This window comes from Punica granatum, chromosome 6 (genome assembly GCF_007655135.1).
Source record: "Punica granatum isolate Tunisia-2019 chromosome 6, ASM765513v2, whole genome shotgun sequence".
NCBI lineage: Eukaryota > Viridiplantae > Streptophyta > Magnoliopsida > Myrtales > Lythraceae > Punica > Punica granatum.
This window is the reverse complement of record NC_045132.1, coordinates 4,161,059-4,230,642: the sequence shown is the minus strand read 5'-3', so window position 1 is coordinate 4,230,642 and position 69,584 is coordinate 4,161,059. Positions and strand designations below refer to the sequence as shown.

Genomic DNA, 69,584 nt, shown 5'->3' with positions numbered 1-69,584 from the left:
GTTACCTTTTGTTTAGAATGATTTATTCTAGTATCGATCTATATTTGATTGATCTGCTTGCTTGCTGATGCCTTCTTGGAACATTACCCAATATCGGACTGGTGGGTGCATGGGTCTATTGGGGTTAAGTGGGTCCTCCTGCTTATCCAGGTGTCACATAAAATTATATATGAAGAAACATATTATGAAAATTCTGGCTGGTTCATGCTGGATCGTGGATGAGCTTTTGGGTTGCAGTTCCTACCTGCTTTTGCATATATTGGTCTCAGACAGAAAACAAAGCTGGTTTCTGAACTGTCCGGTCTGGTCTGGCTGACAACATACTTGGAACTTGGAGATGATATTCTGGTGAATTTTTTGCAGGACAAATGGCTACCTCTACACACTCTTGCTGCATCAGGAGAATTTTATCTTGTAGATGCTTTGCTAAAGCATGATGTAGACATCAATTCAGTAGATAAGGTAGTTAATGCAGTTATCATTCTCAGTTCTCAAGTTCTGGTTTTTCATTCATTTGAAGCCATTCGTTCACACATGTTTTTCTTCTTCCTGCAGGATTGCTCGACTGCACTTCACAAAGCAATCATTGGTAAAAAGCAGGCAATTACCAACTATTTATTAAGAGAATCTGCTGACCCACTTGTTCGGGATAAGGTGAGTAGAAGCTAGCCTACTAGTTCATGGCTTTTAGTCAATATATAGTCATATAAATGAGACAATCCCATCAGTATAGGGGTTACAGGACACTCTTTAGAGGTTCGACTCTCTCGTCTTCCCTTTAATTCTCAGTTTGACCATGCAAATGGGCCTTTGAGGGGCCCGCTTAACTGTATCTATACATTCGTAGTGTCCACGGACCCAAAGTTAGTATCATATTCAGTCCTTTGTCATTTAAAGACAAGAAAAGAAAAATAAATGGAAAAGAGAATAGGCGGTGGTTGGTGATTGAAGGATTTCCATGCGTCTCCATTAAATCGTGACCTTTGTTCACTATGTTAGACGTCACTATCCTAATCTATACAAAGTCTGATCATAACCACCAAGATCAGATTGTTGCTAAATTTTGATACTCGGAGTCTCAGGCACAGTCTTTGGAAGTTTTATAGATAATTTTATCCACAAATGCAGGATGGTGCGACCTTGCTACACTATGCAGTGCAAACAGCTTCAAGTCAGGCGATTAAGATTCTTCTTTTGTACAATGTAGACATAAACCTCCAGGACAATGTAAGGTTCCATACTTAAATTTGGTGCTATGAATTTCCTAATTCGCTGCATGCCATATGAATGTTAGACATATTCCCATTTGATTTCATTTCTTTAGGATGGATGGACTCCGCTGCATCTGGCTGTTCAGACAAGAAGAACTGATATTGTGAGGCTCTTGTTAATCAAAGGAGCTGATAGGACGATAAGGAACCAGGTAAAGAACTCTCCACAAGTTCTGATTCCACCCGTACATGTACATGAATGGAGATAAATTTTCTTGGAATTCTGTCCGCTGGTCTTATAGAGTGTAAACCGTCAGACTGAATGGGATGGACTCAGCTGGAATAGTTGTGAGCTGTACCATTCCCAGTCCACTAGTGGTCTGAACCAATTTGAGCTGTGAACCGGTGGAGGGTGGTATGAACTCTGTGAAATTACGATAGTAAGAACAGCTAGTTCTAGCAGTCCTGCCGATTCCCGCTTGTTATTGGGCTACTCTGGTTTTGAAGTATCTTTAGAATTGATAGGCTTCTGGTTCGTAATTCAATTGGTTGAACCTGCTTGTCCAATCCGACATCTAAAAGTACTACTCTGAACTAGTATGAGCCCAAACATCGGTTCCTTTTGCAAGGAAGCTGGCCAAAATTTGTGTTTAATGTGAGAAGATTGATCAGCCGTAATGATAGAATATATAAGTGGCTCAGCCACTCTAACAAACCTAGCCTGGAGGACATGTTTGCCAAGAATTTCAATCCCTGACCGTGGTGGTTCGAGAAACATTCCGCTTTTCAAAGCACACTTAATTGCTAAATCTTATGATCTAGTGGGGATTACATTTCCGTTGCTTCGCAGGATGGTTTGACTCCACTGGAGCTATGCCTGTACTCGGGTCGGGATTCAAGGACTTACGAGCTCATCAAACTTCTGAAGCAGCTTCCAGGGTCACGATAAAGGTTTGATCTACATTCGGGAAAGAGAAGCAGATAGAAGCTAGACTACTCTGTGGTATTGAAACTAATTTGGGTTTGCTCCTTAAGATCCAAAACCTGCCATGGTCAGTGTATTTACACTTTTTTGATGGTTTATTTATAATCTCTACATAATTCATGTAATGGTTACTAATTACTACAAATGTATTAATTAATTACAAAGAAATAATGGTTGGCATCATATTTTGGGATTGGAGGAGGCAATGGACATATATAGGTGGAAAATTAAAAACAATGAAAGAATTATTTTTCGAAAAATGGAAGGTTTAATCACATGAAATTACTTTTTTTTTTTTCATGGCATCGTATTAGGAATATGTTTCGAATTTTCTCGATAACTCCATGTACACAAAATAATATTTTCAACTTTTCCGTCTTACATTAGCATATCGTGCTGGAAGACCACTCGGGGGCGTGCATATAAGCGGTGGCCATGGTTCTCTAAAGAACTTAGTTTTCGCACTCAATTCTTTGCTTACAAATATGCTAATTTTGAGATTCATCGGAAATCCACTCTTCGACGGTTCTCATAATTTCATTTAAAAATTCTAATAATTAATAAAAGAGAATGTAGTTTTATAACGAATTTTGAATTAGAAATTCTAGTATCTGCGAATGCTGTTTGGCTAGCTTTCCCTAAAAGAAGAAATTGATAATTCGCCAATTATGGAAATGATTTTTTTAAATAATTTGGGATCAAAATATATTTATTCATTCATTTATTTATTTCGTTATCACACAGAAGCCAAAAGGCGTAAAAAAATAAAAAATAAAAAATAAAAAAAAGAAATCCTATTCTCTTCCTATCGATCATCGAACACTCCCTAAAAAATCTTTCGGAATGATAAAAAAAGAATTTACAAAGAAAAATATTCGAAACGACATTTCTTGTCTGCGCATTCAATTCATGCCTGTTCCCTTTACGTACTCAACCACCACCTCCTCCCTCCTCCCTCCTCCCTCCTCCATTTCCTTGACGGAGAGTCACTCTCTCATCGGAATCCCCGCCGGAAGCTGTAGGATGATCGGCGTCGGTGCTCCATTCTCCGGGCGCACAGCCCTACGCTTCCCAGCCGCCGCTGACCAGCCGAGCGGGAGCCGGTCGGTCGCCTGCAGTCCGGCCTGCTTCTCTGGCTTCCCGCCTTCGGCTCGACTGTGCCAGCGGAAGAAGCTGCGGTGTGGGTTCCGTTCGATCCTCATTTCGTGCAAGTCGTCGTCCCGGGGGAGCTCCGGCGGCAGATCGGTCGGCTCTGATGACGGCAGCGATGGGGACTACCTCCCGGCGTCTCTGCTGCTTGCAGGTCTGTCAATTGTGCCTCTTTGCTATATGTGGATGCGAGTGATGGGAGTTTTGCTTGCATTGTTGTGTCTATTTTTTTGGAGGAGAATTTCAGGATCATCGTTGAACTAACTGATGGAGTAGGAACTGGAGGTTAGCCACTGAGGCTGAGCGGATTAGGCCGGCAGTTTGGTCCGAAGAGTTGGAAAGGAAGCTTCTTTGATTGATTCTACTTCATCTTCTTCGAGCCGATTAAGCTCAAAATGCGTCTCACTATGTTATAGGAATTTGACGTTGGATCTTGTATTGAAAAAAAGGGTAATTTCCATGTGACGGGAAGTTGCTTTGCTTCAAACACAGTAGCTCCAGATGATTCGTATCAGTTTCTTTCTGAGTCCATATCCATGGCATTATGCTGGTTTTCCGTTGAATTATCAGTCACTTTTAGGATCCTTTGCCAAGACACACTTTTCCTCTGATTTTGATCTTAGCTTATGATTTTCGTGCAACGCTGGATGCTTTTCCAATGCAGAGACTGTGTCTCACTACTGCATGCTGCAGCAAGGATACGAAGAAGAAGTAAAATGGCTGATCGCACGTCAATTTCACCCTTTCTCTATGCAAGTGAAGGGACCGAGAGCAGATTCTGGTTTAATTAGCCAGGATTTCCTTCGTCGTTTTCCTAATCCAACAATTTTTCTTAAAATCACTTGTGATGGGGACTTTGTTCTGCCGATTATTGTAGGTAAACAAATGACGATTATATGTATTGCATCAATGTTGCCTGTCTTTTTTTGCACTGGAATTTCTAGAGATACATGATCGAGTTAAAATGTCTTCATCCTCCAGGGGAATATTCCATTGAAAAGCTCATTGATGCCCATCGGGGAGATGATAATCGGGTAACTCATTGTTTTCATCTACGCCTAATCGGTTTCGCTTTTCTTCCTTTATGTTCAATTTGGATGCCATATCTGACAAAAAATGTACTCTCTTGCAGAATTGTCCGGACCAGTTTCAGTTTGTGAAGAGCCTTCCGGAAAAATTTGGTTACAAAGTATGAAAATAATTTCCCTAATTGCTATTCATGTTGATGCTGGTCTATTTTCTGCTAGGCCTTTTTTTGCGGATCATATATCTTCTGTAGTTACATGCATGTGTACGTGTAATCAGCAAATGCTTGCAGAGCCTTTAAGATAATAGAAAGAGAGAGGGAGTGGAAGACGATGAATTATTTTTTTCGTTGCGCTGTTTCCAATCTTAGTTAGTGCATAAGGAGCTTCCTTGTTTATTTTTTCTGATTCAATCTTCTCGGGTTCTTCTATTCTTAATTTTGTTAGTTAATTTACATGAAAAGGTGAGACCTTTATGCAAAATTTGTCTGCAAGATGCTTTATCACCTTTTATGTGTGAAACAAATGAAGTTCCTGGCTTGAAATTTAGTGCCTTAAGATACTATGAAATAAGATTGATTTCACTGATCCTTTCAGAGGTACCTTTATAGACAGATGAGTTAGTGTTCTGGCTAAAATGTACAGTAGTTTTTCAACTCAACATGTTGTGGCATAAAAAGGGTATCAAAGATTACGGAATTCAATGATGCTTGAGCTAGATGACACTGCAAATATCTTAAGCAGAAAAAAGATTAATGGTTGAGAATTCCAGAGTGATTAAACAGAAGTTTATATTAATTTCGTGCCTTGACTTTGAGAAACTTTGTGGTGCTCAAGCCTTCATATCGCCTTTTATGGTGATTTCCTTCATTTGTTTCTGTGGTCATTAACTTGTTTGGCTCTTGGTGATTGATTTAGATGATTAAATAACTCACTTTTGTCATTTCTGTCTCTCCCTTTTCCAGATAGAGATGGTCAGGATTACAGAAAGGGTGGTCAATACTTACTTTGCCAGATTGTATTTCAGCAAGGTTGGCATGAGCTTGCTTACCCTATTGTGTACTTTTTTCGACAGAGTGATAAGAGTTCAAAAGATGTATTTTTGATCATACAAGGTTGTTTTATGCAGCCTGGGGAAACTGAGTTATTTAGTGTAGATGCCCGTCCGTCAGATGCCATAAATGTAGCATACAGATGCCAGGTATTTTTTTTTCTTAGCTGGTGGCAGTGGCTTTTCCTCGCTAATTTACTTGGTGAAGAAGAGCTTTGGATCTGATAATAAATGCCAATGAATGGAGTGTTTCTATCAGAATTGCATTAGCTCTTGCTGCTGCTGTGCAGACTTAAGTATTTTCTTCTTTTCTAAGTAAATGAACAAGTCTGCTCCATATGAGTTGAGAAATGCAGAAATGCGCTTGGCAAAAATTTTCAGATTACTTATTAAATTTTAAAGTGGAGCTCTGGGCATATTACTGGTGGTTGGACTTACCTTTAAAACGATAAAAAATGATCTAGCTTAGCACTGGATCCATCAGCTATTTTATTACATGTTCATCATCTAGGTCATTCAATACATAGTTTTGGAAACTTTGAGGCAGGCTTTTGTGATAATGCTGTTCTCTTCTCGAATATAGTGTTCTTTCCAATAATTAATTCGAGGTTGTCTCGTACAGGTGCCGGTATATGTCAATAAGCAGATTGTCCTAACCGATGCTATTAGGATTGGCTATGGCGCAGACAGATCACGTGATGCGAGACCTGTTTATGATGTCTCACTTGACAGGTACTTTGTATCGGCACGATAAGTGGACTGTCTTCCTTATGCTTTGGTCATACTCTGCCTTATCTAAACTTGATTCGTGCCTTACCAGTGCTGCAGAAGGACCTGATATACTTGTTGAGGAACTTGATCTCGTGAAAAGTATGAATTTAGCCATCAAAGAGGAAAGATACATCGATGCAGGTATTTTTAGCTAGTCCAGGAAATCATCGTCATCCTTTTCCCGATAAAATATTGCTAGTGTCTAGTGTCATGCTGCAAACCTACTTACACCTCCGAGGTCCACGTAGTGAATGATCCCCTATGGTGCCTTGTTACAATTTTTAGGCTTTGACACTCTTATGTAATTGATTATTATTCATGCAGCCATGTGGAGGGATAAGTTAAGGAAGCTTCGCAAATCAAAGACGTGATCATCTGCCCAAAGTTAAGGTACACTCATTCATTGCCGTTCCTAATCAGTTGTAACATTTGAAAAATAGACGACTTATAGAATTTGGTTAAACCAATTGAAAATAAAGACAAATTTAGAGGATCGATTTTGATGAGCATCGAATATGAAAAATAGTTGATAGACCGGTAATGTTACCTCATGCTTCCCTGTTGGTGCAATGACAATAGTTAGCATCTCATTTGGCAGAAGTGCTAAAGCAATCTTCCCTTGGTTTTGCTTTTAGGCTCCGCCCATGAACATTAGGAACGATGACATGCATCTCTATATTGGCCCACCTGGCACAGTTGGCTCTATTGGTTCCAATTCTCTCGATGTACCTAGCCCGGATGCTGACATTGTTATATGTATACAGGGGGGTTTGCGATTACTTACAATATCCTGGTGAGCGGTTGAATGTCCACTCACGAAATGTACAGATTTAGGTAATAGTTAACAGTTTGTACAGTCGTAACTCCAATGACACGATCGCCTGTTCCTCATGCAAGAGCATCGGTTTGTACTTGGACACTTTTCTATGTATCCAGCCAAACCTAAAACCTGTGGTAAATGAAGTATGTATATTTTTCTTGCGTTTTTTGCTCTCGTTCCATGACTCTTGAGAATTACTTAAATGTACAGAGCTGTATATATACTACTTACACATAAAATTGAGTTACATATTTTGTATATAATATATAATGAGAAACTTTTACAACTGTGATTCATATTTGTTATTTCCCAAGCCACATAACCAAGAGGATAAGTACACGAAATGTTATGGCAAAGGGCGGTGCTGATCCAGTCATAACCTGCCCTAGAGATTGGAGCGAATGTAGGCGTTCGTGTCGGACCTCTTGAGACCGCGCCCTGATTGATGATATTTAGACGAGACAGCGGCAGATGGAAGGAAACCTTGGAGGCATCTGGAGTCTTACTTGCAACCTCTCTCCATCCCCCCAAAGTGCGTAGGCTTCCTCCCCATGGACGGCATTGTCCCCGATCTCAAGCTCCTCCTCAGCCATCCTCAGGTTCACAATACGGCTTATCAGAATACAGATGAGGCTCGTGAACAGGACGTTCCACGCGGTGATGAAGGCCACCCCAATCAGCTGGTTCCTCAGCTGGGTAAACCCCTCGGAGGGCCTTCCCTGTAGTAGGCTGTAAAGTAGACCGGGGTTGTAGGTGCCCTCGCCGTACAGAATGTCTAGGAGGTGAGGCTTGGCCAGGATGCCGGACATTAGTCCCCCTAGGGTTCCAGCCACGGCATGGGTGTGGAAGACAGCCAGCGTATCATCAACCTTCTGGAAGAAGGCGTATCTCCGGTGCAGGACCATCATAGTGTACCACGGGATCGAACCGGACATGGTTCCCATCAACATTGCTGCCCACGACTCAACGACTCCTGTTTACGCATGAAATCTAGTTGAAATATATAGAGGATTAACAGTTTTCTCCCGTAAAGAATGAAGTCTATGTACAAGACGTAAAAGCTGGTGAAACCTGCGGCTGGAGTGATGCAGACGAGGCCGGTGATCATCCCCTGGACAGCTCCGATCACAGAGCTCTTCTCGTAGAAGATCATGTCCATGGCGAGCCACACGAAGAGGCTAGTGGCAGTGCAGAGGTGGGTGTTGAGGATGGCCAGTGAAGTTGTGAGGCCAGCTGAGAATGGTGCGCCGCCGTTGAAACCCGTCCAACCCATCCACAGGAACCCGGCTCCTCCCAGCACTTGAATTATGTTGTTCGGTGGGGAGTTCTGCCTATCGTGCGAGTGCCTTGGGCCGACCTATGATTATATAATCTGATCATACACATACTAACATCTAATGTGTATCTTGCTGCATAAACTGAAATATATATGTTACGTGCGTACCCAGTAAGCAGCAGTGAATCCGGCAACACCGGAGGAAAGATGGATCACGAAACCGCCGGCGTAATCGATGATGTTGATCCCAAATTTCTGGAACCCTTTCTGGCTCCAGACAGTGTAAGCCCCAACAGTATAGGAGAACGTCACCCAGAGCGGCACGAACCACATCCACGCATAGAAGCTCATCCTCCCGAGGAGCGACCCAGCCAGTAGTATCACTGTGATCGCGGCAAAGGCGAACTGGAAGTAGACGAAGTCTGCCACAGGTATCTTGTAGGAGACCTGCTGATCGAGCAAGGCCTTCTCGGAGAGGGCCAACCCTGGTTTGCCGAGGATGTGGGTGAGCTCATCAGTCCCGAAGGACATGTGGTGGGCCCAAAGGACCCAGCAGAGGAGGACGGCTGCGAAGGCGTAGAGCGCCATGAAGGCGGAGTTGATGGCCCACTTCTTCTTCACCATGCTGCCGTAGAGGATCACGAGCCCGGGGACGCTCTGGAGGCCCACCATGGTGGCGGCGGTCAGCTGCCATCCGCTGTCTGCCTTGCTGTGCCACGGCGGAGTCGAATTATCGAGAGCGAGGCCTGCCGGGAAGACAAAGCCGGTTTGGTTCTCGGCCATGGAATATCGACCGAAAGGGAAAGATTCGGAAATTGTGGAATGCTATAGATCGGGGCTGCTTTTGTGGGACATGACTTGAACTGAGGATGTTCTGGCCATTGGAATAATCAAAGGAGGTTTTGGATGCTCTAACATTCTTTGCTGTCGATAGCTACTGGCAGCTTAAGAAATAGAAGATTCATCAATATTCGTCAATTCTAAGGTCTCTCAAGATGCATCGTCTCTTTTGTCTCATACCGCTTTGTGATCTTGACATATGCATATATATATATATATATATATATATATATAAATTATACATGTCAGCACTCTGTCTTGGCAATATAGCACTCGTGTCCAGTCCATTACATATAAATTCCCTAAAATTCTATGATACATCCATTTCAATTTGATTGGCACACGACGGAATTGGGACCACAAGTCAGTCCATTCCGTGTTACCGATTTAAAAAAAAAAGAAGAAAAGTGATGGTATGTAATACATGCATGGATGTCAGACAATCGCATTCAAGAAAAGGCATACACGCGCGTAGATCCCTTAAAGATTTGTACTAATTTCATTATATCTCTATTTCACACATGTTCATTAATTTTGTCTACCCCGACCGCATGTAAGGTGTCACGTTAAATTACAAGTAACTTCTTATATAGTGGTGATTATGTCCCTGTTTTGCATCATCTGAAAAAAAGTCCATCGTCACCCATTTTGCAAGTAATGCGTGATTGTTCAACAATGTAATGATATTTAGTAAGTTATTTCGTGTTTTGTAATGTGATATGTAAAAATAGTGAGTCACTTGGTAGTATAACAATTCACATTCTTAATAGCAAAGATTACTTATCATTTTCACGTACGTCGATAGTTGCATTACAAAATTAATGGTTGATATTGATCTTCATACTTCCCTCATAGACAATGCTTGTAAGCAAGGCATATGACATACAGGGAAGGCCTAACACATGAAAGACCTAATACATGAACATGCACGGTTGTATTCGTGTCTATCGATTGATGAAAATCCGCAAATTCTGACGATTACGAGTAAATTCTAAAAGTTGGGTTGAAAAAAAAAAACCGAATCAAAAGTAGTAATTAGAAACCATTCCTCATATATAATAGACTCCATACCATGGGGCTTGGGGAGAATCAAAGCGTTTTGCAAGGATTTTTTTATTTTATTTTTTAGGATCCGGTTGTCTGGATTTTGCCTGACTAATCCTTAGGACCTTGTGAACCCCAGACGGCGCATGGAGCAGGTAATCGCGCCAAAGACAATCCGGCGTGATTCCAATTCAGGAGGTTTTGAACCCGTGATTGAGTGAATATATGATCTCTTCTTTAACCACTAGGTCAAATCTCTTGGAGTTTATACATGATTCTAACTTGATGACCCTTCAACACTAGTCTCTACCTAAAAATTTCACGCTTTGGGCTAAGCAGAAAAGGCCAACTTGAAGCCTAAGCACCATACTAGTAATTTCATATTGATCCAAAGGTTTGAGGGGATAGAATGGGATGAGTTTTATAGAATGAAAATATAACAAATTTGGAAGAAAAATGGTAGTTTTTGTGTTGATATACACATGATGAAATAGGAATACAATTATAACTTTATATCTATTTAAAAAAAATTGAATTTTCATCTTTTTTGTTTTGTTGCTTAAATTTGTTGAATTAGTGGAACGGACGTTCATTAACTTTTTTGAAGGAATGCTTATTTCCATTAAGATGAAGACAAGTGATTATTCTGTTAACGGAATGCTCATTTAGACTTTTATAAATTATAAGTACTATAACTATATAATGAAATGGAACGGAAGGAGAGTTACTGGTTCCATTCCATTCCCTTTCACTCTATCCTGCTAAATGTACATGACCTAATAGAAGCCTTGATTTGGATTTCGGAACTGCGAATTCGACCCAAAATCATGACAACCAAACAAGAGAATCAATTCATATATCTCTCATGGGGCTAAATTGATAGATTAGATAAGATTAGTTCCATTCTCAATAATCTTAGAACAAAAAATTCCATTAATCCAAGAGGGTATAGCTAGAGCGATGGGGTATGGTTTCGTCTGATAATTAAGAGATTTCAAGTTCGACATTTTCTTTTTATTGTACTAGGCCTTCGAACCTCTCTTATAATAAAAAAAAATCCATTATGCATAAGTAATTGCATTTTATCTATTATATTCACTTAAAAGCTCAAGCTAATAAGCGGTTATACCCAAGCTGTGTATTAACTCTTGGATTTTCCTCTTATCTTCTTTTCCGATGTGAGATTTATCCTATTTTATTCTTCAACACTCGCCTTCACGTGCAACGTGTGGTCATTTGCCTACATGTTGTCACGTGCCTTTAATCACCCGCCCTCAACAATTGACCTCGAGTTGGGTTCTTCTTCCGTGCTTGATTGGTGGGAGGGGCCAACACGAGGCGCTTTTTTTGCTGCACTTGGACATACTGGGCCTGGCGTGGTATGAGTGCATGCGCTTACTTGTATGGGCGCGTATAAGCGTAATTTGTGCTCTGATACATATTAAAAATTTAATGGGCTTATATGGGCTTGAACCCATATCCACTTAAAAGTTCAAGTTGATAGTAGTGATACCCAAAATATATATTAATCCTTGGATTTTTTTTTATTTTTATCTTCCTTTTCGATGTGGGATTTATCCCATTTTATTCCTCAACATTATCAGTCTACGAGGGAGTACTAATCCTCGGGGCTTATTGAAACTCACAGAGTGCGTAATTACCATTAATCTGATGAATTCGAGTCCTAGAGAGGGACCATGAAGACGAGTTCGTCTTCGTATATATGCCTCTCTAATGAGCTAATTGGTCCGTCGTATATATGCCTCTCTAATGAGCTAATTGGTCCGTCGGTTTTAAGAGAACATTCAAACCGACCACATCGGACTCCTAATTTTCGGCAGAATATAGCAAAACCTTATACACGATTACGACATAGATATTCGGTCACCAGATTTATATAACAAAGGTGCTAAACAGCTATGTCCTGAGCATTATCTCGTGAAAAAAAAAAAAGAAAAGAAAGACGTAAGATATTATATCCCTGGTACATAGATGCGATATTAATTAGAGTTAAAAACAAGCATGTACCTCAGATGTGAAAATTCTGATCCTTCTTGTCCCTTTTGCAGTGATAAATTAAATTCAGAGAGAATTAAAACCAAAACTACATAGAAATTTTGAGCAGACAAACTGCCTGAGGCTTTGTATAGTGCAAATGGTACATCCCACAATTAGTCAACTTAATTATTTACAAGCAACAACAGCGTATAAATATATATGTGTGTGTACTTACGTGTATATGTATGAATATAAATCAACTCCAAGCCAGGAATTTTTAAATAAATAAAGGGAATAAAAATAATTATAAATTGCTGAAACGGCATTAATACTTGCCGTATTTGTGCCAGCATATTAGCATCATCACACATCGCCTAATAATATAGAACCTGGATCTCTGCTCCTTCACAATAGCCCAGCACCCTTGTGATGCTGACGATGACGATCTCCGTCTCGAGCCAATGGCTCTGGGACCCCACCCTTCTCGTCCTCCCCGAACCGATCCCCGAGAAATGCACTGGCCCATTCAACCGAATTTTCAGACGGCCGGGATCCACAGCACATTATCGAGCAGACACATATGCGTAAGTTGTATAATTAAGGACTTTCCGTGCTGTAATATCCGATTCCAATGTGTCTGCACATGCGAGGAAAGCGTTCATTATCAGGAACAAGAACAAGAAGAACAACAACAACGAAAACAAAAAATGCACGAACGAGAAGTCCTAATAATAAACTTAATATATATAAGATTTCATTAATGGACAAGAAAATAAAAAATTACCTAGCTCGAATTCTTTTCTTTCGTGAAACCGAACCGAAATTCGAATCGATGAATCTTTTTTTCTGGGTCCTTCTGAGCTATTCGCAGAGCATGTATTTATTGCAACCTTTTTTTCCCTTATGAAGTGCGGAAATTTTGATTGATTTGATTTTCTTTTTATGTTACCTTCCGGTTTATCTATTGGTATTGCCCATAAGCAACCACTTCCTTAGGGGTCAAGCCCCAATGGCATGGCATCGCATCGGCCAGTCCGATCGAACGGCCGTGGTTCCATCAGGGCAGTTCACTGCCGGGGCCCATGGCCACGTGGCAAGCTCTGATTGGCTCCGGATGTGCTCTGGCCGTTATATTTAGGGGAAGCTGTTTTTGGGGTTGGTGTAGGGCTTTGCTTCATCATTATAATCTCCCCAAATTTGGCAATATTACCTCGGTTGTACAGCTGTCGTACTAATGAAATAAACAAACAAATTTTTAACAAAATGTTGGTTGAGTAGTGAGGGGATTCAATCTCCGCATGGAGGAGAATGCAAGTTCAAGTTTGGGAAAGCACATTTGTTGGGAGAAAGAATTCGCTTGATCTTCCAGAATTATGAAAGCAATGTCGCTTACAATTTAGAATTCGCTAAAAATAAACAAATAAATTTCACCCAAAATAAATAAATCAATAATCCACAAGACTCACGTTGGGAGAGTTTCATTCCTTAGTGGGACGACTCGACTTGACTGGATTAGTCGGGACCCATTGAGCTTTCGAATACTAATTTTTACACCAAATAAATAAATAAATATATTTCCATTAAAAAAAGAGATCAAGGGACATAATAAAGAATTGGAGAAAAGAAATTAAAGTTGCAGGAAAGTCACTTATTAGTCACTCGTCTCATCGCTGGTAGTGGGCCGAGAGCACCACAATTGAGAACCATAGTTCGGGAGATTCGTTCGTGGCTTGAGCGTGACTGGCAGGTTGAAGTCAGTCATCAGTACCGGGAAGGGAATTCTGTAGCGGATTGGATGGCACGATGGTCACTTAGCCTACCCTTGGAGTTACACATTCAACATATTCCACCGCCGGAAGTTAGAGCTCTACTTGCTGGAGATATTATTGGGGCTGCCTTACCCCGTCTTTGTTCGATTTAGTTATTTGTATATTTGCTTTCTGTTTTGTCCTCGGGCTTCGGCCCCCTATCAACCGAAAAAAAAAATGTTGCAGGAAAGTCTCTTGATGAGGAGTACTGTATTCGAGATCACTTGATTCTAAGCCGAGAATAAATGGTGTTGTAGTGCACGTTTTTTTTTTTTTACGAGATCTCTTTCTACTTGAGATAATTGTATTATATGAGAGTGAGATTTGACAAGAACAAAACATAGGGGGAAAAAGAGCCAAAGAGAGGGATCTTTTTTTTTTGGTTGGAAAGGAGAGTGGATTAATATGTGATCTAAGGACGTATAGAGAAATGGGTTTTACCGCTTGGAATTCAAATAGGGTCACATCACTGATCTCTATATCAACTTTATATCATTTTGTTGCATTGAAATAATATATCAAAATGATTTTCATAAAAACACAAAAAAAGAACTGTATGTATGTATGTTACATACATATATATATGCATATAGAAACACAAAGCAAGGAAAAAAAAACGCCAAGCTAAGAAAAGGGATATTATCCATTTCTAGTTACGTTCTAAGAATATGTAAATTACTAATTATCTTGTGACCAAATGTTATAAATATATAAATGTAATCAAGCAAGTCGAAAAGCAATTATACAATACTCAAAACTTACGAATAAGGATTTATCACTAAAATGGACCTTGCATTTAAAATATTTTTTAAAATATAGTGTTGCATATATAATTACTAATCAATAAAAAAAAGTTAATGGATTTTCTTTGCTTTTTTTTTTCTATTTGGGTAGTCTGCAATATACGTGTCAAGAAAAGATTGATGTCCCATACCTCTTCATAAGACATTCACATGTCGTAGGACTCAAGTCAGAACTTTTATCTCCCCCTTCTCTCTCTCTCTCTCTCTCTAGAGAGAGATCTCATTAAATAGTTCGGTGAAGGTGCCATTAAAAGGTATCTTTGTACAGCTACCCATGGACGTACGTATCGTGCATATATATGTATGCATCAAGAGCATCATGATGGGTAGGTAATTAATTATCTTGCTTTTTTTCCCTTTATTTTAATGATATTAAGCCTTAATCTTGGGTTTTTTTTTTCGGGGGTAAAACATAATTTGCTCTCTTTTTTATTTTTATTTTTTATTTTTTGCATATAAGCTTGATTAATTAGCAAGCTCTGCGTGTTTTAGACTCTGGTCAGCGTTCATCCTATCGACTTAATCAGGGTCCTATATTGACAAATTTCAACTTGTTCTAGGTCCGCATGAAGTTATTATAGTTTGCATTAGTTTGATAACTACTAGAACACACCAACATAGGGAGCAAGTTCTTCGAGAAACTGATGATATGGTGAGTTGATATGGTATCGATCATCTCGTTCTTGGCTATGGAAATGTCTAAAGTTTGTCATGATCTCTTAGGAGTAAACGATGCTCTAATATTATATGAAAATTTCCATATACATGTTATAAATAATAAACATGTATTATTTGAATTAATTAACTAGAAGGATTCGTATGCTATAAGGGTTTGCAGAAATTAAAGAAAACAAAATGTCTTATGCAGGAGTTCGTATTTCACCATAGAAAAATCTCTAATGCAGGTGAACTCATACAATGAATAGGCACAATTTACTAAATCACTTTTGCAATATATATGATACTTCTTTTTCTTTTTTGATAAGACGATGTATATGATATCTATAAACAAAACTTTTTTTTTCTCGATCATAAAGGAAATCCATGAGTCTAATACAATAAAATAGAAATTACAATGATTAATAAGGAGGTACAGGTAATCCATGAATCTGAGATCTCTTGATTACCAAGTGAAAGCGCGCGCCATTGTACTACACCTTTTTTTATTAAACATAGCTATTGAATAATATATATACTTAACTTTTAAATTGATCCAAAATTCATTAATAAATAAAAGAATTTACATGATCTAATCTTACGATAATTTGGTAAAAAGAAATCAATTAGATTCTTACAATTTGTACAATTTATAGCACTTGCGTGATTGTTTACACCAATTCCTCCATTTTATACATTAATCCTATAGCAGATGCTTGCATGCTTAAACGGCCTGGAATTAAAGAGTTGAAATCCAGAAGGAAAATTACATGACACATAGAAAATATACATTGGACGTCCATATAGGTTCCCTTTCTGGCAGAAGTTACATACTCTCTACATTTATAGAATAACAAAAGACATGTTCTATCTCTTTTCTTGGGCGAAAATATTTTGGTTTTTATCAAATTTACATTTAATTAGAGAATTACTAAATTAAAGGGTTTAATATAGTGGCACGAGTCGCCGATTCAAAACTAAAAATGTCATGAATTTAATCATTGCTAGTGGGACTTTTGTTCCCTTTTATTTCCCTTTTCCTATTTTTATATTAGATTTATAGGCCTCTTTTGATACATGTTCTCCCCTTAGAGAAAGAGGTCATGGATTATATTCTTCAAAACGAGATATATTTTCCGTGATCTTTTATGTCCTTCCTCTATTCCTTCACTAGACTCATGTTACGAAGGTATGAATTTACCTTATGGTATATAGCTAGGAAGTTAATTGTATTCACGAGCCAAAAAAAAAAAAAGGGAAGTTAATTTTGTATTCTTGATGATCTAGCTAATTAATTGATTGCATTGTCCGATTATAGTTGAAACTCCAAAACTAATTGGATGTTGAAACCGATGAGTTGAAGGTGGCCTTTTCCCAAATCGTAAAGGGAATCAAAACCAAACCCTTTTTTCCGTGCTTTTAATGATTCCCAACTAATCATCACATCAAATTCAATTTATCGTATGATTTAATTAATGCCAACCTCGACACCTCTCTCTCCCTTGGCATTCATATGTGAAGTCCAAAAACCAGAAGAAAACATCGTAATTTGGACGTTAATTCAAATAAGGGAAAAATGACCCCCCTAATTCCCCAAGGATTGGTAGTAATTGAACCTTAAACTTTCTTTTTTACGCAACAAGTAACCCGGTCCCAAATTTCATTCGAGAGACAACTTTAAATTAATATTCCCGGGTACTAATCATCAATTAACGTACTCGGCTTTATCGAAGCTGGTATGATATCCATGAGGAATGGTCTTGGCCTTATCGAAGTTGGTATGATAATGCTGAAGAGAATTGACTGAGGTCTGTACGTACGTATATATAGCTAGGCAGCATATTAAGGCCACACTTTATCTTAATTTGGCTGGTCCTACCTCAAGGAGCTTACTGTTCTCCCAAGCTATATATCACCATGGCATGACCAAGTTGGCCAAGTTGTGTGGTTGAACACTTGAACTTAAACCAAAGGATATGATTCGAAATGAATATATACAAACATATTAAAACAAATCAACATGACGAGTTCGTGATTTTAACTGTCTTGGATTCACCAACTAATGTGGATGTTATACGTAGACCGTGGGGCAATATTAATGTCCTTTCCCAAGAGTCTAGGGCAAACCTGAAATGAGCATTAGGGTTTGATATTGCTTCACCCCCACCCAACACCAACTGTAGTTTCAGGGGGGTTCTTCATAGAAATCATTGCTCTTATATATGCATATACATATCCGTTATATTATACGAACATACAAGCAGTAGGGTTAACGTATATAAGGTACATTCCTTAGATTAACGTAGATACCATACCGTCGATGATATATATACTTTCAGGCATAACAAGTACTAATAATTAAGAGGAAGGCTTGCAACATATTAAGCTAATGAAAAACATGTATATATATGTGTGTATATCTATGTGTATATATCTATATATATATTGTAGATGGGATCATTGAAGTATATTGAAGTATATATGAACATTTATGGAGGTACAACTTTGGGGAGGGGGGCAATTAATGGAATGGAGCAGCAGCCCTGTGTGGCTATGACAGAGAGAGATTCCTTCTCATTTAAAGCCTTTTGCTGCAGCCCTCAGCAACGACTGCCAGAAATCACACAATACACACATACATATATATATTATATACTTATGTATATTAAAAAATTACAATTCAAAAATAAACTCAAGTAACGAAGAACAAAATATATAGAGACTGCAAATTCATGAGATTATCATCAGTGTCACGATCATGAGGAGAACTTCCAAGGGGTCATCGTCTAAGAGCTAGCTAGGGTTTACCCCATAAATATACACTTCAAAGGACAGTGATGCTCTTCATCTGCATTAATGCACATGACACAGTACAGTGTTCTTCAGCTGCTGGAATTCAATAGAAATCCGTTTGCTCCTTCCCCATATGTAAACTGGTACGATTTCATAAAAAAAGATAAGAAAATTGACTCCACACGCTTCTGAAAAGAGCGCCCTTTTTTTTTTTTGTTTTAATCAGCATGATATTATATCGAGAAATAATTTATATTCTCCACTCTCTGTCGTCGAGCTAGCTTCGCCCTATTCCATTGCTCATTCTGATACGTTGTTAACGTTACCCCAATAACTTATATAAATACATTCATAAGCACATTGATATTTGCCCGTTTGTATCATCCCCTCATGGGATTCCATATTACACCAGTGTTGGTTCAATTCTTCCCGACCGTCCTCTTGAAGCTTTTGCAGTAGTGGTGCCCGAGGTAGGGCCATACGTGCCCTAAGAGCCTTTAACTATTGTGGGGGCACATGCATTATAAATCGTTTATGGGACCTCAAAATAACTAATTCTTACAGCTTCATTGATAACGAGCCGGAGGTACATACCAAACCCGGTTCAGCACCAAATCAATCAGTCATATTCCAGTACAGTACGAGACTAGAGAGGTTCATATTATATCATCACGGTCAACCTGATGAGACGGCATATATACATTCGCGATATTGATTAATGCAACTAATATCATACCTTGATGTATGCATATATGTATGGATCTTTCACATCTATGTTTCTAATTTATGCTTGATCTAGTGAAGAATCGATTTCCCGGGAAAATATTGGATATATATATAAAAGAGATGGGGAATAATATTTTTCGATGTGCAACCAGGTTTCCGAAAGCACATTAGGCCTAGTAAGAGTCCAAAATTCTCACAATATAAATTTTCTCAGTTCACAAGATTCGAATCTGAAACTTTTTACTTAAGGGAGAGTAAATACCGAACCATTAGGATCAATCCACCCACGTCGGTGAAACGGGGAATAATATTATATTTGGGGGGGGGGGGGGGGAAGGAAGGAGAAATATTGATTAAATGCTGGTGGACCATTGTTCTGCGTTGGTAGTCGAGGGTTTTAAATGTTTCACGCATTGCAGAGAGAGACTCTCCCATGCCCTTGCCCTATGGCTATGCTATTAGTCGTCTTTTGCCCCTTCCCTTGCTTCCTCTCCTTCTCCTTAAATTACCCTTCCCTCTCCCCCCCATCAAACATTCTCAACGCTTCCCTTTCTTCTCTCCCTTCAAAGCATTCACCCTCTCTCTCTTTCTCTATCTCTCTGTATAATGCTTCTTCTTCTTCTTCTTCTTCTTTTCAAGGCCGTTTGTTCCATCTATGGGGAGGCCCTACAGTCTGCGGCCGGACTATCCAGGGAGGTCCTGGAACTGTTAGATGGGGGGCCTGTTTATCCATCCAATGGTCCCAGGGTTCCTGGAGAGTTCGGCCACGGAGCTGTCAAACTATCTCCTTCGGGAATTGGACGAATATTGGTGAAGAATAAACTTGTAGAAGAGTTACTCGGATATTGGCCTGGTTCACTCAGACAAAAATCTTTTTTTTTTTAAATATATATATATTGTGCGTGTTCTATTGTTAGGGTTTGAAGGAAATTGATTGTTAGGGTATTGAAAAGAAGAGAAGGAAGACGTAGGGTTTTGGTTCTGATTGAGCCGTGCCAATATCTCAGTATGCCTCTTCCAACTTATCAGTGGTCGATGATCTCTGATCTTGTGATCCACCGCTATTCGAGCAACAGGTTTGTATCTTTCTTTTTTAAGTAATTGCTTCTCTTAATAATAAGCAAGCGCGATTCCGGTCAAAGGTTATGCTCTCGTGAGTGAGATCTGATATATATTTCATACCGACGCCCTAGTTTATATTTAGGGTCTCCTTTTTTTAGAAAATTTGAGCATTAAAATTTGGTTGTTGAAATGTTTATTTCGGGTGGCCAGACAAAAAAGAGTTTATTTCGGTTAAGAAATACCCTTTTTTCGGAGAAAATTTTAAGTGATCATGCCTCATAATAATGTAGTGAGGAAAAATCAATAAGATTATTTCAATTAAAAACAATTAATCAAGTAATTAACACTTATTATTTAGTTTATTACAATTTAATTGATTTTTTCTCATTCTATGGTAGGATCACTGAATAATCTTTCATTTTTTCCCCTAAAATCAACTCATAATATTATTTGAACCGGCTAGTTTTTCTTTCTTTTTCTTTTTTTTTGGGGCAGAATAGAACCTGATAGTTAATTTCTGGCTTTATTCATCACCTGTAAAATTAATTAGTACAGATTAATGTTATTAATATTAGGAGACAACATATACAATATCAGAGATGCTAATAACTCCATTGAAAACAACATTTTTGCGGCTAATTAAAGCATGTCAAAGGAAGATCAGAAAGGATAAACAGAAAGGTACAAATTATCTCTAAAATGTGGATTATTCTCTATAATTTTTGGAGCTCTTTCTTTAAACTATATATTTTTGGTATTTTTTTAATAAATTATATTTTTAAAAACATTTATTCCTCATCCTTACGGAAAACAAGAGAATTAGATATCATTCTTGACGATGAAAATATGAAGTAGATCGCTTGAATTAACTATTATCAAGACGATATATCTTGGTTCTTGACAACCAAAATGTGAAAAAGATCACCGTTCATAAAGGGGGAATTACAGAAATTGTTCTATAAGTTTGCACCTTTTTGATATCGAGTCCTGTAAGTTTCATTTCGACTTTTTTAGTCCTAAACATTTGCTCCGATAGACACTTCTGGTCCAAATCATGACTAACTGTTAACCATTGCTGACGTAGACGTAAACAACGTTAAATCTTTTCCACCTGTATTTAAAATGTCTACTTGAAAATTAAAAGAATTACATTAATGGTTCTAAAAGTTTTTCATTTTTTGAATTTGAATCCTATAAGATTAACCAAAATTTAATAAAAAGTAGAAAAAATTCAAAAAGATAAGAATTGATTTTCTTTTAAAATTGAAAAGAATTTGAAAAGAAAATTTAAAATTTTTTTAAAAAATAGAAGATAAATTCAGAACAATTATATAAATTAATTAAATTTACAGAAAATTTTGAAAATTTTTTACAAACAAGAAAATAAAGAAAAATGTAGAAAAACTAAAATTAAAATTCAAAAAATTTTCAGAAAGTTCATAAAAAAATTTAAAAGATTCAGGAAAATTAAATAAAAATAAAAAGTTAGGAAAATAATAAATAAGAAAATTAATATTAAAAATAACTATACAAAATTAAAAAAGTGGAAGATAATAGTCAAACTTGTTGAAGAATGAGAAAGGGGCTGGGTAATTACCAAGACATCAAACAGGGCAAGGTCGTCGGAGGCTCTAGCCGGAAGGGCCCCATTTTCGATCCTCCCCCCTCCCTTCCTCTTTTTTTTTTTTAAAGATTTTTTTGTAAATTTAATTAATTCAATGTAGTCTTATATTTTTATAACTTTTAAATTTTTAATTTTCTAGTTTTTTTAATTAAATTTTTAATTAATTTATTAAAATTAAAAATTTAAATCAAAAAATAAATTTAAAAGTATTTCATGGCATCAAGTCCACATGATCGTCCATTAACGGCCGGTACGCAATGGACGAAAACTGTTACTTTTTGAAACGATTTAAAACTATTTTTTCCAAAATTGAACTTATAAAACTCAAGTTCAATAAATGAAAAACTTTTAGGACAATCCTCGTTATTCCTTTAATTTCCATGTAAGTATTTTAAATGCAGGTGGAAAAGAAACGTTTAGGACTGCAAAAGCCAAAATAAAATTTATAGGACTTGAGGTCAAAAAACGACATACTTATAGGACCCCTTTTTGTAATTCTCCCCTTTCAGAAATGATCTAAATAAGGATGCAGCTTGCTTGAGTGTGATGATAATTAGTAGCTTGGATTACAGTAAAACTTGTGCCATGGACTTGTATTATATATATGATTTTCTTTTTTTTTCTCCCTATCAATTTCTTTCTGTTGATATTAATGTTGCTTTCTAAGTTTCAAAAAGATCAGTAAAGTTAGAATTTGGCTCCAAATATGTATAGGGCGGTCTTTGTATTTCCTATAGGCCCGCGTCCCTCGAAGGAACCAAGTACCAAAGTGTAGTCAATATCTATCCGTAACACGATATTAATTAAACCATTAATGTTCTCACCTGATTCGTGCTTTCTGAAATAGACATTATTCCCAATATATTTTATATTGGTACCTTACAAAAATCTTCAAACGTAGGTGTGCTATAGATATTCCTCTTTGATCATGAATTAAGTAATATCTCTTAATACAGGTGATGATGAAGTAATTAGAAAATGGGAACGATGTAATGATATCAATAAGTCTAGTCTACTAACCAATTATAGCAAATAACTCCATAATATTCTAAAAAAATTTTACGGTCCAATTCTGATTTCTTTAGCCCTTTGAACTGTTAGATACGCACTAACTCCTACCGTGTAGAGTATATGACATCTCAGAAGGCGCAATGGACATCAAAGCTCCAAAAGAATGAAATGTATAGTTCAGTAATAGGTGGCTTCTATTGATTTAAGTTTTTGAATGGAAAAATATTATCATTTTTTCTCTAAATCTCTAAGAGTCTAAATTTCCAGAAAATAGGTTTTTTACTATTTAAAAAAAATGTTAATAATCAAACTGGGCTTAATCATTGGGGCCCAAAAAAGTTTAAATGGTGGCCTATAATCCCATATATATATATATATATATACTCTCTTTTTTTGGTGAGGTTTCAGCAGGGCGTTAGCCATTGTCCACTCGGACTTGGATCCTCTGTTGTTGCCTATTTGAAAACCAACAACAATTCTGACTGGGTCTAAGAGGTCCAAAGCATGGGCTCTGGGCTTCACACACTCCTTTATTGTCTTTTTTTTATATTTGCTAATAGATTTATGAACCCTTCTTATCATCAAAAAAGGGGGAAAAAAAATCATAAAATCCCAAACTAAGGAGAAGTGAAGCTTACCCAGTCCCTTACTTATGGGAGCTAACCCGGCCAAAGTCAGCCCCTCCATCACTTTACAGCGGAAGAAGTCGAGGCCAATTAATTTGCCAAAAATGCTAAATCTTCCTAATTAGTATGGGTGAAGATCATCCTAAATTCAAAATCCCGCATACATCTATTGAATAGCTCTTGAATATTGTGTAATTACAACTCATGCCATTGTGAGTGGGATTTTGAATTAGGAGAATTTTTAAGTTGATTATTAGGAAGATATATAAACACTCATTAATTTGCATAAAAAAATCAATCAGCTTATATATATACTTCCACTTTTAGGTAATTCATTTTATATGTATCTTTCTTATCTTGCCACTTGAGTAAATGAGTTATCTAGAACATGTACGGTGGGCACTGAATTTTGTAAACTTGATGGAATAATTTTGTAAACTTGATGGAATAATTTGATTGATTCCTTCTCTTGACGACAAAGTGAGGAATGATCAATTATAATTTTCTCATTTCTCCCGTCATTCTAAAAATGACCATTTAAGGATTTCTCGCTTATTAATATAAGGTCGTGTTGTATTCTCCAAATAATCCGCTTAATCAGCTTGACCACTTAAAGTGACATGATTTATAATTTTATCAACATCTAAAGAACTTTATTGAGTGTTAGAATTTCATTCACAAAAGTTAAATGGAAAACCACGGGTTATTAGGACTTGGACACTATACCACCCATTAACTTGTAAAGCCAATGGATATTTTACAACATTTCATTAAATTAAATGCGATTATTTTGTAGATTTTTTTATACACTTTTGTTGAGAAAAATTCACATTCTGGTTTATTTATATAACTAGGAAGCAAACCCGCGCTTCACTGCGAGGAAATGATTGATGTTATAAATATGATTATTATTTTGTATTTTTCATTTATATTTTATCTTTTGCATGATCATTGAATTTTTCATACTGTTGGCTCTAATTAAACCGGTTTATGTATATCTTATTATTTATTAGTTTCATTACTCATTAGCTTGTATAATGCACATATTTTGATGGCGTAGACATAACAAAACATTGGCCGGTTCGCACTAAATATGTATAATATAGCCAAATTTATTTATTTAAAACTCAAACCCATATTTTAGCATACTTATAGAACTTCCGATCCAATTATCCATGAGTCAATGTTCTGAATACCCACATGATATTAGAACTAATTCTTACTATTACAAGAGAAAAATTAAAACTTATTTCTTTGTGCATCCTTTGATTAGCCGGCAATAATATTTCTAGTACATATATTAATTTATACAAATCTAATTTTCCAATTATGATAATATTGGTGGAAATTATAAATTCTCAATTTACAATAGTCTTTTAGATTTTATATAAAATATCATAAAATGATCGTCACGTCCCAAATCACACATCGATTGTGCAAATGGTAGATCTTAGATTTACATTTAAGGGCCAATGACCATAATAAATTACCATTGCTGCTGCTACTGCTCCTACTACTATTATTATTATTGTCATTGTTATTATTACTACTACTATTATTATTATTACTATTATTATTTAATAATTAATTTATCAAATAAAGCTAATTAATGATTGTAGTATGGATAAGTAAAAGAAAAAAATACAAAGAAAATAAATGAAAAGAAGTTAGAAAAAATAAAGAGTTGACATGTGGCAATATGTGCAAGAGTTTTAGTTACATACTAGGTAATGCACCCGTGCAATGCCGCGGTTAAATTTTTTTGATAAATTTATTCATTTATCATAGTAGTTTGTGTAACAACTTATATATAACATGATAAAGTTACATATGTGGAAAAAATATGAACACTCGGTTTAGTATGTTTGGTTGTGGAGTTAAAAATTTTCCACTTTACTTCACTTTACTTGTTCTTCAATCCAACAACACAATCATCACTTTTTTTAAAAGAAATTTCTTCAATATAAAAATAAATCTTCTGACATACATTTTCTTAACTACCATTCAATTCAATTTAATTTTTTAATACTAAATTCTTTCAACTATTCATTACTTTTCCAACAATTTAACAATACAATTTTTTTTTATCTTCTTCATCAATTTAATTATTACAACCCCACTTAAATATATATATAAATATTTAGAGTGGAGCGGAGTGGAGTTACCCATTACCAAACACTATAAGTTCTTTTCAAAAGATTATACTAATTGACATTTTATATGGTATAAAAGCTAATATTTCTCTAATATTAATTTGAATAGTCAATATGTCTAACTCCAATATCATGATAGCAATATTATAGGCTCTAATTGTTCGCTTATTTTAGTTTGACTAATTTTCTTGTAGTAAATTTTATATTTATTAAAAATAGATTGAAGGTAAAGTAACTTAACACCCAAAGAAAAATTAGTGTAGGTCATGTCAATCTAGCATTGCATTTCACCGTTAAAATATGAATATTTCTTAAGTCACAAATTAAAAGAGACTACTTAAACTGGTAATTGAAATAAGTTTCTTTTACCAACGTGGGTTGGTTTTAGGTTAGTCGGCGCTTGTTATCCTTAGGTAAGGCTTCAAGTATGCATCTTGTGATTAGAGAAAATTCATGATCGGAAGAGGTTTATCTCTTAGTGGATTGACCTTGCTCAAGCTTAGATTAATTGGGCCTAGTGGACCTTCAAATATTACACATTGAAAAAATCACGTATAAAAATATACTACTTAAATTGATGACGAATTGAAATATGTTTTTTAAATAAAGTTAGTTGAATTTAGATGTGTCGATGCTTGTTATTCTTGGTTAAATTAACGACGATTTGAAATATATTTTTTAAATAAATGTGGGTTGATTTTAGATGTGTCGATGCTTGTTATTCTTAGGTAAAACATTGGATGCAAATGTTGTAATTGAAGAAAATTCACGATCGATGGAGGTTGATATCCCTAAGTCAACTTCGATTAAAGCTAGATTAGTCAGGCATAATGACTTTGGAAATATCAATTGATACATACTAGGAGAAGATACTTATACACTTCAACTAAATAGAAATTTTAAAAATTTTAATTTCATTTTTTTAATAAAGGGGGGAGAGAGGGTGGCTTAGGGTGGGAAAACTCACCCTACTTGCCACCTCCATGAGCCCCCAACAACAATTTTAATTAGGGGTTTTTACCTAAAATGACCAATGGTTTGTCCGTTTTGTCAAATCTATCTTATGCTTTTTTTTTGTCAAATCTATCACATAGTTTACTTTTTGCATTAAATCTATCTCGGCGTTATCTTTTCCGTCAACATCTAACGACCGTGCTGACGTGGCACGTGGAGAGATAGTGGGCCACACTTGCCACGTAGGTGCCACGTCAGCACGGCCGTTAGATGTCAACGGAAAAGATAACGCCGGGATAAATTTGATGCAAAAAGTAAACCATGGGATAGATTTGACAAAAAAAACATAGGATAGATTTAATAAAATGGACAAACCATGAGCCATTTTAGGTAAATACCCATTTTAATTATATGTAAATAATAATAATAATAATAATAATAATTATTATTATTATTATTATTATTATATAATTAATTTGTCAAATAAAGCTAATTAATGCTTGTAGTATTGATAAGTAAAAGAAAAAAAATACGAAGAAAATAAATGAAAAGAAGTAAGAAAAAATAAAGAGTTGACATATGACAATATGTCCAATAGTTATATAAGATTGTTATTATTAAAAGTAATTAAAAAAAAGCTTAAAAATGCTCATCTTTTCTGGAAAGTTGGTCTAATAATTCCCACAACATTCATATCTATTAAATACTTGTTGGTTAATGATAGAATCAAAGCAAATTAAATGCCTTTGTCACTGCATAGGAGGATTGATAAGACTAAAAAAATTTACCATACACATGGAAACGAATTGAAAATGTAAGAGAAAAAAATTTTAAAAGGGGATGTTGTCATAGAAACGTTGACTTTATGGGTTAGTCGGTTTCGAGATATATGCCACGCCGAAGAGAGCTTATGCTCATCCGATGTGTATTATAATAGAATGAATACCATAACCAGTTGATTTTAATTGTTTACGGGAAAAAAAACCAGTTGATATCAATTACATTTTTTAGCCAAAGTTGAAGGAACCACACTTGATGTTACGTACAAATTTTGACTTCAAGATATTCGGTTTGGATATGCTTCAACATCTTTTATGCACGGTTTTGAATGATAAAATAAATTAACAAGTCACACGTTGAATTCGACGATATTAATATTTTCAACTAAAGAGTTGGGGTCATCACAAAGTGTTTACAGCACTAGCAGAAGTGGTAGCATTGAAGCTAACTAGGAATTCGATTTGAGAATTTTCCGGTGATGAGTGCATTTATACATCAAACTGATTCTATACAAAAGTAAAAAAAAAAAAAAATTGTTAAACTAAAGTGATAATCAAGATGTGTAGTGCCGTCACACATATTTCACTTTATCTAGGTATTTAAAAGTTTCAAGTTTGATTTCATGGTAAGATTATCTACGCTTCTTTGCTAGATTTCTTATTTTCCTGTAGAAGACCATGTGCCTCTCTTATATATCTATATCTATAAATTAGGTTAAAAGAGAGTAATAAGGGAACTCTCTCATGCCTCCACACATCTTTTTAAGAATGAAAGAAATATATTATTTTGATTTATTAGAAAAAAGAAATCTTATATATATATATATATATATTTAAAATAAATATTATATTTTTAAAGAAAAAAGAAATCTTTAATATTTCTAAATGGTAATAGATTTATATTTTAAAAACTTAATGGTTTAAATAAGTTGCTTTATTAATTAATGATACTTTTTAAATGTTAATAGGAGAATTTCATATTGAACGATAAATTTTGTTATGTTTCATTTTTGATAGATTCAACCACATTAAAAAAATAATGAGGAGTCCACCGAAGAAAACAAATTAAGGAATCTAATCTAACAAAATTTTTTTTGTTAGTATATATATAAATGTATCTAAATTAGGATTTTTTTGGCAATTCTTAAATTAAGATATTTATAACAATAATTCAAAGAACATTTTCTAAAATAACATGATATTTCAAATAATATTATTTACTCTATAAATTTTATACTCTATAATTTTTTTATTAACTATCATTGATTTAATCGTAAAGTAACATATTAATTTATATTATATGTCATTGGCTAACTTTTTATCATTAATTATTATTGAGGAGTTGGTACTTGTATACAATAAAAATAAATTATTTTCCACTGCAAAGCGCGGAGAATTTTGCTAGTATATATAAAAGAAGCAATAACAAAAAGTAGTTCATAATAATTATATTTTTAAATATTATCAACGATTATTTAATAATATAACTGTATATAACAGTGATCACACTATACCCCCCAAAAAAAAGAAAAAAAAAGAAACCGCGATGAAATGGTTGGTCTAAAACTCTTCAAATAGATGATGAGTTGACGCTCCGAGGACTTGATGACTTTTAAATGGGCAACAAGAGATCTCAATTGGGTGATTTGTTCTTTTGTCGGATTAAATGGGTTGACCCTTCCAAGATTGAATGTAAAATGACAGCTATCGAGGAAAAGAATGTTTTCTTATAAAATTAATAAAAATTGTCTGATTCACCAGCTTCACATACAGCCTTCCCTGCAAAAATAAAGAAATAAATTAATTTTTTTGAGTGAATTAAATAATTAATTAACTAATGTAAATGTCTGATGACTCTGATCTGTTTGAAGAGGAAAGTGTGAAGATATGGATGCAGTGCATGTGGAATTATTTTATTTTTTGCTCGAAGCATGCGGAATTATTAAAGAATGGAAGGAGACAAAGAGATATTTAGGGCAAAGATGCCAGGGCTGCCCCAGTTGGCTATTACTCAATTTCAATATATTAATCAAACAGCTATTCGCAGTAGCATATAGGCATCGAATCTAGATCCAAAACTATTTTATATCGTATGATTGTATGAATATTGTATAGTATTATAAAGAAACTAATTACTTAATTTTGGGCCATTCGATGTATCTCTTTATTTTCTTTGTTTAATATTTAATTGAAAGTTATAAGCCCTTTATTAATTTGTTTAATCAAACAAATTTATCCTCTTAGCACATCATTGCACTCGACCAAGGTTGTCAAGTTCGAGAGTCTAATAAACTCAGTGGACACCCCATAAATTAGTATCGTGAACTCGTAACGTAAATTCATAGAGTTTATGTACCAGATAAATCTATCTATATATAATAAATACCCTTATTGATGAGTAAAAATGGAATAAATCCCACATCGAAGAAGAAAAAAAATTCATGGATTAATATATAACTTGGGTACCACCACTTATTAGCTTGAGCTTTTAAGTGGATATGGGCCCAAACCCGTATAAGCCTAAATGAAAATTTAATATGGTATCATAGCTCGAATTACGCGTATATGCACCTATGTGCGTGTACGTATCCACACTACGTCAGGCCCAATATGTCCTAGTGTAGCCAAGAGTGCGCCTCGTGTTAGTGTCCCCCTATGCTCGAGCACGGAAGATGAGCTCGGGTCGAGATCAATTATTGAGGGCGGGTGTTTAAGGGCACGTGACAACATGTAGACAGAAATAGACCACACGCTGCACGTGAGAGCGGGTGTTGATAAGTAAAAATGGTATAAATCCCATATCGGAAAAGAAAAAGAAAATTCATGGGTTAATATATAGTTTGGGTACCACCACTTATCAGTTTGAGCTTTTAAGTGAATATGGGCACAAGCCTCGTATAAGTCCAAATGAAAATTTAATAACCCTATCATTACAACACGAATATCTTAAATTTAGATAAAAAATGAAGGACGGGACCCGGGAGGGGACGGTCGTAGGCTAGAAGCTCGTGGAGAATGGAAGTAGAGATGGGAGGAGATGGAAGAGGAAAGGGGCTCGGGCAGAACGAGCTGAAGGGGAACTGCAGAGTTGAGATGAAAACGTAATTTGGTCAGATACAGAATTGATCGATCCTCGTCGTCAACATGAGAAAATCAATTGGAAACTTGCACGAGAGAACGCATATATAAATGCAATTAACCAGCTTGCTAGCTAGTTAATCGGTCAATATCATGTTGCTTAATCAATTACATAGAATCGAACTCAATTTTTTAGATAATTAACCTCCTAATGAATTAATTTACAAAAAAAACCTATAATTTAATCTCTTTCCAAAATATAACAAAAAAGGAAAAAAAGAAAAAAAAAGCGAAGGTTGTTAGAAATTAAATGACATATTTTTTAAATTGTTTTATTTATAGTCAATCATACATGTGTTTTCCGTTTAACTTTTCATTTTTTCAGTTAATTTTTTTTGTGTGTGTTTGCACTCTAGTATTTGGAAAGCCAATGGATCCTCACTAATCCAATCAAGCCAAGTCGGTATACTAAGAGGTAAAACTCTCCCAGCGTGAATTTTCTCTATTCACAAACTTGAATTTGAGGCAATACTTAAAGAGAATAAGCGCTGAATTGTTTGAACCAATCTAGGATGCTTAAATTTTTTTTAAAATCTGTTTTTCATTAATTTTTAAAAACTAAAATTAAATAATTTTAGAAAAATAAAATAGTAGAAAGGAATAATATATAATAATGGACAAAGTAAGTAGAGGTAAGTGGGTGCACAATGATGAAGGTGTCACAACTTTACCTAGCAAGTGGTGGCCGACTTTGAAGTTTGATCCCTCATCCCTGATCTGTCCTTAGAATAAATTACCAAATTTTAGGGTCACGGCACAAAAGGGCTCTCCACTCTTGCTTATCCCTAACTCAAATTTCCAGATAATTGACCTTCTAATATTTTGAAGGGAAAATAACCTCACATAACACAATTTTTACCTTATTTTTACTTCTTAACACGTTTTTAAAAGTTGTCACGATCTAGTAAGAATCACCATTTTATTCTCGGATCTAGCACACCGTTAAATTCCGTCTAAAAACCGTTAAACACCGTTAGACGGAGTGTAACGGTGTGCTAGATCCGGAAATAAAATGGTGATTCGTGCTAGATCGTGATAATTTTTAAAAACATGATAGGAAGTGAAAATAAGGTAAAAACTGTGCTACATGAGCTATTTTCTCAAAAAATATTTACCCATCTTTTCGGTATTTTGATTTTGATAGTTTTTGTGAACCGTACAATCTCAAAATGAGGCGAAAATTTTACCCCATGTTCCTGATGTTATTATAAAGCTCCACACAAATTTTTAGATTTTTCTGGATGGTAAATTTTTAGATAAAAAATATTTTTATCTCATTTTTCGGTGTTGTGATTTAGATAACTTTTGAAAATCGTCTGATCTCAAAATGAGGTAAAAATTTTACTCCACGTTCCTGATATTATTATAAAGCTCCACACAAAATTTCAAATTTTTTTAGGCGGTGAATCTTCAGATAAAAAATAATCATTCTTTTCGGTGCTCTGATTTTGATAGTTCTTATGAACCATTCGATCTCAAAACGAGATGAAACTTTTTCTCCATCTTACTAACATTATTATAAAGCTCCTCACAGATTTTCATATTTTTTTGGATGGTGAATCTTCAGATAAAATATATTTACCTATCTTTTCGGTGTTATGATTTTGATAGTTTTTTGTGAATCGTCCGATCTCAAAATGATATGAAACTTTTACCCCATGTTCCTGATATTATTATAAAGCGCAACACAAATTTTCAGATTTTTCCGGATGGTAAATCTTCAGATAAAAAATATTTATCTCCTTTTTTGGTGTTGTGATTTAGATAGCTTTTGTGAATCGTCCGATCTCAAAACAAGGTGAAACTTTTACTCCACGTTCCTGATATTATTATAAAGCTCCACACAAAATTTAAAATATTTATGGGTGGTGAATTTTCAGATAAAAAATAATTACCCTTCTTTTTAGTGCTCTGATTTTGATAATTTTTGTGAACCGTTCGATCTCAAAATGAGATGAAACATTTTTTCCATGTTCCTAATATTATTATAAAGCTCCTCACAGATTTTCATATTTTTCTGGGCTGTGAATCTTCAAATAAAATATATTTACCTATCTTTTCGGTGTTATGATTTTGATAGTTTTTGTGAATCGCCTGATCTCAAAACAAGATGAAACTTTTACCCCATGTTCCTAACATTATTATAAAGCTCCACATAGATTTTCAGATTTTTCTATATAGTGAATTTTCAAATAAAAAATATTTACTCCTTTTTTTGGCATTCTAATTTTAATAGTTTTTGTAAACTGTCCGATCTCAAAAATACCTGAAACTTTTAAACAATGTTCCTGATATTATTATAAAGCTCCACACTAATTTTCAGATTTTTCAGGGCTGTGAATCTTCAAATAAAAAAAGGAAAAATAAGCTCATATAGCACAGTTCTTTCCGTATTTTCACTTCATAACACGTTTTTAAAAGTTGTCACGATCTAGCACAAATCACCATTTTATTCCCGAATCTAGCACACCGTTATACTCCGTCTAACGGTGTTTAACGGTTTTTAGACGGAGTTTAACGATGTGCTAGATCCGGGAATAAAATGGTGATTCGTGCTAGATTGTAATAACTTTTAAAAATGTGCTAAGAGGTGGAAATAAGGTAAAAACTGTGTTATATGGAGTTATCTTCCCTATTTTGAAATTATTTTTTTAAAAAAACTTATACTTTAATCTCTTTCCTAAATATAGCAAAAAAAAAAGACAAAGAATTAGGAATTAAAAATGACAAACTTTTTGGATTTTTGTTAAAGTCAGTTGCATGCGTCTTTTCAATTAAGTTTTTCATTTTTTTAATTAAATTATTTATTGAAAAATAAAAATAATAAAAAAGGAAAAAAATACGTATTAATGGACGAAGTAAGTAGAAGTCATTGGGTGCACAATGCTGAACGTTTAACACCTTTATCTAGCTAGTAGTGGTCGGCTTCGAATGCTCCTCCCTAATTTGTCTCTTAAAATAAATTACCGAATTTCAATATTGTGGAACACAAGGGCAACCCAACCTTGCCCCTAATTCCTCATCAAGCATCTTCATTTTTATTTCTTTTTTCTTTATAAATTTTCTCAATTCCTTATATTTAGAAATTATTTTTATCGCCTAGAATTTTAAATATATATATTTTTAAATGGAAAGTTATCAGAAGTTGAAAGTGGCCATAAATAATGTTATTGTAAGCATTTCCCCTTCCTCTTCCCCTTTCCACTTTCCCCTTTGATAGCTCCGCCCAACAGTAAAACCCAAACTTCATGCTTTCATCGGCGCGTTCGGCTCCGATCGGGAGTGTCAGCATCACTGCCGCCACCACCATATAGCTGGTGGTGACTTATTTCAGTTCCTTTACCTTCTCCCCTATTCTCCTTCCTCTTCCCCTTTGACCGGGCAATGGAGACCAGATCAATAAAGATGACGGCTCTTACTCCACGTCGGGCGATTTGTGGTGACCAAGTCTGAGGTTAATTTCGCTGCAAAGGTCGTTGTTCCGGTTGATGGCTCGAAGATCCTCCTTGATTGGTTCATCATCAGGATTGTTGTCACTCCTTTGAGGCGTCTTCGTAGTCTTATCCCTTGATCCGTGGTGGAGATGGTGCTTTTTGGTAGCCCGGAGGTCGAGCGGCCCTCCTCCTTTTCCTTCCCGTGAAGGTTCGTGTAGTGAAGATCTCCGCCTCCCCTCTAGAATTCGCGCTGCAAACCCTCTTCCTCTGGTCTGAGCTAAGGCAATGTGTGCGAAACACAAGATGGCAACGGCGAGACGACATCAGTTGTGGCGACCTGGCATACCAACTGGCCACTACCAACCCGGACAACAACCTTGATCTTCTCTTTCCTTTCTCGTTCCGGTGGCTGCAACACCGACACAATGGCCGCACCCTCCTTCGACCTGACCTCTCTGACTGATTGACCTCACCATCCTTCTCTCTGGAGACGAATTCTTCTCTCGACACCCCATCTACTCCCCACGATGGTATCCTTGCTAACGAGGAGGATTTTCAGCCCAAATCCATATCAACAAGTCCAAGTTCGAAGAAACACATATTGCATATATCAAGGAAATATTATTGGAAAGGGAAGATGAGATGTCTTGATTCATAGATTAGGAATATTACTATTTTAATTATGTAGTATATTTTATTTAGATAGAAACATATTTAGAATTAGATATTACTTCCAACTTTAGTTTGAGGCAAGAGTCTTTCGTTTCTTATTTTGGAACAATTACTTGTTTTATTTTAGGAAGTTACATGGTAAGAGTCTAGATTCTAATTTCTTATTTTAGTGTTTTCTTAGTTGTCTTAGGCCTATATATATATGTAGTCCATCTCATTGTACCAGAACAACTAGAACTTTATATCTCAGCATCAATAGTATTTCTTGGAGAGATTTTCTCTTCTCTCGTGGCCCTTTTGGGTGTTATTTGTCGAGTTTAGACGTGATCTATTCCCTTCAACTCTATATTCAGATTTAGGCACGAGAAACTGTGATCCACGCTGTTAGAGTCGCCTAAATCTGATATGGAGAATATAACTATTCATAACCATCCTTAAGAACAGGGTGTGTTTTACTGTCATGGAGCAGAGAGTCGGGAGGCTTGATGCACTCAAGAAAGGCAACAATTGGAACGAAGAACACATAGTCTCAACACAACGAGTTTTTCCTTATAAGTCACCCTTCGTTCGACGCGTTCCTTATGGGTTTTGTTTTATTGATGATGATGAAGATGAAGCATATCATCGAATTAGTAATTCTCGTGGAAGAAGAGGATATATATATGAGTTGAACGATTATCATCTGAAAAGAATCACGATTTTTAATGGAAATACGTGTAACGAGAAGTTTCTTGAGTGGATTTCTGATGTAGACGAGTTCTTCGACTATTATGACATCCCCGATGATGGAAACCGACTTGATCGAGTTATTTATCGCTTAAGAAGCAAAGCTTCTACTTGGTGGGAAGAATTGCAACAAGATCGTGTTGAAAATGGCAAACATCTAGTTTTTACTTGGAGGCATATGAAGAGATTACTAAAGGCGAGATTTCTATAAGAAGATTACCAACAATATTTAGTTCTCCACGACCGAAGGTACATGTAAGAGCAGATAACTATACATGAGCATACAATGGAGTCATTAAGTTTCTCCAAAGACCATGCATTGAGTGAGATGAAAGAGCCAACAAATAACCAAGGAGGTACAACCAACAGTTCGAGCTTGTTTCATCCTCAAAATAAATTTGAGCACGACACCAAGGCCGACACTGAGGAATCAAAGGAATCGCGAGTAATGCTCGCTCCAGAGTCGCCATCCAAAGAGTGAGTTAAGGAAACGCCAAAGAAAAGTGATGTTCTGAATAAAGAAGTCTCTAGAAATGAGGATAAGAGACCGCAACTAATGGACTGCAAGAAGGAGCGAATTCAGGAAGTTTCTAAGATTGTCGAGACTCCTAAAAAAGTATATGATATCGAGGTGAAGAATGAGTTAACTCCAGAATCACATGAGTTGCCTATATTGATAGTGAAGAAATTATCTTTTGAAGAGAAGTTTCCAAATATGTCATCGATATTAACATTGAAATTTCAAGCTTTGGCGAATGAAGATCCATCCATACGAGCGATTTAACTTCATGGTGATTACAATACTCTAAGCACATTGAAAGCTCGAGGATGAGCTTTTCACAAGAGGAGGAGAATGATAAGGAGGATTTCAGCCCAAATCCATATCAACAAGTTCAAGCCCAAAGAAGCACATTTTGGATAAAATCAAGGAAATATTCTCGTAATGTGGAAAGGAAAGATGAGATATCTTGATCCATAGATTATGAATATTACTATCTTAATTAGGTAATATATTTTATTTAGATAGAAATATATTTAGAATTAAATATTACTTTCAATTTTAGTTTGAGTCAAGAGTCTTCCGTTTCTTATTTTAGAACCGTTACTTCGTTTGTTTTAGGAAGTTACATAGTAAGAGTTTAGATTATAATTTCCTATTTTAGTGTCTTCTTAGTTGTCTCAGTCATATATATATATATATGTAGTTCATTTCATTGTACCAAAACAGCTAGAGCTTTATATCTCAGCATCAATAGTATTTCTTGGAGATGTTTTCTCTTATATCGTGGCCCTTTTAGGTGTTATTTGTCGAGTCTATACGTGATCTATTCTCTTTGAGTTTAAATTCAGATTTATACGCAAGAAACTATGATCCACGCTGCGTTACTCGCCCACCTCAACAAGCGATCGAGCTATCAGTCCGTTTGTCCTACCTCCTAACTTCAAAAACTGACTTTTTGTGGCTTGCCAACTTTTTTTGTTGGTCTTTGCAGGTCTCAGCTCCCCATGTCGTAATCACTGGTTTGCACCGATTAAGGGACCTTCAGCTTCCTTGGTTTGATTACTTAGGGATTAGGCTATTGTAATCGCCGAACTGAATCGATCAAGGGGCCTTAGGCTTCCTTGGTTTGATTAATTGGGATTAGGTAGGCTGATTATGTTCGTTGATTACGATTGTTAGTGGGATCTTATGCTTGGATATTGGTCGGAAACACTCTGACTACCCCACATCATTATAAAGTGGAATTTCATCATGAATTTAGGATGTTCTCTTTCCCGATTACTATCTGAGTCCACGATGAAATTTTGTTAGCAGGTTGTGATCGGAGTGTATAGTTTTATGATAATAAACTGCAGTTGTATTTGATTTTCTATGATGTTTTTTCCTATTATCCTTCGTGATTTGCCTGTAGGTTAAACTGTTTGTTTCGTTCTTATAATTTTCGATTGGACATTTTATTTTGTATCCGTTTTTGCTGTGGATTAATAAAGGATCCATTTAACTACTTGAGTTAAAAAAGAAGAAGAAGAAAGTGGCCGCAAATAAAATAGTTTTACATTGGGTTTTTTTATTATATTTAGGAAATTGAGTAAAGCATTTTTTTAATTAAATTTAATTTATTACGAGGAGAGAAAAAAACAAAAGAAAAAAAAAGTAGAAGTCATACTTTATTAAGTTATGTACGGGAAAAAGAGGGAGTCGTAATCGGGGAACTGACGCCGAGAGACCCCACGGGTCCGCTGGGCCGACAGCTGACGTGGCGGCCTCTGTTTGCTACCACGCTAATACAGTGTTTCATGCGGCGCCACCATCTTCCCCTCCGCCATGAGATTGGGACGACACGAGACAGGACGAGGCCCCACACACACTCTGCCAAAAGCTGAAGAATCTTCAACTTTCCCCCCCTGCTCTCTCCTGCTGCTGCCGAACTCCATCCGGGCCTTCATCTTTTCTTCCTCGATCCTCCCTCCTTCCCTCCCTCTGCGATCGCCGGTTCGGGAGGTGGAGTTTGATTCCTGATCGAAAACCGTTTGAATTTTTGTTTTGGTGGTGCTTTGCGGGTTGATTCGGCTATCTGAGGTCTTTGGATCGGATGGCGATGGAGGACGACGCAGAGAGCTGCGGCAGCCGGCCGGCGGACTCGCACGCGCCCCAGCAGCAGAAGCCTCTGGAGCAGCAGAAGCTCGAAGTCTATAGCGAGGTGCTCCGCCGGCTGCTGGAGTCCCGCTGCGAGGAGGCCCTCCTCCTTGGCTTCGACGATCAGCTCTGGGCCCACTTCAATCGCCTCCCTGCTCGGTGCCGTACTCTATGCAAATCCCTACTCTCTCTCTCTCTCTCTCTCTCTCTCTCTCTTGCTGATCGGCCCTGAAATTCGACTCCTGAATTTTGACTGACCGCCGCTAAAAGATTGATTGACGAATTGAAAGTCAAATATTATGCCCCCCAAAAAAAAAAGTCAGCTCCTTGAGGAGGGTCAGCAAGCTCTACTATTTCGTTAGCTGGGAGACCCAAACCCCTTTTCTTTCCACCATTCTCATCCGCATCATTATTGAAGAAGATAATCCTCGTACCTTAATTTACGTGAATTTCCTCTGTTTTTGTTACTGTGTGGAGTAGAACACGAAGTGCAGTGTCTTGAAACTGTTGGGTTCAAATGAAATGCCCCTGAAAATTGTTTCCTGAGGATTCTGATTGCTGCAATGCAGATACGCGCTGGATGTTAATGCGGAGAGAGCAGAAGATGTCCTCATGCACAAAAGACTGCTCAAGTTGGCTGAAATCCCAGCTAATCGACCCGCTTTTGATGTCCGCCTCGTCCAGGCAAGTTGATTTCATTTCAATCCGTCAGGCTACCCCGCAAATTCCTACTTATTGTTTTTCATGTCCCCCTGAAAAGGGTATTCGTATTAGGCTCTCATCATCCTCCTCATCAGAGCAGGCGAGCAGCCATTTAATCAAATCTGGAATGTACTTTGAAATTTTCCAGTAGTATTAGTATTTTGTGTGATGTAATTCAGAAGGCATGACATACAGTACGGAACAGTTACATATCTTGTAGACTGCTTTGCTGCCTCACGTTTGGACCATAAATGAGGGCAGTGTGGCTGTAAATCTTGTGAATTTGCACTTGGGTTTACGAACTGTGTTCAGGCAATTCTCTAGCAATGCCCAAAGTGACTTGTACTCCAAGTGAAAGTGATTCTATTATCTCTTTATTATAAAGCAATGAAAGCTTGCAAGAGTAAATTTTACTGGTTTTAAGTATCTGTGTGTACACCCATTAGTTCTAATAAAGTATTATCCATCCAGGATTCTGGCCATTGTAGAATTCTTCTATTCTCTTTTGAACGAACATCTCTTTTTCTAAAGTTCCAAAGGATCAACTTTATTCTCTGGTTGGTTTGAACATATATCTATCTTGTAGAAATCAAACATTTTTCACTGCAAAAAAAATAAAAATTTGTGGACAATCAGATACGCCCCTTCCATATACTTCCTGGCCTGCGTGGTTCTGCATGATTCCTGCTCGATCCAGTAAATTTCTCCTTCAATGCAGGTTAATTCTAATATCAGTGGAAACTCAGTTGATTCAAGCAATTCAGATTCGCCCATGAGTGAAAATGCTCAGACTCTCTTAAATTACTCAAGTAGACAGGGGTATACTTTGTTATTGTCTCTAGATCTTTTATGAATCTCATAAGGTCAACGATTCTATCTTTTGTTCCTCCTTAAAACTCTCCTCTCATGTCTCTCCATTGGTGCCCAGAGTTCACCTACCACCTACGTTTGGTTCAGCAGCTAGTCTGGAAGGACATGATGCACAAGCTGACAGACATACTGTTGAAGATGGAGATAGTGTCGTGCATTCGTTGTTACAATTTTCACGGTAATTTGGATTTGTCCACATGGTTGCTTGGCTATTTTATGTGGGAAAATTTGTGTTGCACCTTATCCTTATGCCTCTTCATGATAAAGTTGTTAAACGAATTGCCTTTGTGAACATACAGTTAAAATTTCTCCCAGACACTTTTGCTGTGATTTTTGTACCTGAAAAGAACCTACTCTCGATGAGAAGAGCCTTGGCTTTCTAAACTATTAGTAAAGCGCTAGCACGCACAATGAAACTTTTTACATGAATGGAGCAAGTTTGCATACATTCAAATATAACATTTGAACAGCATTTTCAAGTTCTTCAATGTCCAAGTTTATTGCTTTCAACTGTACTATATTAGGGATTCAGAGTGCAAAGTTGTTCTGACTTATTTATGAGATTCCATGTTTCATTTTAAACCCATCGTACTGTTTCATTCGCACTATACTCACCATGTTGTAGTTCTTTCGTTGTCCCTCTTTGCATCTTCTGCATTCTAGAGATTTCCTTTCCCACACCCTCCCTTTCCCCCCTCCCCCCCTTGAAATATAAAACTTCCACTTCTGTCATCACTAAGGCTTCTTAATTGTGCCTGAGCATGCCCTTTATATTTAGGAATACCCAATTGTGGGCGACTTTCTCCACTGCTTTGTCATTATTTAGCAGCTGAAATCGCCTATAAAAAATCTTCTCTTTGAATTACTGTATCTATAATTATTGCCATTGTGATGAAGATCATATATTTAAGTATGCATATCTTTTCAATGATGATATGTTCTTCATTTATTACTTTTGATCTTGTAGGCCCATGCATGAGATTACCTTCTCTACTCTTGATAAGCCAAAACTCCTCAGTCAGGTAGTAGACCAAACTTGTCTGATTAACAGTGGTTTGTTAAGTTTTAATTGTAATCTCAGAAATTTGAACCCAAGGTTCATAAAGTGCATAATCCATTTTATCCGTGCAGCTGACGGCTTTACTTGCTGAAATTGATCTCAATATACAAGAAGCTCATGCCTTTTCCACCGTCGATGGGTTCTCTCTTGATGTCTTTGTCGTTGATGGCTGGAAATCAGAGGTAGGGTCTTGATATTCTCAGCAGATAAACTTTGAAATGAAATGTCTTGTGGCTATATGAAGCACAAGTGACACTGGGAATGCCACAAAGAGATTATGGTCATAAGTTCTCAATGTCTTCTCATAAGTCAGCTTTGTCCCCTCTCCAATGCTAATGCCTCAATGTGTAGTTTCTGATATGTCAGGACTATCATATTCATTGTTTATATAACATTATGTGGTGAATTGGAATACCGCTTGGTAATCATTCATCTTCTTTGTCTTCGCAAGCCTCATCTATTGTCCTGCGTGGGGTCCAAGCTCATGCTGCCCCTTATAGAAATTGTTCTTAATTGTGATATGAAAGTTATTCTTAGTTGCGATGATTGCAGTTGATCATGACTGATAGGGTGTACATCCTTTAAAGTGTGATTTCTTTTGTTTTTTTTTGGGGAAAAAAAATTCCAGAATTCTTTTTCATTGCTCCTTATGCCATGCTAGATAAGCCTGCCAATATCAGATGCAGATCTAAGCTTTAAAAGTTCTCGTCTTCATAATTTCTTGCGGTAGTAATGTGCCATCATAATCAAGTTGTAGAAAAACTAAGTATGTTGCAATATAATAATTTTATATTGATCTCGGAGAAACATGTGGTTTTCAAAGTTCTTTCTACATGTTTCTACACGCCGCTTTTTCGGTAAATGTGCTGTTTGTTTGTTTCTTTTGCTCAGTCTTAATGTATATCCTACTTCTTTTCTAGTGCTACGCTATCTTCCAATCTATTCTTTTAATTTTATACACTTCTCTGCTTTTAGAAAAATAATGTCAAACTACATCAGCCAACCTGCCTCTTAAAACAGACCAGATGAGTTGTCACTTGTTGCCTGTCCACATATTGACTCACATACTTGTGACTTTCAGGAAACCGTGGAACTAAGGAAAGCGCTGGAGAATGAAATACTAAAATTGAAGGTATTTACCTGTTTTATATAATCTTGTACTGTTCAGATGAAATTCGCATCTGTTTCTTGCCAGAAGAATTAGCAGTGTCACCTAATTCATTATGGTTAAATATGTCACTGCATTTTGATAACCATTAAATAAGTTGGAACTATTCAAAAAGTGCTTTAATGAACATACTGGCTGAAAATATGTTGACTTCTGAAACAAATTCTGCTGGTTTGTGCTAGTGTATATTTGGTTGTGCTGCTGTTTCCTAATGGGTTTTCCAGTTTGCAATCGCACGTTTTCATCCTTTTCCATTTCTGACAGCGTTGAGGAACCTCCTCTTATTGTTTGTGTCCCCTTGATTATTTATTTTACTGTCTAGATATCGGGAAATTTGATTAGTTTTATGCACTTGCGTAGGTTCTTATTTTGAAAATGATGACTCTTAACCTTTTCCCTTTGTTCTCTTTGAACGGTAACTTTCTTTAACTTCGTTCAAACTTATTGAGGACCACTTCTTTTCAAGTTGCTGAGTGACTTATGGATTGTTTAAATTGTGGTTTCCTTTTTGAATTTTCTTATCTTGATGCCCATTCTCTAATTCTCTTGCAGGATCAGTGTCAGTCCAAGCAGCTGACACTTGCATCTGTAGGTGAAGAAGACCAAACAGGAACTGAATTTGTCCCTATTGAAATTCCTAAAGACGGATCTGATGTCTGGGAAATTGACACCAAGCAGCTGAGGATTGGTGAAAAAGTTGCATCTGGATCCTTTGGGGATCTGTAAGTTTTATGGCTTTTCTGCTTGTACATCTTCTATTCAAATTATGAACAAGTTCCCGGTGATAATATTCCTGAGGCAATGCAGTTATAAAGGCACATACTGTAGCCAAGAAGTGGCTATCAAAATCCTGAAGGGAAATGTCAGTGCAGAAATGCTGAAAGACTTCGCTCAGGAAATCTATATAATGAGGTTAGTCATAATCTATACGCGAAGTTGCTGGTATTGATTGATTTTGTTTCTTTAAGACGGTGCGCATACATCCAACAGTTGTAGATCAAAGTCTTGTTTACATGGAGTTGGGTATGATTGCAAACAATCTGCCTGTACATTAATTGATAGGATCATTTTGTATCATGAAGATTATATTGCAGTAACAACCTGCCTGTCCATCTCTGGAATAAATTCCAACTTAAAAAATTATCGTTTTGTTGTAAATTGCTTAGCAACTTTTAATGAAGCCGTGAACTCTCGGATGTTGTAAAGTGCAAGGAGAGGACCTTGTCGTTTTTTGTTTTTGTTTTTGTTTTTTTTCCCCTTGCAGCTTCTCTTGATCTGCATGTCTTTTTCTGTATAATGGCTTGTAGGAAAATCCGGCACAAAAATGTTGTTCAATTCATTGGAGCATGTACGCGACCACCAAGGCTGTGCATTGTGACAGGCATGTTTTTCTAAATCAATGCTGAATCCACTGAAAGTAACTTGGTTTTCAATGACTGTCATTTGACTTTTATGATGGATATTATTGTTGTGAGAGTTAAAGATTTGCAATCAGAAATCTGGATCGTGGATCTAGCCATGGAATTAACCATTCCGTAAAAGGTGGTTCCACAGGAGCATTGTGTAATAAGCTGCCTAATTAGGAGTTAATAAAGCTTCGTAGCTGCAGAATTGTCATGTCACTTCTAATACTGTCATATTGATAAGTTGACATATCCGTTTATTATGAGGAATTTTCTGCTTATTGGATTTAACTTTTGTGCTATATGTCAAACTGATAAATTATGTGTTTCTGCTGTGCCAGAGTTCATGTCTAGGGGAAGTGTATATGATTTTCTGCATAAACAAAAAGGTGTTTTTAAGCTGCCTGCTCTCCTCAAAGTGGCAATCGATGTTTCCAAGGGAATGAACTATCTCCACCAGAATAATATAATACACCGGGATTTGAAATCTGCCAATCTGCTGATGGATGAAAATGAGGTAATCTCCATAGGCATCTGTGGTGAATTGCCATGAGTGTGTGTGCTTTGAGTTGGTTTTTTTCAACTTGTGCTAAATCTGGTGGAGGAAATATCTTGTTTGGTTGCATGAAAACTGATTGCAGCATTATCGGTGGGGTCTCCTCGACTGCAGGAACGGCAAAGGAAGAAAAGCTAAAATGGATAGAGCATAGCTTCTTCTCTCATTGTTTGTTTTTTCTTTTATAAGATAATGTTTCACATCCAAGGATAGGGTTGAAATGAGTATGATAAAGAAGAATTAATTTCCCATGTTTACCATGGATTTAGCCTAACTGATGAGTCATCACCTTTACCATGTCGGTTACAATCATATTTTAATTTATTGTACTTAGTTATCCCCAACTACTGTCGGGTCTTTCCTTTAGATAAAAAACCAGATATAACTGCTTCATCCATAGAATGATATTGATACTGAATGTCAGCTGTTGCAATATTTTTTTAGGGAGAGGCATATTATGTCGTTTTTCCTGGTCCCAGATTCAGTATTTTATTAATTCAGTAGTTTGAACTAAGGATAGGTTACCAAATGAAAAATGTTCATTATTTCAACTGCTTTGGGAGAATTACATCATGTCTGTTATTTCGTAGCTGTGCCAGAAACTCAAGGTTCATTTGGAACTTTTATCACAATAGACAACAAAATTGCTCTTAGCAGCGATGCATTTTTAGAATGGTTTCTGAAAATCCAGAGTGGATGGCAGTCAACCTCCAGTACCTGGTGGTACTAGTAGATAGTTGGTAGCAGTCGCGGAGGCAGCGAACTGGAAATGACTTCTATTTTGGGAAACATGAAAATCTGAGTATCCTCAAAAGTTTTTCCTGAAAGCAGGTTTTTTCTGATAATTACTGTAAACAATTGCGAGAACTATGTTGGTAAACACGCTAACAAGTAAGAAGAAAGTTTTAGAATGAAGTTTGAACAGACCCAAAGTTTTTGACGTCATATGTGCCTTCTTATTTACAACAGGTTGTCAAGGTTGCAGATTTTGGGGTTGCCCGAGTGATCACAGCTGAAAGTGGGGTCATGACTGCTGAAACCGGAACCTACCGATGGATGGCTCCCGAGGTACGCCTTTCTCTTAAGATCAAAATTTAGTCGATCAAACTTCGCTTCTAGCAACTCTTTTCTTTACATGTTTCACTGAGAAGGACCCAACTTAAACTGTTCATTTGATAAATGAAGGTCATTGGACACAAAAAATACGATCACAAGGCGGATGTCTTCAGCTTTGGTGTTCTCCTGTGGGAGCTTTTAACTGGCGAAGTAAGAGCCTCGTTTTTATTGGGAAACAATCTTTCGAGGCCACTTTTGCTTTTGTTTATTCTCTAGTAGCAAAGTTGATTCAGTTAAATCTCCTGAATGTAATGCAGCTTCCTTATGCTTACTTGACGCCATTGCAAGCGGCTGTCGGTGTGGTTCAAAAGGTATTATTGACTTGCTTCATCTTTAAGCTTCAGTCAAGTAAGTATATAAAAAAAAAAATCGTGTAGGAGCAGTCAGTGCAAACTCGTAATTCTGGATATTTCTTAAATGTGCATTGAAGATATTAAACTCTGATCTCAAATTAATTTGTTATATTATTCTTAAAATTCAGTTAGGACCCATAAGATACCACGATGAAATATTGAATTCATGAACGTTAGGCCCAGTTAAGATGATTTTTTTTATTTACTCTGTAAAATCCGGCTGTTCAAAGGAATTTAAACCATGAGTCCATAGCTTGACCTGTTCAATTTCTGCCCGTTCTGGAAACTGAGTCTACTGGTAAAGGAGTGATTTTCTCTGTTTGTGAAATGACATTCTGTTTGCTCTCCATCAATCAACTGATATATTAGGGTCTGAGGCCTACAATCCCAAAGCACACCAACCCAAAGCTCGCTGAGCTCCTTCAAAGGTGCTGGCAGCGGGACACAAAGCTCCGACCCGACTTCGGTGAGATCTTGGAAATCCTTCAGCAGATCACAAGAGAGGTAAATGAATCATCAACTGAGAGAGACCAGTATACTTTCACATTGAGAAGTAAAATTCTTACAATATGATATCCACCGGACAGGTTGAAGAAGGGGGAGAAGATCGGCACAAGGATAAGTCTTCAGGCAGAGGATTGTTTTCGGCATTAAAGAGGATCCATCACTGAGGTTGGAAGCTGTAAATACTCTTAACCTTACAATAGGCGCCCTGAGACGAAACCGAAGTCCTTACTTCATCTGTACAGTAATTTTCTATCGTAATTAAGTGAACTTGCAATCGGGTTTCCATCTATCTGTTTCCATGTATCTTTCCTTTAATTGTATTTGTTCCGGCGCACTTCGATGGAAGTTGTCAATTCGATGATTCAATAAATTATGTGTTTTGGTTTTCATTTGGTTTTCTAGTTTGAACTATATAGTTATGGTAACCTATCAAAGTGGTCCTGGCCATAACTTGGCAATCAATTTCACGGCCACTTTGCATAAGCATGCCATCACTATTATTAATTTTCTTCGACTTGTGACTGGCTGTACTGGATAGAATATGTGTATAGGTTGCTTATCGTGTGATTGCTTTTCGTTATACCCTACTGATCTTGGCTTTCTGTGAGGAAGCTTTTGTTCCGCCTCATCTTCGGGCAACGCATCTTTTGATAGTTGGGATACCCTAATGGACATTCTACAAAGTGGTCTGCCTTTGCCCAAACTGAATCAGAAACACCTGAAATGACTTCCCGGCATCCCGTACATATACTAGAAAGGCAAAACGTACTGCAACTCAGGTAGAACACAGAACTCAATCCAAGCACGGGACAGTATTAACTTCCTGACCGGTTAGTGACTTCCCGGCGTTCGGTACATATACTAGAAAGGCAAAACGTAGTGCAACTCAGGTAGAACACAGAGCTCAATCCAAGCATGGGACAGTATTAACTTCCTGATCCGTCAACCATCAAAGTTGCCGAGAAGCTGCCTCGCCCGAACCCTCACCTGCAACCGCACAAGTGCGTGAATACACTGTTGTGCTATCTCTGCCTGCTTCCTCACGTAAGCCCCACGAGCCAGAGCCTGCAGCCTCACCAGGCTCCTCAGCGCCCTGAACGCCCGCCTCGCCTGTCAGATTAACAACAGTCAGCAAAAAGATCAGCAATCCGTCATTCATTTGATAATGCTCTACGCAGATAGGATGAAAATGTTTGAATGCTCCGAAAGTCGTTAGATTTCTCGCTATAGACCAATTCAAACTACAGTTAAGATTCAGGTTCAGACTTCATTGGACCCGGTGATCCTCCTAGAACGCGCGATAGTTTCTCGAGACTAGACATCATGGATGCTCATACCAGATGACCCCTGAAAACTGCTTGAATTCTGATGACGGCTTCATCTTCCTCGGTGTAATTCCGAGCCTGTAACTCCGAGACTGCATCTAGGGGTTGGGCCCTCATCGGTTTGACATTAGCATCCCCTCGTTCATCATCATCATCATCTTCTTCCTTTCTTTGTTTGATGAGTCCAGGATCATGGTTTGCGCTGACAACGATAATGTCTCTACGAGTTGGCCGGCAGAGGACCTTGCTCCGGATCGATCTCAACCAGTTTCGAGGCGAACCCATGCTATGTTGTATGTGCAGTCGTGTATTCTGGCGTTCGGCTCTTCGGTCGGGATTTATGATTCCCGTGTTTGGCGGGTGGAGGAAGCGTGAAGTTTGGAGATGTGCGCACCATTTTCTGCTCTCGATGCCTTGAGACAGACAGACAGAGATTTTTCTTTGTCTGTCAGAGTCAGAGGTTTGAGAACGTGACTTCCTCTGCTATGCAGTTGAGGGTTGATTGAGTCTCAAGCAATCGCCCAGTTAGAAATATATTTCATGATTATTGATCCAATTCCCCGTTGCAGTCCATCCATCGTAGCACGATTCCATCGTATCAAGAATCAAAGCACGTTGCGTCCAAAGAGGACAATACTGACGAGCAGACCTCTAAGTTCAAAAATCCTTCCGGGTTACAGATATTGGATCGACAGTTATAAGGTCAACCTCATCATAATGCAGCCAATACGAAATTTCATATCCAAATAACACGATAAGATGTAGTTACGAGTCATACGGGCATACCGGGTGCTTCGCAAACTGACTTATGCTCAGTAACACCTTGTAGTCACCACATTCTTCTAATATCTCTGCTTTGTATTGATGTACTTTTCCGAAATCCATGCCCCATGATGAGTGAGTTTACGACGCAAGGAATTATTGAGATGTGGCTTTGAGTAAACCCTACTAAGCCAATTACTTCTCTTGATCCATTGACAAGAAGTTGATTCCCTAGAATTTTTAATTATATATAAGAACTAACCCGATCTAAGCTGTGATCACCCATATCATTGATACTCCCTTGGTCCCGATCTAAAGAGCATTGGCCTTTAGAAATTAAATATTCTTCATTTCGAAGTACGATATCTAAAATTTCAATAAATCCTTGAGTAATTCAGGTACGAATGGTGCTGGCTCATTCAGGAGTAGCACTCTCCCAAATTGTTTCCATTCACGTTGTTGAGAAAATTGGAGAAATCTACAATGATCTTAACTCCGCTTATTGTGTCATTTATAAAGAGGTGGATTATGTACAGTTTGTCACAACATTCATTCAACCAGTGGCCTGTTCCTTCACCTCAACATTATTAAAATTTATCAGGAACGTCACACAGTTCGACTCCTGAATCGTATCCTCAGCTATATCGACCCTCATTTACATATACACTGAGGGCAATCAGACATGTTACATTAGTCGGTGGGAAGTCCACTTTGTGTCCAAGCACCATATCCCCCTGCAATATCGACTATGCCGTAGAAACCCTGCAATTGCGAGATGAAGTAAGATCATGGACTTCAATGTAAAAGAGAAAAGTAGGGGGGCATATTCGAATAAAATAAAAGTAAATTCACCACAATGATCGAACAAAAATTTCCTAAGATACACTTTTTAACATAAAGATGTCTAAGAACTACAATATTGCAGCTCTAATTGGTACGTGCATGAATACCCCTTTTTCGGGAAGTCACTCCCGACTTGATAAATTCGATAATACTTCACATTTCTATATGTTAGTTGCTCCCAAAAACGAGACGAAAGAGCGAGCTAATGAAGTTCAACGATCAGCTTCTGAGTAATGCTAAGAGAAGATATGAGACGTGCGCTTACTGCAGCTAGGAGATCCTTCGCGGCCAGCATAGACCGTTTCCCGCTCTGACACCCCTGCATTTAAGACGGCCCAAATTCATGTCAAGATAGGTCGTATTAAAGTTCAAGAGTGAAAATCAAGATATGCGAGTGCAGTGACATACGACAATTATCTCGTCGTCCTTCGTGAAACGGGCTGATACTTCCTTCACGAAGCTCACATTCTTGGTCATACCTAGAAGTTTCATTTCGGATTAATTAGGACGATTTCAATAGACAAATTTGATCGTAGAAAGATCAGCAGACCAAGTGAATGTAATTTTGCAAGTCTGGTTACTAATCTGACCCGATCCAACTCTGTACATGTAAGGAATGTTAATGGCTCCTGAGGCATGCCCCGCGCTGAACTCTTCCGGAGTCCTGCTCATCAGTTCGAACATGTTGCCCAATATCAGTCGAACTACAAGTATTATTATTATCGACTAATGAGTTCCAACTCATATCAGATGATCAGATCTGAAACAAATACACCAGTTGCTACGTCACATGATTCGAGGCTATGCCGTCGAACTTCTGATTTCCGATGATTGACTCCTAAGTTTACACTTTTTCCACCTAGCTGCACTTGGATATCATGAATCATGGATTCCGACTATACTCGCGATACAACCAGCAGTCAGCTCATGATACGATAGTGAAACAGAAAGCAAGGTATAGGATCGAGATTTGTGCATACCGGACATCTAAGTAGCGGTGACCCGCCTGGAGGAGCTCGTGCGCCACACGGACAGGCACCGAGGCCGGAACTCCTCGTGCCAGTGCCGCCTCCTCCACGCTGCTCCTCAAGGCCGTGGCCTTTGGACTTAACCGAAAATTTCACCCAAACATTCATTACAACTTCCATAGCATATACATATGTATCAGTAAGCGACATGTGATTTCTAGTATTTGCACTCACCGGAAGCTGTGGTTCCTGCTGGATTGGACGCCGGCACTGCTAGAGCGATGTCGGTGGCTCCGGTTAAGCACCCACAGGCCTCTGCAAGAAGATTATACAAATGGTGCGTGTGTCATGTACATGATCATGGAAATATTGATAGAATAATCATCACGAGATCGACTTGGAATTCAATCCCATATAACAGAGAATTAGAGTGAGCAAACCTCTGGTTGAGATCATGGGCTTTGGAGGCAACAGGAAGAAGTGATGACGATGAGCCGATGAAACATGTCGAAGAAGGAGAAGTAGAAATTGTAGCCATCTTATCAGCCTGTCTGTGCTCTGCGGACTATATGGGCTCTAACTTCTATTTGTTATAATTATATATACACACGTTATATACATCCCAAAAGACCATTTTCGATTTTGTACATATATTACACACACGTTGTTGTTGTTGTTATTATTATTTACTTATCCTTCTATATGGATCATTATATGTTTTCTTGACTAACAAAAATTAGGGGTTTGGATTTTGAAGTAGTGGGGCTAGTACACACCCCCCCAACTCCGGCAGTTTCGGTCGGCATGACCACTCTCATCGGGCACAAGCACCACCGGGATGCTTAGGGCGCGGCCGGCCACCACCAAACCGTTATGGTTCAATAGGATCCGCCTATATTAACTCCACTAAGTTCGAGGGGTTTTAGGGTGATTCGAACTTACGGCTTTATAATAAATAAACACAAGGCTACTAAACTTTTAGTGGTTGTCAATCGTCCTATGATTAGAAGCTACTAGTTGTCGAATTATGTGATTCAATTTTAAATCCTGCTTGTTTTTCTTTACTTTATTATTTTCTCTATATCCGATTAGGACTCACATGATTCCCAGAGATAGAAACAGTGACACGATTTCTTTTGCCTGGATAGGTTTGAGGGACGGGCCTATTCCTTTCAAAAATTTTGGGCTTATCCACTGGTCTCGTCCGAAAATACAAAATGTTTGTTGGCTGGCTCTGCGCATCGAAAAATATATTAGTTGAGTATTACTTATTTAAAAATAAATAAGTAATAATAAATTAGAATGTTTATAAATGAAAATTTAAATACTAGTTAAGAAATTAATTTTTCATTTTTTGACATTGTCATTGAATATTATACCATCAAGAAGGTGAATACTAACGCTTACCGGATATTACTAGTCACTTGTGGATGTGGTACGCTTCCCCACACTTCCCAATGCATGGCGACACTCATAAACACGTGGCGGTATGGTCCGATACATCCTCCATGAATCGTATATCATCCATGGACGTCCATTAGTTTTGACCTCAAACGTCCCCTCCCAAAATATCTATTATCCAGAGAAGGTTTTCTCCAGTAGGCCTCCCTCATAATGCTTCATTGATTGAATCTTGAACTTAATTATTGATGTGTTGATGAAATTGCGGTGGTCAAATTTGGCTAAAGTCTCAGTGAATTATGATGAAAAAAACATTTCGTGACGATTAAATTCTCTTAGTTGAAACAGTTAGAGTGAACTAATAATCCGATTTATCCCTTAAAAAAAAAAAGAGAGAAGGTCTTCTCCACTCAAAATTAAAAGATTGTATCGAATTTTCAATTTTATTAAGCTATGCTATTTGTTTTTAATTAAGCTCATTGGACTTTCTTTCTATCTGATAATAGAAGTCTTTTTTTTTTCCCCTGAATTATCTGATAATAGAAGTCCCATCAGACATGGTGACAACGACTTACATTAGCTTGCTCTTCGCGCTTGACACGTTCTATTAGGACCGGTAGCGTCTTGACAGTTGGTTGGTTACATACTCTCGATTGTTGATCGATCTACTTAGGCAAAACTGCAGGGACTGGAACATATGCCTGCCCACTAATTCAAATGGCCTATTTCTATTCATACAACTATATATTACATATACTATCCAGATAACGCATGAGCTTCTACAAGGTTAGATGAAATAAATTACATAGTTGCAATAGGAAAAATTGAAAAAAAAAATATGGGGATGGAGAAACAATAACATAATGTATGCATATTATTTATATTTAGTGTCTAGCTATAGATATTTTCGATACCCTCGAGAAATTATTGGAGGAAAAAAAAAGGAAGAGATGAAAGAATTGTATATCATTCTATTTGCTTATATGTTTTATCAGCTTCTTTTGGCATTGACCAATAAAAACATTAAAAAGGCAAAAAAAAAAAAAAGAGGCACTACCGAAACAAAAAAAGAAAAAAAAAGTCACCCTTAGAAATACACTCTCATCCCCTAAAATTTTGCGCAATGACACTCTATCTCATTCTTAATCAAGATAGGCAATTCATCACATTGATCTTGTTGACTTAATAAGATAAACTTCTTTTGACTCTTGACCTTTATTTTCTTTTCACTTTCATCCTATCTTTGTTTTTTTGAATTATTTTGATCTTCAACACCACACGGTTTATTCAATTTTATTATACTGTTTGAATTTTCGATAAATTTCTTAATGTGTAATATTTTTAAAAATAAAAATATTTTTGAAATAAAAAGAGAAAAGAACAACTCGACAACAAACATTAGAGTTCTCGACGGTCTAAAATAAGGGTGTTCATTCATCATAAATATAACCATGGGTGTCCGACGACTAAACATCCACTCCTTGATATCGATATCCATAATCACTAAATTTGACACTGAGAGATCATGCCCATATCGAATACTCGTGTTTTGTAGTAAATGCCACCAATACTCCCATGAAGTTATGGACTATTTCAGGGTTTATAACATTGCTCTAATACTGAGATTTTAGAGGTCCTAATTTAAGATATCAATATAACAAGTAGAGCCTCACCAATGGCAAATACACCACCATAGGTAATCGAAGAACTTAATGATCATCGATGATATTGAGCAGAGTAGTTAAAAGTTTTTTTTTATGTATTTTCTTATTCTTAATCTTATTTCATCCACAAAAGATTTGCATGTCAACAGATTTATTGATGATTTAAATAATATGACCCGAACTTGGACTAATTGTATCACATTGAAACAATATTGAAAAATAATATGAACTAGGACGAAATTGAAAAGTAAGCTAAAAATTAAGGACCAAAAGAATTTTTTTAATTAGGTCAACATGGACAATGGGGTGAATTATCAATTTTACTATTAAGAACGAGGATGGAGTGTTTATTTTGATTAAGATTGGGTTGGAACGTCATTAGGCATAACCTAAGAGAGTGGATCGTGTTTTAGCCTTTATTTTATTTTTTTGCTGAGAAGATAAGTTCTGACAAAATTTTATTTTATATTTATGTCCATAACGAGTTGTATCCATTTAAGAATGGTCGTTCTTACGTTCTTTTCCATGTGGAAACATGTCCGTCTATATCAATGGAACGGGCATTTTATTCCAGTAGATACAGTCACATTCTCTCTCTCCTATTCTTCATTTTTACGGCAAAGATCGGTTTTGTAATCCAATGAAATAAAGGATTCTCCTTACAATCGTATTATCCAAAGGCAAGTTTGTCCCTCGACTCGTCAAGAAGTACGAGGATATGATTGATGATTTATTAATCGTGCTTATTTTGCAAATTTAAACAAATGCTCCATGTATTTAGGCAATTCTGTATTGCTTCTTTTCTCGTAAACATTCGCAAGCCAGAATAACATAACGGTTTAGTTATTATAGTTCCATATATAATACGGGGCTATCGTGAAGACATAGGAATTTGATCGGTAAGCAGGGCATTAGATCTGGGCGAGTTGGCTGAAGTTCATTGGGACGACGATAGGGGAAAATCCATCATAGAGGGTTTCGGCAACTAGTCCTGCAGCATGCTCCGTCGGGTGGAACATGTCCCAGAACACGTATTCAGATCTATTCGGGCACAGGTTCGGGTTCTCTGATATATTACACGGCTTCTTGGCATTCAACTGTCCCTTCCCGCAGCAAGCCATCACGGCGTCCTTGAACCCCCCTGCAAGCGAGATCATTCAATAGATTAGAGAAATATAAGAAGTACTATTTGATTTCTTCGTTCCCGTATTTAACAGCGGAGTACTTTCAGGACTTATTGAGATAATCTAAACATCAAGCATTGTAAAATTGCCATTAAATGGTAGGGTTCAGGTTGATTCCAAAAGTTTGAAATGGATCCAAATATCTTGTATACCCAGGTTTTTTTTTTTTTAAAATTGATGTGGGACAATAACTTTCAACAAGCATGTCTAACGTCTTGGAGATCCCTCATGCGTTATGAGCCGATGGTGCCCAGAGAGCACCGCATTTCGGCAATTTGAGGGCCATGAAACTCTTTGTCCTGTTGGAGAAGGGTGAAGATCATGAGAGAGGATAGGGGATCAAGTATAGACTTGAAACCAAGAGGTCCGAAATTAAATTTTGCCAGTAGAATTCCTTTGTCTATTTATTTTTGCTTCCCGTATCTCCTGTTAGACTCATTGATCTCCTTTATAACCCGAAACTGGGGTGAAGGTCTCCATCGGCAGTTCCTTTTCAACTTCACTCAATTGACTTGGGCTTAGAATCCACGAGGCCCACACTAAAAGGCCCTGCCCTTTCACAGTGATAGAGGCCCAGCCCATGGGCCCATGTCCACTAATTTCGCGCATGTAGGCTCAAAACCACGTGTACCAGAGATCAATGTCCTGAAACGGGTATATACCAAGTATAGGCAAAAGTCGCTCGATCGAGGCTTGTGAGATCTTACCGAATTTGCCAGGATTCCCCAACATGATATTGGTCATCGTGTAAACATCCCCGAGGGAGTATTTGAACTCGTGGTTCAGCTCATACTTGAGCCCCTCTAGGAGAGAAGCCACCATCAGCTGGAAAGCCTGAGCGTCGTCGTTCAGCTCTGTAAGGCAACCTGGTAGTCCTCCCGTGGTGGTTGTGTTCTGGAGCCGTGCGTATGGGCAGCACCCGATCGGGGGAATGCTCACGATGCCGAATTTACGAGCTCCCAGGTTGAACAAGTTCTGCAACATCAAGGTAAATCGTATAACTTCAGTCAGGTGATACGAAATCTAGCTAGGAACATAAGCTTAGGTACAATGAATGAGCTTAGATGCCTTCAGATGAGCATAATAGGTGGAATTGAGAGAAGCCATCAGCTGCTGCTGGGAGACGGTATCCCGGTTGTAACGGTAGTGATCGAAGATGTCGTTGCTCCCGATGCTGATGAGGAACAGTGACTTGCAGAGGAAATGAGCGGCCGCATCCGGGCCCAACACCTCGGTGATGTTTCCTTGGACCAACTGAAATTGCTGGACTTGCTGCCCCATCGACACCACCTCTCCCTGTTTATCAATCGATGATGATTGAGTTTTCTTTATTTAGATTATCATCATCAAGTCATGTTCATACGTACGTAGGTTTGGTTTCCAGTGGCATCGAGGATGCCGGCTCCGCCCGACGCAAAGTTCACGCCATGAAGGATGTTCGTCTTGAAGGTGGACGGGTCTTGCACTAGGGTGAGATATGGCTGCGGGCTTTTCTCGTACCCGAAAAGCCTCACTATATTTTATTGCAAATCAATCACATTAATGAAAATCAATGATCAAAACTATATATTTTCTAGTTGATGGGATTAATTGATAATAAGTTTACAATAATCATTTTCTAATGCTTATTACATTGTGCAAACGGTATTTAAATTTCCATGCATATATATAAGTAAGATTCGACTTAATTGGTCAGATATTTAATCGTGCCACTCGATGGAAGACTAATTTTGATGTAACTCTTCGAGAAAACTTAGTTTCAATTACTAACTGTCAACCTAATCTTGATATAGTAGGCTAATTGCTTATGTAGTCAGCACCAAAAACTTGATGAAACATATCACCGAAAAGAAAATATCTTAACCGGAACACTGACCATTTAAGGAAGATATGAAATCGAACAGCGGGACGTGATGATGCAACTAATCCAGATGATCAAGATCTATTGACCATCGAATTGATAGGTGGTACCTATTTGGTCGGCGGTGTTAAAGCCGTTACTGAACCTCCCGGTGGGCGTAGAGTTGGCAAAGTCGATCCCATTGTAGGGGAAATTAGACTTTGCCCCGCTGTTCAATAAGTTGTTATTAGTCCCAACATCAAAGGTTGAGTCTCCAAATATGAAAAACACCGGAGTCTGATCCGAGTTAGCGCCCGAGTACTGCAATGCTCCTAAAGCCGAGATGAAAAGAAGAGGAACGAGAAGAAGAAGATTGCAAGAAGAACATAATTTAGCCATTGTGTAATGTACTACACTAATATGAGTGTTTTGGGTTTTAATTTAAATGTGGAACACGATTAATGCTGATTTCTTCTCTAATATATATATATATAGGATCTGGAAAGGAACAAGCAATAAAGTCTAGCTATTGTCTCCTTTGCTCTAAGCGGGAAGAAATGCTCCAAACTAATGGGCGGATTACTCTAGCTAATAGATACTCCTTAGGAAGGGAATAATCCGTCAGTCAAAAGCAGCAAAGAACTCGACGACGAGATGCGATGCAATTGATATATTACATTGTCGGTAATCTATATATTGTAAGAAGTGTAGAGTTTACTAAAAGTATTTTGTGATTAAGAATAAACTGATATACATGAGCGAGTATTAGCGTAAAATAATATATTGAGACACCTCTATCCCTTGAGGGAGGGAAAAAAATTATAATTCCAAGAAATTCAAATTTCTAATTAAAAGATTCGGTTCAACTACTCTACGGGGCTACATCGACCTGTAGTACCTCGTAAAGCCGTCAAGATTTATTAGAATCTCACGTGAATGTATTTGGTATTTAAAAACTTTTCTAACTCTACTCAACTCAACTTATCTTCAATTCAACAACACAATCATTACTTAATCATTACTTTCTCTCAACTATTTATTACTTTTCACACTTTTTGTCATAATTCAACCATACAATCATTACAAACCAATTAAAATCAAAATTCAACTCAATTCAATTCAAAAACCAAACACATTAATATTTTCTAGGAGTTTCTATTATGTTGGCAAAAAGACCATCGCCATCAATTTCATAGCGAAAAACCCCATCCGGATTAAATAAAGTACCACAATATTCTCGCAGGGGGAAAAGAAATCATAAGAGTACATGGAATATATTACCAAAGTTTTTTTCTTTAATTGTGATTAGTCTCTACTAGTATGTCCTGATCATCAATTACCTTTGTCGAAGTGCATATTACTTTGTTTGCAGATTTGATTATTACATGAACTTAGTTCATCACGTTAGCGGATGAATTGTGCAAATCTACGGAGCCAGTGCTACTTAACATTGTTAGGTATATATCTAACAAATAAATACCATGGAGAAAGGACAAACGTAAGTTACATATATACCCCGATTAACTTATATATATATATATATATATATATATATATATCCCTATTAAATCTTACATATCAACGAGTACGGAGAGTAAGTTCATTTTTCATACTCTCAAGTTTCTCTTTGATATTTTAAGCCATTGGTAATTTGGTAGCACATGTTTGTTTTTTTTTTGCCCCCCTTCATGTACTTTCCGATATCCATAAAATATTTCAACAAATCAAGTTTGAACTGTGTCGGATCACTAAGGATAAAACTTTTCAGCGTAAATTTTCTCTATTTACAATATTGGCATACGAGATTTTGATTTAAAAGAACAAGCATTGAATCATTTGCATCATATGTTTTTGTTCAGTTCTTTTCTTATACGTATTTTTTCCTGTTATTTATTTATTTGATTCCGTAACTTCTGTTCTTTACATACTATACATATATATACACCGTATATTTTAGTTATCCTTGGTATATATGAAGAGTCTGCTACGGTTTGTTTCCTCCTCTTGTGCCCATTGGCTGTTTGGACATTAGCTGACATGAAAAGAGAGATGTCCCAGTGCAAAGGGCATTCCAACAATTCTCAAGCGGACTTCTTCAAGAATTCTCATGAGAAGATCCCGCTAGAGAAAGCATAACAAATGAATATATTCGTCCCAAAGCATCTGTATTATGTGATTTCAGCGGGGTATACATAGACAAGGGCGGATTACGAATTTCGATTTCGGGCTAGTAATGAGAGGATGGTTTGATAATAGGATTATTATAACAAGTAATATAGTTAATTCTTTTTTGCGCATGCATGTACGGTTTCTAATCTGCCACATAGAAACTATTTTGAACTCCTGAATCGGCGTCTAGATCTCTTTTCATAGCGTGATAGGGACATGGTATAGCTGTGAATGAAGGAACAGCCATCGGTCCTAGAAAATAAATATTTCTCGAGCTAATCGCGAATCGCCTCGTTTCTCTCAAGGGAAATTGTCATATGATGTTTGAATGCAGTTGTCTTTAATCCTAACAACAGGGCTTGTTTGACAAATAAATTTTCTTTTAATTCTTCTTCTGTTACGAATTATAATATCATATTGGAAAAATGAAAGAAAATTCATAGGTTAATATAGGATTTGGGTACCACCACCTATCAGTTTAAGATTTTAAGTGGAAATAAATCCGAGCCCCGTATAAGTCCAATATAAATTTAATATGATATCAGAGTGGATTACGCTTCTGCATGCCCACATGGACTCACACTACGCCAACTCAATATCGAGAACAGTCAAAAGAGCGCTTCATGTTAATCTCCCCTCGCCCGAGCACGGAAGATGAGCATGGCTCGAGATCAGTTGTTGAGGGCGAGTATTTAAAGGCACGTGACAATGTGTAGGTATAAATAGACTACATGTTGCACGCGAGGATGAGTGTTAGGAATTATAATTCCATATTGAAAAAAAATGAAAAAACAACCATGTGTTTATATGATATTTTGGTACCACTACTTATCAGTTTGAACTTTTAAGTGGATATGAGTTCATGTCCGTATGAGCCCAATGAAAATTTAATAACTTTCACTTTAACTCCACTTATCTTCAATTCAAATACAATTATTAATTTTTTCCTTTTTTTCAATTTTTTTTATCTTAACTACCATTCAATTCAATTTAAATTATATTAACTATTCATTACTTTTTTCATAATTTAACAACACAATCATTACTTTATCTCAATTATTCATTACTTTTTCTTACAATTCAACAATACAATCATTTACAATCCCAAATAAATATAATTATCTAGAGTTGGAATGGATGGAGTTAAAAACTTCATTTCCAAACTAAACCTAAGATTGCGCTAGATTTTCTGCTGCCAGCACCAGTATGTGACATATATCATAGTAAACTACTAAATTGATACTTGAAAGATGCGTCAGCCGAGCAAAAAAGAAAGATCCGTCAGCAATCAAATAGATGTACTTAAAAAATATACCTTCACATTGGTCCTAAAAGACGCATTACATCTATCATTTTACTCCACCCGGCAATCAACCGTTAAGATCTTAATTATATGGCTGGCTAGCACATTAATAAGTTCATCTGAAACTATCGAATCGGTGCTTGAGAGTTGCGCCCGTCATTAACTAAGAACTTAAAAGATCTTAACCATCAGATTGATCCTGAAATATGCATTTCATCTAACATCATTTTACTATACTCGTTAGAAAGATCATATGTGACAATCTACTTGGTTAACACTATTGCTTGGTTTAAACCGGCTTGTGGATGGGAAAAATCTTGAGTCCCAAGCTGAATTTCCTAACAATGCCCAGGGACAGTCCCAGTGTATCATAGGAAGTTGTGTGAGATTATAGAGCATGGAGCATAAAAAAATCGTCAAAATTTAAAATGAGGATAATGCATCGGCAAGTGATCGTAATCAAGCTTTTGGAAATTTCACCCAACTTGTCGATCATTTAGATGGAGCTGCAAAAGGGAATATTTAGCGATCCAACTAGTTACTTGCCAATTCCGGTTCATGGTTCTAGTAAAGGTTCGTACTGGTCACACCACCGAACGAATCCTCCAAATTCTATCTCTGTAGCTTGAGATTGGACACTGGTTATGCATGTTGCATGCCATATGATACTCAACAAGCAGAGTCTTTCTGCACCTTTGATTACAGATATTTGCTCACCAAGTGAGCGCAATCAATATATAAAGCAACATATATAACATGACCTCTCTTCATTATATTACAAGACTGTTTCTCTCTATAATACTATCTGTATAAATTATTGTCCTTGGAATTTTGAATCTAGTATACCACTAATTATAGACATAAATCTGAGCAAGCTTGCTAAAGTTGACGGGCAACACGGATGGGGGCGAGCCTGTGAAGAGTGTGAGAGCGGCCAATTCTGCACCCGCCTGAGTTGGATGATACTGATCCCAGAACAGGTACTCCTTCCGATTCTGGCATTTAGTGTACAATTCCCACAGCAAGCTTTTGCCACCTCTTTGAAACCTAAGCAACAACTTGATCATGAGATACGAGCAAAGCACAAGAAAGAATTTATATGTGTTCAGCATTGGATTCGACTTCTTGTGTTGTGTAGTTCTTTGTTAAATTCCCTGAAGTTGGATCTTGGGCTTTCTACTCAAAACCCGAATTCCTCCACCACGGAAAATGAGAGTGATTTGGCACGGACCTCTTTGGAATGACAAGAAAATGGAACGGAATAATGTTCAGATTATAACATCTTAAATCATGGGCAGTGGAATAACCACTAGGAATTTTAACTGAGTGACCTACGGAAAACGAAGGGATTGTTGATGATGCTCAGTGTCATCAGATAGGTGTTCCCAATCGAGAACTGAAGCCCTGGGACCTCAGAGATTAGCTTTCGTGAGAGACCAAGGAGATTAGCGAAGAAGAGCTCTGCATACTCGTTCATCTCTTCCATACAGTCTCCGGTTCCATTGCTTTGGAGCCGGTTCACAGGGCAGCATCCAGTCGCCGGAAAGCTCACGACCCCTAACCTTCTTGCTCCAAGCCTCACTAGATTCTGCAAAAAGGACGACTAAACTGAAACAGCTTGCAGGTGCTTTTCCAAAAAATTGTGCATTCAAAAGGACATATTAAGCAATGAAATTACTTCTAAAACTGATGACATGCTACCAACCCTCAAGTAGATTTCATATAGGTTCATGTTGGGGTTAGGGATGTACTCAACCAAACAATAACGCAGCAATTAATCTTCCTCCCCTACTGGTGTAATCGAGATAGGAACTAATCAAATCAACCAACAAGCAGTAAAGTAAAACAACACCAAGAATTTTACGTGGAAAACCCCAATGTGGGGAAAAACCACGGGACCAACTCCGAATCAACGATCCACTATGAAGATTATACAATGTCTTTCATCAAGGGTAAACCCTTGGATCACCAAACTCAAGAGAAACACTCTCTTGGATCACCCAAATACTAAATTCGTCACCCACACCGGGTGGTTCACAAAATCAGCTGAAACAGCACCTACAGAGCTCGAATAGAAATTCTGACCGTTCAGAAGTTAGCCCCACGTGTTGTGAAGCTGCTGTCAAAATTTCGTCCCAATCGGAGTTCGTTTGATGTCCCGATCGAGGTTTGATCTCCAGCTGCGCGCTGCCCCTGTTGAGCAGAATTCGGCTCTGCTCTTCCTTTGTTCTTTGTGCTGTTTTGCTGCTTGCAGCTCCTCTGCCGCTGCTGTCTACACTCTGCTGCTACTGCAGTCTGCTGCTGCTTTTATACCTCAGCTGATTTGCTGAAGAATAAACCCTAACAAAAATGGGTTCTTGGGCCTATTAAAGCCCGATAAAAGCCCAATACAATTTGAGCCCAACTTCCTCCAAATTGGAGGGATACCCAACAAACTCCCCCTCCCGACTATTTGGAGGATTCAAGCATACCGGCTATACTTCGGCAAACATGAAGTTTCTCCCTAGCGAGAGGTTTTGTCATCATATCAGCTCCATTCTCATCAGTGTGTACTTTGTCTAGCTTCACCAGCTTAGACTCCAACACATCTCTAATCCAATGAAACTTGATATCGATATGCTTCGACCTCGAATGGAAAGTGGGATTCTTGCAAAGATGAATGGCGCTTTGACTATCACAGTGTAGAACATACCTTTCTTGCTTCAAGCTCAACTCCTGCAAAAACTTTTGCAACCACAACATCTCCTTGCAACCTTCGGTCACCGCAATGTATTCGGCTTCCGTTGTAGACAAAGCGATGCACTTTTGAAGCCTTGACTGCCATGAGATAGCTCCCCCTACAAAAGTCATCAAGTATCCCGAAATGGATTTCCGGGAATCAATATCTCCTGCCATATCCGCATCCGTATAGACCACTAACTCAGGCTTACCAGTGCCAAAGTGTAAACACACCTTGGATGTTCCTCTGAGATACCTCAGAATCCACTTAACTGCATTCCAATGCTCTTTCCCCGGATTGGAGAGAAAACGACTAACCACACCAACAGAATGAGCGATATCTGGTCTTGTACAGACCATGGCATACATCAAACTTCCTACAGCTGATGAGTAAGGAACTTTCTTCATCTCTTCTTTCTCCTTCTCACTTGTAGGACATTGCTTCGAGCTAAGTTTGAAATGAGAAGCAAGTGGTGATGAAACTGGTTTAGCATTACCCATGTTGAACCGATCCAAAATCTTCTCGATGTACTTCTCTTGAGAAAGCCAAAGTTTTCCACTTGATCTGTCACGAGAAATATGCATCCCAAGGATCTGCTTTGCCGGTCCCAAATCCTTCATGGCAAAGGACTTGTTGAGCTCCTTCTTCAACTCTATAATCTTGCTCATATCATGACCAACAAGTAGCATATCATCCACATATAACAGTAAAATGATAAAATCACCATTCGTGAATTGTTTCACGAACACACAATGATCTGAAGTTGTCCGTGTGTAGCCATGGCTCAACATGAAAGAGTCAAACTTTTTATACCACTGCCGAGGTGCTTGCTTAAGCCCATACAAGCTCTTCCTCAGCCTACACACCAAATGCTCCTTACCTTTAACTCGGAATCCTTCAGGCTGCTCCATATATATTTCTTCCTCTAAGTCACCATGTAGGAAAGTTGTTTTTACATCGAGCTGCTCGATCTCCAAATTTAGACTAGCTGCCAGTGCGAGAACAACTCGGATCGATGACATCTTGACAACAGGCTCCTCGAAGTCAACTCCTTTCTTCTGGTTGAAACCTTTCACTACCAGTCGAGCTTTGTATCGAGGTCGCGAGTTCTCTGTCTTCAACCTGTAGACCCATTTGTTCTTCAATGCTCTCTTACCTTGCGGTAGCTTCACTAGGTCATACGTGTGATTTTCAGACAAGGAGTTCATCTCCTCATTCATCGCCTTCAACCAGTGCTCCTTGTACTCATGTGCCACAGCTTCATCATAGCACTCAGGTTCTCCCCCGTCAGTCAGTAGCACATATTCATGAGGCGGATATCTTGTAGATGATCGTCTTATTCTATCAGATTGTCTAGGTAGATCTGCAGGCTCTAACTGTAACTGCGAGCCTGTATCATCCGTAGTCACATCATCATCTACCTGAGGAATCTCACCCCCAGTCGTGGTTTCTTCATACTCACCAGGTACCTCTTCCATTGGATGCTCTACATCAACCGGTACAGGAATAGAGATCTCGTGAGGATTGCCTACACTGGCCTTCTCTAACTTTTGCAAATCCTCGATTGTCTGGTCCTCAAAGAAGACAACATCCCTGCTCCTGATGATCTTCTTGCTATCAGGGTCCCAAAGCCTGTACCCGAACTCTTCATGTGCATAACCCAAGAAGATGCACTGTTTTGCCTTGGCATCAAGTTTTGATCTTTCATCTCGAGGAATGTGAACAGATGCCCTGTACCCGAATACTCTGAGATGCTTGTATGATACTTTCTTGCCGGTCCACACCTGCTGGGGTACATCTCCATCAAGTGCAACTGACGGTGTAAGATTAATAAGATCAACCGCTGACCTCATTGCCTCGCCCCAGAAAGGCTTATACAGTTTCGCTTGAGAAAGCATACAACGAACTCTCTCAACAATTGTGCGGTTCATCCTCTCTGCAAGTCCGTTCTGTTGTGGTGTCTTCGGTACCGTCTTCTCAAGTTTGATACCGTGAGTCCTGCAATAGTTCTCGAAAGGACCTCTATACTCACCACCATTATCAGCTTTGACACATTTCAGCTTCATGCCTGTTTCTCTTTCCACTGCTACATGGAAGTTCTTGAAAATCTCAGTCACCTGATCTTTAGTTCTCATAGGGTAAGCCCAAACTTTCCTGGTGTGATCATCTATAAATGTCACAAAATAGAGAGCACCACCAAGAGATCTATCCGACATAAAACAAACATCTGTATGCACAAGATCAAGTATATGATGGCATCTAGAGGGACGACTTCTAACAAAAGAAACTCTCCTCTGCTTACCAGCTAAACAGTGATCACAAGTGCTCAAGTGTATACCTTTAACGGGCAAAGACTGCTTTCTAGCAAGAATTTGAATACCTTTCTCGCTGATATGCCCAAGTCTCCTATGCCATAGCTCGATAGGATAATCCTCAGCAACATTAATTTGACCGGAATTGTGTCTGGCACGCAGCCTGTAGAGAGTGTCGGTCTTCTGACCCCGTGCCACAATCAACGAACCCTTGGAGAGCTTCCATCTCCCATTGCTGAATTCATTACTGTAGCCTTCATCATCAAGTTGACCCGTCGAGATTAGGTTAAGGCGAATTTCTGGAACATGCCTCACCTTCTTCAAAAACAACTTGCAGCCAAGCTCGGTCTCTAGACAGACATCACCAATACCGACAATCTTGCATGATTGTCCATTCCCCATTCTCACATAACCATAGTCCCCGGTAGTGTAAGATGAAAAGAAATCCCGATGAGGAGTGACATGAAACGAGGCACCTGTATCTGCAACCCAGGTAGAGTCCTGACATGTGAAATTCACATAAGCTTCATCACAAATGATGTAGGTCTCTCCATCACATGCCACTGCTGTAGTGCCTTCTTCCTTCTTGCTCTCACCGTTGCCATTCTGATTTTTCTTCAGAGCTCTACACTCCCTTTTGTAGTGTCCCTCTTTTCCACAGTGATAGCAAGTGACCACTTTCCTCGTCTTCGACTTTGATCTGCCCCTCGATTTGCCACGTGAGTTACTATGCTTGGAAGAGAAATTTCTGCTTTGACTTCTCCCCCGTTGTTCAGTAACCAAAGCTTCAGACTGAATGGAAATTCCCGTGCCTTTCCTTCTAGTCTCCTCATTAAATAAACTGTCTGTCACCGTAGCCAACGATAGCTTCCCGTTTGGCGCAGAATTGCTTAATGCAACCACAAGTGTGTCCCAATTATCCGGTAGAGTCCCTAAAAGTAGACAAGCCTGCAACTCATCGGGTAATATTATCTCCAGGTTCGTCAACTGGTTAATAATATCCTGGAAATTACTCATGTGCGCAGCCATATCACCTCCATCCTGAAAACGAAGATGAACCAGCTTCTTCACGAGGAATGCTTTATTTTGCGGTGTCTTCCTCGCATAGAGATTTGTCAATTTATCCCACAAAGCTTTTGCATTTGTCTCCTGAGCAACATGATGATAAATACTATTGTCTATCCACTGCCGAATCAAACCAATAGTCTTCCGATTTGTGCGTTCCCAAGCCTTGTCATCCTTATCTTTGGGTTTCGCGGAATCCCCTTCAATAGGATCGTACAAATCCCTGCAAAATAGAAGATCCTCCATCCGAGACTTCCATATAGAGTAGTTGGTTGCATTCAACTTGAACATAGATCCTGTAGACTCCTCCATCTCGAAAACACCGAAAAAAAACTCAAACTTCTCTAACCCGAAGCTCTGATACCACTTGTTGGGGTTAGGGATGTACTCAACCAAACAATAACGCAGCAATTAATCTTCCTCCCCTACTGGTGTAATCGAGATAGGAACTAATCAAATCAACCAACAAGCAGTAAAGTAAAACAACACCAAGAATTTTATGTGGAAAACCCCAATGTGGGGAAAAACCACGGGACCAACTCCGAATCAACGATCCACTATGAAGATTATACAATGTCTTTCATCAAGGGTAAACCCTTGGATCACCAAACTCAAGAGAAACACTCTCTTGGATCACCCAAATACTAAATTCGTCACCCACACCGGGTGGTTCACAAAATCAGCTGAAACAGCACCTACAGAGCTCGAATAGAAATTCTGACCGTTCAGAAGTTAGCCCCACGTGTTGTGAAGCTGCTGTCAAAATTTCGTCCCAATCGGAGTTCGTTTGATGTCCCGATCGAGGTTTGATCTCCAGCTGCGCGCTGCCCCTGTTGAGCAGAATTCGGCTCTGCTCTTCCTTTGTTCTTTGTGCTGTTTTGCTGCTTGCAGCTCCTCTGCCGCTGCTGTCTACACTCTGCTGCTACTGCAGTCTGCTGCTGCTTTTATACCTCAGCTGATTTGCTGAAGAATAAACCCTAACAAAAATGGGTTCTTGGGCCTATTAAAGCCCGATAAAAGCCCAATACAATTTGAGCCCAACTTCCTCCAAATTGGAGGGATACCCAACAGTTCACAAGGTGGAAGACGAATTCATTCATATTTCTTGTGACGCGTGAGCCAAAATACTTGAAGATGTCGTTGCTGCCAGCGCTAATGAGGAAGAACGAATTGGAAACTAGAGAATTGGTTTCCGATCCCATTACTTCAGTTATGTTGCCACGGACCATGGCAACCTGTTGGATTTGTTCTTCCAGAGGAATCACCCTCACCAGCTTTCATGCACATATGTGGTTAAAATATGATAAACCAAGGAAAAGTAGTGTCATGTTAGATTATTAATTTGACCTTAAGATTCGGCCTCCATAAAAGCTTATGGAAGCGAATTTCAGGATTTACAAGGGTGGGTGGTCCTTTATACAGTCTTTACTTCAAAACTCAAGATTACTGTAATTTCAGCATCCTCTGGTTTTCCACGAACAACCAGGATGTTATGCATCCATACCTTTCTTGTTCTTGACTTTTCAATGTGGGACGAACTCAGCTCTAACAGAATTCGAAGGGATCTTGCCTTTCGAATATCTTGTACAAAGTCCGGTTTCAGAAAAGTCGAGCGAGCATAGAGAGCTTACGAATTTTTAGCCTGTTGTACCGTTAATTCCTGATCCTCCAGAGGCAAAGTTCACATCTTGGAGCACATTCCTCTTGAAAAATGACCTTTTCTTGTTCAGTAGGGACGAGAATGGAGGTGGGCTCCTCTTGTATCCCATCAACCTCACTAAACCACAAAAAACCAGGAAAAAAAAAAAGATTAACTAATACGTGAACAACATTAATATGCGCCCTATTAATGAAATCACATGAATTGTCAAATGTTTTTTAAAAAAAATCAACATGCCCCCCAGTTAAATTACTCTAGAAACTAAGTTTTTCCCCGTGCATGAGTTCATTTTAATATAGATATATATATACACACTTATATTTTTCTTATATTGTAGTTATTCTCATGACCAAAATTTTTTATTAGGGATAATATATTTTTCAATTATTATTAATTCTAAATTTCAAATAATAACTTTTCATAATTTTTATTAACATTTAGAGTACGTTAATTGGTTCAAAAATAATTTTGCAATTAATCATCTCATTTACTATTTAAGTTAATTATTGATTCAGATTTTTCACATATACTTTAATTACATTTAGGAACTACAATACAAATTTATATTTATATTTACCACCAGTGTTTCTAAAAAAATTTCTATGACATCCATGTCTTTAAGGATTTTTTTTTTATCTTTTATTATTGATGAGCATAATAGCTCTTATATAGCGGGTAAAGTTATTTCTCCTATATGACCATAAGTTCACAAAATAAGTAGCTTATGGTATTCTCCATGGAAATTCTATAAATGATCAACATATTATTTCTTTAGTGTTGCTATCCTTAGTGCTGTATATAGCATTATTTCATTTCATATAATAATTATATTCTGATTTTTAGAAAAAAAATATTTGTTTCTTCATATAAAAAAACATTATGAATGGTTAATTTTATATTATAATAAATGTTATATTAGCAAGATTAAACTAATATTTAAATGGCTCAATAACGAATTTGTAGCTAATTTTATTAATCAGTATCCATATATATTATTTAATCATTTATATGATTGGTATATCTTTTATAGATATTCCGAAAATATCAATTATATGTTTTTTTAAACTACTATTTTATTACATCCTTATTTTTAATTATTTTAAGTTTATATTACCATCCCTTCGTAGGATAATTATAACAATTTACAAGTGATAAAAATTATACTAAGATCAACTAAAATATTTATTGATGTTGTAATAATATATTAATAAATAAATATATATTCAGATATACATGTCAGTTAAAAATTAGGATATCATATATTATGGGCATTAAATGAGCTTGTATTTCTAGTCTCACAACTAATCTTTTTCATTATTAATTTGTCAAATGGTTAATTACAATATTTTATTTATCTTATCACGTTTATGTGCAAATTGACTATTTTAACCCCATTTAATATGTCATTATTTAATGTAAAATGTAATTAATTTTAATTACTATTTAGTATCGATAGATGGATGGGACTTAATGCAGTGGCACAAGTCGCCAACTCGAAATTAAGGGATGCACTCCTCATTAGTGGGACTTTCTTGTCCATTTATTTCTCTTTGTTTATTATTGTACTAAGCCTACAAACCTCTTTTTATTTATAAAAAAAAAAAGAAAAAAAGAAAAAAAAATCCTAGAATCACCGAAGATAGGTTGATATACTTGAAGTTGAGGGAACCGTCAAGTAGGTCGAACCTACGGGGATGCTTAAACACATGTAGAATCACTTTTACAATCATGTGAAATAATTTGCTCATTCCTCATGAGGCAAGTTCACTCAATGAATTCTAGTTAACATGAGAACCATACCGATGACATCTACAGTGTTGTAGCCGTTACTGAACCTTCCAGTTGGTCTGGAGTCGCGAAAATCTATCCCGTTAAAATGGACATCTGCTCTCGCCTAGCTCTCTGGCAGGAAGACATTTGTGCCCACATCCACAGTCGAATCCCCGAATATGAAAATTGCCGGTGCGGGAAGATCTTGAACTGGAAGAAGGGAAATCAGTCCTATGGCCAGAGATCCCAGTAGAGAAAAGAAGAAGAAGGATCTCTTAGCCATAGAATTCGATAAAGGGCAATTGCTATAAATTGGTATGTACTATGACGGCTTTGCTTGCTTGTTATATATATGTTCATGCATGTGTTAATCTGTACGCAATGCGAAGCTGAATGTATATAGCAGAAGTAGCATATTTCTTGTAATAATCAAATTATATTGTTGGGTCATTATCCGATTCTAGGTTTTGGCTGGGAAATTTTTATGAGGAAGATTTTACGATGGTACCTTCACTGAAAAATAAAGATATTGCACAATTACTTTTAAGTAATTTACTCAAGTTTCGCGTAATTAACTAATTGTATACTTAATAAAGTAGTGAGTAATTTACTCAAATTTTATGTAATATACTTGTGTATGAGTAATTTATTTGAGTTTATGAAATTTACATGAATAAACGTAATTTACTCAAAGATAAAGTAATTAATCCCATTTTTACTCATATGGCTATGTTCACAAAGCACGTTTGATCGCACTATGATTGGTATATATAATTCGTTGTGAATATGTAAGGTCTAATGACTGTCACTTCCTCAGGGGCGCTTCAAGTGTAAAGAGTAAAATTTGACTAGGCATGGTGAAGACGTTAAAAATATCGAAGCATCACAAGTAGTCTAAAAATTCCTATTACGTGGGAGCCTAGCTTCATAGGCACAGGCGTGACTTAAAATTCGGGCATAATAAACATGCTGAGCATTATCAACAACCTTAATCTGATCATTTAAAGCAAATTCTAGGTTTTAAAAGATGTTGTAAAATCACAAACTCTTTACAACAGTCTTGTGTTGATGTGGTAAAATTTTCGCTTGA

General features: G+C 37.4%; 8 protein-coding genes across 11 annotated transcripts in view; 3 read left to right on the top strand and 5 right to left on the bottom strand.

The window, feature by feature from the left end:
- Positions 1 to 2,389, top strand: part of LOC116210598 (ankyrin repeat domain-containing protein, chloroplastic) — a 4,749-nt gene extending 2,360 nt beyond the window's left edge. For both annotated transcript variants that reach the window (XM_031544516.1, XM_031544517.1), the window contains exons 4-8: positions 364 to 462; positions 556 to 654; positions 1,129 to 1,227; positions 1,325 to 1,423; positions 2,062 to 2,389. In XM_031544516.1, coding sequence (XP_031400376.1) covers positions 364 to 462; positions 556 to 654; positions 1,129 to 1,227; positions 1,325 to 1,423; positions 2,062 to 2,160 — 495 coding nt within the window. In that variant the 3' untranslated portion in view covers positions 2,161 to 2,389. The remainder of the gene's footprint in view (positions 1 to 363; positions 463 to 555; positions 655 to 1,128; positions 1,228 to 1,324; positions 1,424 to 2,061) is intronic.
- A 673-nt stretch (positions 2,390 to 3,062) lies between these two features.
- Positions 3,063 to 7,184, top strand: LOC116210599 (bifunctional nuclease 2). 2 transcript variants are annotated; one of them, XM_031544518.1, is made up of 10 exons: positions 3,063 to 3,499; positions 4,010 to 4,222; positions 4,327 to 4,379; positions 4,478 to 4,534; positions 5,336 to 5,401; positions 5,500 to 5,571; positions 6,044 to 6,153; positions 6,242 to 6,333; positions 6,517 to 6,582; positions 6,828 to 7,184. In XM_031544518.1, exons 1-9 carry the CDS (start codon positions 3,106 to 3,108, stop codon positions 6,561 to 6,563), a joined length of 1,104 nt encoding a protein of 367 aa, XP_031400378.1. In that variant the 5' UTR covers positions 3,063 to 3,105; the 3' UTR covers positions 6,564 to 6,582; positions 6,828 to 7,184. The 2 variants fall into 2 exon arrangements, with proteins under 2 accessions (XP_031400378.1, XP_031400379.1); XM_031544519.1 differs by having other exon boundaries at positions 3,064 to 3,499; positions 6,957 to 7,184.
- Positions 7,185 to 7,251: 67 nt separating this feature from the next.
- Positions 7,252 to 9,266, bottom strand: LOC116210597 (ammonium transporter 3 member 3-like). The gene is made up of 3 exons (XM_031544514.1): positions 8,457 to 9,266; positions 8,084 to 8,369; positions 7,252 to 7,985 (listed from the first exon to the last, which is right to left on the bottom strand). Exons 1-3 carry the CDS (start codon positions 9,069 to 9,071, stop codon positions 7,465 to 7,467), a joined length of 1,422 nt encoding a protein of 473 aa, XP_031400374.1. The 5' UTR covers positions 9,072 to 9,266; the 3' UTR covers positions 7,252 to 7,464.
- Positions 9,267 to 37,362: 28,096 nt separating this feature from the next.
- Positions 37,363 to 45,898, top strand: LOC116210841 (serine/threonine-protein kinase STY17-like). 2 transcript variants are annotated; one of them, XM_031544930.1, is made up of 16 exons: positions 37,363 to 37,933; positions 38,344 to 38,458; positions 39,195 to 39,295; positions 39,405 to 39,524; positions 40,314 to 40,368; positions 40,478 to 40,588; positions 41,488 to 41,538; positions 42,127 to 42,296; positions 42,382 to 42,486; positions 42,882 to 42,955; positions 43,319 to 43,494; positions 44,503 to 44,601; positions 44,719 to 44,799; positions 44,907 to 44,960; positions 45,372 to 45,506; positions 45,590 to 45,898. In XM_031544930.1, exons 1-16 carry the CDS (start codon positions 37,731 to 37,733, stop codon positions 45,671 to 45,673), a joined length of 1,734 nt encoding a protein of 577 aa, XP_031400790.1. In that variant the 5' UTR covers positions 37,363 to 37,730; the 3' UTR covers positions 45,674 to 45,898. The 2 variants fall into 2 exon arrangements, with proteins under 2 accessions (XP_031400790.1, XP_031400791.1); XM_031544931.1 differs by lacking the exon at positions 39,195 to 39,295 and having other exon boundaries at positions 37,922 to 37,933.
- A 393-nt stretch (positions 45,899 to 46,291) lies between these two features.
- LOC116210842 (protein IQ-DOMAIN 31) lies at positions 46,292 to 47,349 on the bottom strand. The gene is made up of 2 exons (XM_031544932.1): positions 46,847 to 47,349; positions 46,292 to 46,619 (listed from the first exon to the last, which is right to left on the bottom strand). Exons 1-2 carry the CDS (start codon positions 47,117 to 47,119, stop codon positions 46,452 to 46,454), a joined length of 441 nt encoding a protein of 146 aa, XP_031400792.1. The 5' UTR covers positions 47,120 to 47,349; the 3' UTR covers positions 46,292 to 46,451.
- Positions 47,350 to 48,080: 731 nt separating this feature from the next.
- Positions 48,081 to 50,260, bottom strand: LOC116209888 (thiosulfate sulfurtransferase 16, chloroplastic). The gene is made up of 7 exons (XM_031543635.1): positions 49,848 to 50,260; positions 49,642 to 49,722; positions 49,420 to 49,545; positions 49,030 to 49,103; positions 48,848 to 48,918; positions 48,705 to 48,758; positions 48,081 to 48,358 (listed from the first exon to the last, which is right to left on the bottom strand). Exons 1-7 carry the CDS (start codon positions 49,943 to 49,945, stop codon positions 48,287 to 48,289), a joined length of 576 nt encoding a protein of 191 aa, XP_031399495.1. The 5' UTR covers positions 49,946 to 50,260; the 3' UTR covers positions 48,081 to 48,286.
- Positions 50,261 to 53,227: 2,967 nt separating this feature from the next.
- Positions 53,228 to 55,928, bottom strand: LOC116211829 (GDSL esterase/lipase At4g16230-like). Its single transcript, XM_031546357.1, has 5 exons — positions 55,628 to 55,928; positions 55,024 to 55,169; positions 54,725 to 54,952; positions 54,364 to 54,631; positions 53,228 to 53,613 (listed from the first exon to the last, which is right to left on the bottom strand). The coding sequence occupies exons 1-5, from the start codon at positions 55,893 to 55,895 to the stop codon at positions 53,384 to 53,386; spliced, it is 1,140 nt and encodes a 379-aa protein (XP_031402217.1). The 5' UTR covers positions 55,896 to 55,928; the 3' UTR covers positions 53,228 to 53,383.
- Positions 55,929 to 59,816: 3,888 nt separating this feature from the next.
- LOC116211099 (GDSL esterase/lipase At3g53100-like) lies at positions 59,817 to 60,700 on the bottom strand. The gene is made up of 3 exons (XM_031545311.1): positions 60,647 to 60,700; positions 60,300 to 60,556; positions 59,817 to 60,015 (listed from the first exon to the last, which is right to left on the bottom strand). The coding sequence occupies exons 1-3, from the start codon at positions 60,698 to 60,700 to the stop codon at positions 59,817 to 59,819; spliced, it is 510 nt and encodes a 169-aa protein (XP_031401171.1).
- Between the last annotated feature and the right edge of the window lie 8,884 nt (positions 60,701 to 69,584).

Excerpts from the sequence above, each read along its gene's own strand:
- LOC116210597 (XM_031544514.1), bottom strand. The coding sequence starts at position 9,071 with ATGGCCGAGAACCAAACCGGCTTTGTCTTCCCGGCAGGCCTCGCTCTC. Across the intron at positions 8,370-8,456 it reads GATTCACTGCTGCTTACTGG|GTCGGCCCAAGGCACTCGCA; the intron begins GTACGCACGTAA and ends ATATAATCATAG. Across the intron at positions 7,986-8,083 it reads CTGCATCACTCCAGCCGCAG|GAGTCGTTGAGTCGTGGGCA; the intron begins GTTTCACCAGCT and ends ATGCGTAAACAG.
- LOC116210842 (XM_031544932.1), bottom strand. The coding sequence starts at position 47,119 with ATGGGTTCGCCTCGAAACTGGTTGAGATCGATCCGGAGCAAGGTCCTC. Across the intron at positions 46,620-46,846 it reads CAGTTTTCAGGGGTCATCTG|GCGAGGCGGGCGTTCAGGGC; the intron begins GTATGAGCATCC and ends TTAATCTGACAG.
- LOC116209888 (XM_031543635.1), bottom strand. The coding sequence starts at position 49,945 with ATGGCTACAATTTCTACTTCTCCTTCTTCGACATGTTTCATCGGCTCA. Across the intron at positions 49,546-49,641 it reads AGCAGGAACCACAGCTTCCG|TCCAAAGGCCACGGCCTTGA; the intron begins GTGAGTGCAAAT and ends TTTTCGGTTAAG. Across the intron at positions 49,104-49,419 it reads CACCGCTACTTAGATGTCCG|GACTCCGGAAGAGTTCAGCG; the intron begins GTATGCACAAAT and ends ACTGATGAGCAG.
- LOC116210841 (XM_031544930.1), top strand. The coding sequence starts at position 37,731 with ATGGCGATGGAGGACGACGCAGAGAGCTGCGGCAGCCGGCCGGCGGAC. Across the intron at positions 39,296-39,404 it reads AATTACTCAAGTAGACAGGG|AGTTCACCTACCACCTACGT; the intron begins GTATACTTTGTT and ends ATTGGTGCCCAG. Across the intron at positions 42,297-42,381 it reads TCTGGATCCTTTGGGGATCT|TTATAAAGGCACATACTGTA; the intron begins GTAAGTTTTATG and ends GAGGCAATGCAG.
- LOC116211829 (XM_031546357.1), bottom strand. The coding sequence starts at position 55,895 with ATGGCTAAATTATGTTCTTCTTGCAATCTTCTTCTTCTCGTTCCTCTT. Across the intron at positions 55,170-55,627 it reads TAACACCGCCGACCAAATAG|TGAGGCTTTTCGGGTACGAG; the intron begins GTACCACCTATC and ends AATAAAATATAG. Across the intron at positions 54,953-55,023 it reads CCACTGGAAACCAAACCTAC|GGAGAGGTGGTGTCGATGGG; the intron begins GTACGTATGAAC and ends ATTGATAAACAG.
- LOC116211099 (XM_031545311.1), bottom strand. The coding sequence starts at position 60,700 with ATGAACCTATATGAAATCTACTTGAGGGTTGGTAGCATGTCATCAGTT. Across the intron at positions 60,557-60,646 it reads GCATGTCATCAGTTTTAGAA|AATCTAGTGAGGCTTGGAGC; the intron begins GTAATTTCATTG and ends TCCTTTTTGCAG. Across the intron at positions 60,016-60,299 it reads AATCCCTTCGTTTTCCGTAG|GTTTCAAAGAGGTGGCAAAA; the intron begins GTCACTCAGTTA and ends GTTGTTGCTTAG.
- LOC116210599 (XM_031544518.1), top strand. The coding sequence starts at position 3,106 with ATGCCTGTTCCCTTTACGTACTCAACCACCACCTCCTCCCTCCTCCCT. Across the intron at positions 4,535-5,335 it reads CGGAAAAATTTGGTTACAAA|ATAGAGATGGTCAGGATTAC; the intron begins GTATGAAAATAA and ends TCCCTTTTCCAG. Across the intron at positions 6,334-6,516 it reads GGAAAGATACATCGATGCAG|CCATGTGGAGGGATAAGTTA; the intron begins GTATTTTTAGCT and ends TTATTCATGCAG.